The sequence below is a fragment of the Pleurodeles waltl genome, chromosome 11 (assembly GCF_031143425.1).
Source record: "Pleurodeles waltl isolate 20211129_DDA chromosome 11, aPleWal1.hap1.20221129, whole genome shotgun sequence".
NCBI lineage: Eukaryota > Metazoa > Chordata > Amphibia > Caudata > Salamandridae > Pleurodeles > Pleurodeles waltl.
This window is the reverse complement of record NC_090450.1, coordinates 931,624,974-931,697,062: the sequence shown is the minus strand read 5'-3', so window position 1 is coordinate 931,697,062 and position 72,089 is coordinate 931,624,974.

The following is a 72,089-nucleotide window of genomic DNA, read 5'->3' as shown; positions in this document are numbered from 1 at the left end:
ATACTTCGTTGCTTTCTGGCTGAATAAACTGCAAGAATTGGCTGTGAGAAAAGTTTCCAGTTTATTCACCTTTCCAGAGGCGGGCTGGCGCTGAGATGTCTTCAACCAGCCGATGTTACTCTTTTCTGAATTTATTCTTTATTTAGTATGAAAACTGTCACGTCACGTATAGGCTGTTTCAGGAAGAGCCAACTCCAACTTTAGAGAAAAAAAAACAAGTATTCACAAGACAGCAATTACACACGCAGTTTAATATAAAAACACTGATGCACGAATCCCAGTGTTATTCTATTTTTGGGATTGCCAAGGTTACTGAATCCCTGAATCCAACCACAACATAGGCAGAGATGTGAAAAGACCCGCTTAGTGACAATCTTGACTGTTACACTGACTCACGAAAATCAGCAATAAGTCGATTCGTTTAAGGATAGCATTTCATGAAACAATATATCGCCATTACTGGAATGTTAAAATGGCGGGCCTCCAAACGGAGAAAGCTCCGCCTTATTAAAAGATGGCCGCCACGATGGTGGGGGTTTGCTTCATGACATGGCTGCCTCCACCTGCTTTTCTAAGGCTAGGGCAATCCACCAAGAAGTTGCCAAGAGCGATTCATTTAGCAGCATTTAGGATTTTGTTTCATCCTGATTTAGGTATAATGCATTCTCTCGCCCTAGTTTCTCAGATATCTGATGCTCAGCCAGTTTGTGTGTGTGATATCATAGAATGATTCTGTGTGCCTGGAGAGATCAGTTGGAGAGAGTGGGCTGAGCAGCATGATGCTGCTCCTGGTGGGATATTAATATAGCTTTGAGACTTTATTCCTCTAATAAACTTCATCACCTACACCGAGGATCTATCTTTGATTGTAACAATGGCAACAATTGAAAACTAACCTATGCGTGAAAAGAAATGGGAGAGGAAGATAAAATCTACAAGAAACAAAGAGAAAAGAGATGAAGATAAAGGAAATACTGAAGAAACGAAGGGCCTTGTTTACGAGGTCCTAGCGGCGCACTGTGCCACCGGAGCATAATTTTTCTTTATGCTCCATTGGCGCAGTGTGCCAGCCCATACAACACCCATGAAACACGAAGGAATCTGGCGCATTCCAAGATTTGCAAGTGGCCCCGGCGCGTGAGACTGTACGCAGTTATCAGTATAACGGTGCCAAGCCTCTTACCTCATTCTTCAGGCTGTTGGAGTGCGAGGGCTCATGCAGCATTTTAAAAGGCCTGCGAGGCATCTGAAAACACGCATGAGACAGCCATGAGCTGTTTCCATGGACATACGCGTGTGTGTGGCCAGATTTAATAAAGTAATTCAGGTGCATGTTGAGATGTAATGCCAATGGGAGATTAAGGGGGTCATTCTGACCCCGGCGCCGGGGTCGGCGGGAGCACCGCCAACAGGCTGGCGGTGCTCCCCAGGGTATTCTGGCCGCGGCGGTTCAGCCGCGGCCAGAAAGGGAAAACCGGCGGTCTCCCGCCGGTTTTCCGCTGCCCTGTAGAATCCTCCATGGCGGCGCAGCTTGCTGCGCCGCCATGCGGATTCTGACCCCCATACCGCCATCCTGTTCCTGGCGGCCGAAGATGGCGGTATGGGGTGTCGTGGGGCCCTGGGGGCCCCACCCTGAATTTCAGTGTCTGCTTAGCAGACACTGAAATTCGCGACTGGTGCTACTGCACCCGTCGCACATCCTCCACTCCGCCGGCTCCATTCGGAGCCGGCATCCTCATGGAGGGGTGTTTCCCACTGGGCTGGCGGGCGGCCTTTTGGCGGTCGCCCGCCAGCCCAGTGGGAAACCCAGAATACCCGCGGCGGTCTTTTGACCGCGCAGCGGTATTCTGGCGGTTCCCTCCAGGCGGGCGGCTCCCGCCGCCCGCCGGGGTTAGAATGACCCCCTAAGTGTCATGATGGGCAGCACGTTTACGAAGCAACCTCTAATTCCTAAGAAAATGACGCTTGACGGTGCATCAGCATGCCTGGGAACATGCAGAGGACCATTCAGAGTGAAGCGCGGTGTGCAACAAGAAAACAAGAGTGCATATGATCTGCAAGTCAATGTCAAGTGGGTATCGACATCAACAGGAGTCAACATCATTAGTCATGGAAACCCGTCTAAGTGGTGTGCAATGTTATTCTGAGAGATTAATCCACACTGGGGTTTGAGCGAAAGTTTTGGCGCATTTCTTGTCAGCTATACTCCAGCCCCATTTGGAATTGGGAGATGATTGTATTGGTGCTTTCTTGCCAGCTGTTATTGAAGGCTTGGTGTTCCATGTGGTGCTCGGTACCTGGACTCTCACCCAGGACAGAGGTGAACTCACAATCTAGTGTTGTGAAGCATTGTCACTGTGTTCCAGGGAGAGGTCACCTTCCATGCTGAATGACAAGCCATCAGCCAGAGAGAGAATTTTTAATGCTGATATATTTTGAGATGTTTAATGCTATACTGAATGTTATCTGGTACAGAATAGTTTTATTTTAATGTTGATTTCGTTGGCTATACTGACAATTTTAATGCTGCACTGTATATTTAACTATTTGTGAAATGATATGCTAAGGTCTGTTGTTAGTGTAGTCCAAATTTTGGACCCTGGCCGTGTTAGGTATAAAGGTAAGGGGATGTGTTTAGGGCGTGTGTGTATATTTGAGGGGTGAGTAGGCCCATATTTTTGCAGGAAATAATTGTTAATGTTGTTATTGCCATACTGAGTTGAATTTTATGAATGCCATGTTGAAATTGCATATGCTGGGGAGGATGTGTGTAGGTGCAGTGTTCCTGTGTGGTATTAAATAAAGAGTAAGGATGAGTGGCCATGAGAGATATTTGTCAAGGTCAATGTAGTATTCTGTGGTGCAAGGATGAGCGAGGGTTAGAAGATACCCTTTGTCTACTGTAGTTATGCGTGAGTGTGGTTGAAAGAGACGTTTTTATTAATTGCTATCTTAGTACAAAGGGTTGAAAGACACCCAGTTTGTTTTATGTGGTTTGAGTTGTTTCTAAGTTTAAATAGTGTCCTGTTACAAGGATGAGCGAGGGTTGAAAGATACCCATTGCCACATGGTCTTTGTTTTGGGAGATGTGACTCTAAAATTTAAAGTTCTAATTCATGCAGTATCCTTTCGTTTGGGATGAGCAAGGGTTGAGAGACATCCGGGCCTACTGTTCGACTGAGGGTGAGTGGAAGACACCCTGTGGAGTTCAGTTTTATGTAGTATCCTGTGGTGCAAGGATGAGTGAGGGTCACGGGCTGTGACGAGAACAGAGGGGGAGTGCTCAGCACTCCCCCTCAGTACGCATGTATGTTTGGCTGGCCATCTCAGGCCGGCCAAACATAGATGTGCACTAAGCTCTGCCCAACCTGGCAATGCAGTGCCGGGTTGGAGAGAGCAGGCAGACTCTCCCAGTCTGCCTTGGAGCGCCCTGGCTGGTTGCTCCGACCAACCCAAACGCTGCTGTCTTGTTGCCAGCAGCATGACAGCAGTGTTCAGATTGGCTGCAGGGCAGGGGGGGAGCCTGTGCCTGCGGCAAAGGAAAGAGAAGCTGTGCGGTGGCGGCGGTGGTGCATTCAGGTACGTTTTTTAAAAATAATAAATTTTTCTTTACCCCCCTTCCTCGTGCTGCCCTACCCCCGCCCCGTGCCACAAGCCACTACTGATACTTGCTGCTCAGCCACTGTGTGTGTGTGGTGTCATAAAATGTTTATGTATGCCTGGAGAGATCAGTTGGAGAGACTGGGCTGAGCCGCAGGATGCTGCTTCTGGTGGGGCATTGATATAGCTTTGAGATGACACCTGTAGCCCGTAACTAAGACTTTATTTGTCTGATAAACTTCATCATAACACCTATGTTACCTGCCTACTGAAGATTCAACTTTGATTGCAACAGGTATGCCTTAAATACAACAATGGCCCCACAGAGGAATAAAACTGATGCACCATACATCAGAAAACACAAAAAAATGAAAGAGAAAAAAAACACGGGAAAAGCGTTGAAAACTGTATTGATAGTATCCGTGACAAGATGTGCACCACATCCATCATGGAAAGAAGCGCAATCCTGGTGAAGCATTCTATGACCTATATGCATCAGCACCTAAAAGTCTATTTCAGTGAAATTAGTAAGCTAGAATGACCTAATTTGGCAAAATGTCAGGTATTTTACTTTAATGCTGCTTTCAACCTGGGACCATGATTTAATAAGCATTTCAGACACTCTCCTGCAAAAAACAGTGGTTGGTAGGCAAGAAAGTCAGCATCCAACCCGCCGCCATTCAAGAGTTAGCACCTTCATTAAAAAAAAAAAATAACTACAAAAGAGGCATGCGACTCCTTTTAAACATAAATCAAAGTAAGGCGTTCAAGTTGAGATAAAAGAAGAAAAGAAAATGGATTCAAGGCCACAGTTTTGTGCCCAGCACAACTTCAGTAATATTTTTGCTGAATGACTGAAAGTTGGTGTGAGCTCATCATAACATAATATACTATATATGTATATATCTATATATATATACACACACACACACACACACATATATACATATATATGCATACATATATATATATTTTTTCTCCAAATGGGTTTTCGACAGTGCTTAGTGTTAAAACTAATGAGTGCTGGTGCCCAAAGTGCTGCTCAGAAGCCCATGATCAGCGCTATTAAATGTCAGTGTTCTGAAGACCGAGGCTGCGTAGTCCTGAATCCACCTCAGACCTCTTTAATCACCACCAGACACTACCTGCCCCTTTATCCCACTCTTGCAAGTTCCCTCTTTCTCCCCTAAGGTTTTTCCATCTTTCTCTTCCTCTTTCTTTCCCATTTGTCTGTTTTTCCCTCTACTGCACTCAAGAAGTGTCTGAGGAAGGAAAATAATTGCCGGTCCCCATAAATGAGTGCCGGTGGCACCCACCAGCACCAACTGGCTCAAACTAAGCACTGGCTTTTGCTCAGCCTTCTTCACCCATTGGTTTGTTTAAGGGTCATTCACATTTGCTTTCACCAACTACAGAATACAGCAAGGGACAGCGGGTCAGCCCAATGAGTGGCATTTTTTCTCTTTCACATCCTTCACATCTTCTTTCACATCCACCTACAAAGTAGTGCACTTCAGTACAGGGTGGTTTTAGGCTAGAATCTGTTTGCATGTCTGCTTTCGGTTCATGTTTCTTTGTGAGGAATAATTTATTTATTTACTTTATTGCAAACACATGCATGTGTCTATGTATGTGGCATTTGTATAGTGCGAATGTAGCCAAGGAAGTAAAGCGCTGTATATGGTCAAAGGAAAGCATATGGTCAATAAATGGTAAGAAAAACAGCTGATTACTGGATTGTGATTTAGTGTTATTTAAATAGGCACGTCTTCAGATGATTTCGAAATTGGAGCTCTTTTGGAACGGTCCTTAAAGGTGCAAGGATGTTGCTCCAGATTCTGGGTGCATAGATGGGAAAGACTTCCTGCCTTTGGTTTTCTGTTATTTATGCTTTTTTCGCTCCAGTCTGATGGTGTCCTGGTTGCTGGTGTGCTGAGAGTCACTAGAGATGGTGAGTTTGTCTTCAAGATAAGTAGGGGTGCTGGTCATGATGGCCTAATGATACAGCGAGTTTTGGAATTGGTGCAAACTGACAAGGGGACTCAATGAAGTTTCATAGGGATGGGGGTGATATGGTCATATTTTTTCTGGCCCCGGCAGAGAGACATGCTGCTGCTTGTACCTTGAGAGGTGCCAGTGCAGAGTCTGGGAGGCCCACAGATCAGGCTATTACCACCATCCACCATTTCATGTCAATAATATCGATTGCATGTGTTTGCAAAAAAGAATAAACAAGTGTCAGGCTTATTAAGCCCAAACCTTTTGGGCTTGCCAATGCTTGTTTTTATATGTCTCGTTCCCATTCAGAAAAGAATTGAATTAGAACAAAGGCACATAGGAAGAAAATCATAGGATTTGGGCGCTCACAGTGAGTCCATATGGTAAAATTCGAATTCTAAATGTGGCACGGTGCTCCTGGCAAGAGGATCTTCCTTACTCCTCCAATGTTTCAAGGGAAACTACCAAAGAAAAGGCCAGCTGTCAGGGCACTCATGATTAAAAGTTAATACGGTATAGAGACTTTAGCTTTGGAATGGCAATAACACCATAGAGAGTTCATACACCATTTATTTTTGCAGTACAAAGTTCGCCATCAATATAAGACAAATCATCCTTAAATTCGGATATTCATGCAGTAGCCAAAGCTTTAATGTTCATGTAGCAACCATAGCCAACACGTGTTTCGTCCTATGAGAGAGTATTCTCACGGACTTCATCAGGGCTTGCTCCAGACCCTTGCGTCCCTCTCTTAACTTCATGGCCAGAAATCTTCTCTCCCTGTCTTCAAGAATAGGATCCTCATCCAAAAATTCTGTTGTAGTATCCTAGTGTCGGCGAGTACGCTCCCGAATATCTAAAGGAAAAGAATTGAGGTATTTTATCTGTAACAATATATGGATATGTACAAGTGTCCTCTCTGTTGCATTCCTACTAATACATTTCAGTCATTTTGATGTGAAAGTGGCTATTCATACGTACTTTGAGATCTTAGGTTTAAAATGGAGGGTGTCTTGTTTTGTTACAAAGGCTGGGGAAGAGGAGAGAGGTAAACATCAGTCAGTCCTGAGACTTCACTAGAGGATAGAAAAGTAGCATAGTACATGCGCTCTGATCTTGTTAGGCAGGTGGTAATGTCATCTTTCATTTAAATACTTATTCCTTTAGATCTCGTGATGTGCATTTGCCAAAGCAATTTTCCATCAAAAATGAGATAGACCAGTAATAAAGTGTAACTGTAAGAAGAAAGGAGATACTGAAGAAAAATCAGCAGGAAGAGACATAAGTAATCATTGTAAAGTTTACAGTCATAAACATAGAAAAGTACAACCAGTGCTTAATTTGAGCCAGTGGTTATAGGTGGGGCACATCAGCACTTTTTGGGGACTGGCTTTTATTTTTCCAAATCAGGCTTTCACCCAAAGTAAGAGAAAGAAAAACACAAAAAGGGAAAAGAAGGAGGAAGCGACATACAGAAAAACAGAGACAAAGAGCGAAGTATAATGAACAACGGGTCTCGCATTTCCTTGAGTTACAGCTATTAGCATTGTAAATTCCTAACTGGACTTTTATTGCTGCATAAATTGAAAACGAAAAGTAAAACCGTTGATATTAATCAATCAATCAATCACAATATTTATAGAGCGCACTACGTACCCATTAGGGTTTCAAGGCGCTAAGGGGGGGGGCTGCTGCTACTGGTCGAAGAGCCAGGTCTTGAGGAGTCTCCTGAAGGTGCGTAGGTCCTGGGTCTGTCGCAGGGCTGTCGGGAGGGCGTTCCAGGTCTTGGCGGCGAGATAGGAGAAGGATCTGCCACCGGAGGTCTTGCGTTGGAAGCGGGGAACGATGGCGAGGGCGAGGTTGGCGGAGCGGAGTTGGCGGGAGGGGACGTAGAAGTTGAGTCTGTTGTTCAGGTAGGCTGGTCCGGCGTTGTGGAGTGCCTTGTGAGCGTGGGTGAGGAGCTTGAAGGTGATCCTCTTGTCCACGGGGAGCCAGTGGAGGTCCTTCAGGTGGTGGGAGATGTGGCATCGGCGGTGTACGTCGAGGACCAGTCGGGCGGAGGCGTTTTGGATGCGTTGGAGGCGTCGGATGTCTTTTGCTGGGATGCCTGTGTAGAGTGCGTTGCCGTAGTCTAGTCTACTGCTGACGAGGGCCTGGGTCACCGTTTTTCTGGTTTCCGTCGGGATCCATTTGTAGATTCTACGGAGCATGCGGAGGGTGTTGTAGCAGGAGTAGGAAACTGCGTTGACCTGCTTGGACATGGTGAGGGCAGAGTCGAGGACGAAGCCCAGGTTGCGTGCGTGGTTGGTTGGTGTTGGAGGGGGTCCCAGTGCGGTGGGCCACCAGGAGTCGTCCCAGGCCGAGGGGGTGCATCCGAGGATGAGGACCTCCGTCTTGTCGGAGTTCAATTTCAGGCGGCTTTTTCTCATCCATTCGGCAATGAACTTCATTCCCTCATGGAGGTTGGCCTTGGCGGTGTGAGGGTCTTTGGTGAGGGAGAGGATGAGCTGGGTGTCGTCGGCGTAGGAGAGAATGTTGAGGTTGTGCTGACGGGCCAGTTGTGCGAGGGGGGCCATGTAGACGTTGAACAGCGTCGGGCTTAGGGATGAGCCTTGGGGTACGCCGCAGATGATGTTGGTGGCTTCGGAGCGGAAGGGAGGGAGTCGGGCTCTCTGGGTTCTGCCGGAGAGGAAGGAGGAGATCCAGTTGAAGGCTTTTTCTTGTATTCCGGCTTCGTGGAGGCGTGTTAGTAGGGTGTGGTGGCAAACCGTGTCGAAGGCCGCGGAGAGGTCCAGGAGGATGAGGGCTGATGTTTCACCGTTGTCAATCTGCTGTCTGATGTCGTCTGTAGCGGCGAGGAGAGCAGTTTCGGTGCTGTGGTTGCGTCTGAAACCGGACTGGAAGGGGTCCAAGATGGAGTAGTCCTCGAGGTGGTGGGTGAGCTGTGCGTTGACGATCTTCTCGATGACCTTCGCTGGGAAGGGGAGGAGGGAGATCGGGCGGAAGTTTTTGAGGTCGTTGAGGTCTGCCTTGGGTTTCTTGAGGAGGGCGTGGATTTCGGCGTGCTTTCAGCTTTCCGGGAAGGTTGCGGTTTCGAAGGATAAGTTGATGATCTTTCGAAGTTGGGGGGCAATGGTAGAGTCGGCTTTGTTGTAGACGTGGTGGGGGCATGGGTCTGCGGGGGATCCTGAATGGATGGAGTTCATGATCTTGCAAGTTTCCGAGTCGTCTACGTGGGTCCAGGCAGTCAGGCGGTTGGTGTAGGTGGAGCTGTCGGAGGTGGGGTCTGGCGGAGGTGTGGTGTTGAGGCTGTCGTGGATGTCGGCGATCTTCCGATAGAAGAAGGTGGACAGGGCGTTGCAGAGTTCTTGGGAGGGTGGGATGTCGTTGGCATTGGCGCTGGGGTTGGATATCTCTTTCACGATGCAGAAGAGTTCTTTGCTGTCGTGTGCGTTGTTGTTCAGGCGTTCTGTGAAGTGGGAGCGTTTGGCGAGTCGGATTAGCTGGTGGTGCTTGCGTGTGGCTTCCTTGTGGGCTGCCAGGCTGTCTGGTGTGCGTTTGAGGAGCCATTTCTTCTTCAGTTTCTGGCAGGTGCATTTGGAGGTGATGAGTTCGTCCGTGAACCAGGCGGCTTTTTTCTTTCCTTGGTTGTTGGTGGGTTTTTTGAGAGGTGAGAGGGTGTTGGTGCAGTCGTTGATCCACCGTCGTAGGTTGATGGAGGCGGTGTCTGGGTCGGTGGGGTCGGTGGGCGGGTTCTGGGCGAGGGTGCTGGTCAGTTGGTCTTCCGTAACTTTGCTCCAGCGGTGGTGAGGTGGTAGTTGGGTGCGGTGGTGTTCGGTGTGCTTCTTGAATGTGAAGTGGACGCAGTGGTGGTCGGTCCAGTGGAGTTCGGTGGTGTGGCTGAAGGTGACGTGGTTGCTTGCGGAGAAGATTGGGTCGAGCGTGTGGCCGGCGATGTGGGTGGGTGTGTTGACCAGTTGTCTGAGGCCGAGGTTGGAGAGGTTGTCGATCAGAGATGTGGTGTTGGCGTCGTTGTTGTTCTCCGAGTGGAAATTGAGGTCTCCAAGGAGGATGTAGTCCGTAGAGGCGAGGGCGTGGGTGCTCGTGAGGTCGGCGATAGAGTCGCTGAAGGGTGCTCGTGGTCCTGGGGGTCGGTAGGTGAGTGTTCCCCTGAGGGTGGTGTTGGGGTCAGTGTGGATCCGGAAGTGCAGGTGTTCAGCGGTCTTGAGGGTGTCGTCCGTGTGGGTGTGGATTTTGAGGGTGGATTTGTGGGCGATGGCTATTCCTCCTCCGATTCCGTTGGGGCGATCTCTTCTGGTGATCTTGTAGCCGTCCGGGATGGCTATGGCGATGTCAGGTGCTGTGGAGTCGTTCCACCAGGTTTCGGTCAGGAAGGCTACGTCTGGGGCGGGGGTGTCAAGCAGGTCCCAGAGCTCAATGGCGTGCTTTCGTGCGGAGCGTGTGTTGAGGAGTATGCATTGGAGGTGGTTTGTGCTGGTTGTTGCATGTTTCCTTGTTCTGTTGCAGGTGAAGTTGCAGGCGCGGCAGGAGAAGGGTCCTTTGGTGTTCTTCGGTGTGGCCTGGAAACAAGTTGTGGAGGAGCCGGGGTTGAGGGCGATGAGTTTGTTGGCCGAGTAGCGGCGTCTGTTGGTGCGGGGGTCGCGCGGACCAGGGGGGGGTGGCGCTGGGCACGGTCCGGGCGCAGACGGGCTTGCCTCTGGCGCGTCTCCGGTGCGCCAGCGGCACGCCCGCTGCGCGGACGCGCTGCGCCAGCCATTAAGAAGGGAGGGGGGAGGGAGGAGCAGCTGGGAGGCGGGAGGGAGCGGCAAATGGGGGCACGAGGGGGGTGGGGCCACAGGGAGGCAGCGGCTGGGAGAAACAGCAAGGGGGAGCGCGCAAGGGGCGAAAAGCGGAATAACAGTTAACTAAAAGGCACAATTGGAAGCACAAAGCACAAAAAAGCAAGGCACTAGATACTGAGTACAGACACAAATTCGATGAACAGCGGCACAAAGCACACGAGTCTGGCGACAAGCGGCAGGTGGGGCGCACAAGGGGCAAAAAGCAGATTGCAACAGTCTAAGAAGGCACAAATGGAGGCAAGAAGCGCAAAATAGCAAGGCACAGAATACAGTACAACAGTCACAAATACAGTGAAATACGGTGAAAACGGCACAATGCACACGAGTCTAGCGACGCTTACCAGAAGCCCACTAGACACCAGGGATGAAGCGCAGGGGAGGCCTGCGGGTGGAGGAGGGCCTCGAACACGCTAGCAGCAGCGTCGGCGAGGTTCAGGGACACGGGCACAGCAGGGTGGTGCTGCGGACGTGGGGGTGCGAGCTCTTGACCGAAATCAGATATAAGCAAGACGATTCAAAGCACACGGCCGCCATGAGCATGAGCACGAAGGAGAGACACAAAAAGAAAAAGAAGTTTGCTCACACTCAAACGTATCGGCAAAAGTGTAAGGTTTGATGGCCAAGGCGGTAACAAAACTGCCCCAAGGAGGGACAACGTAAAGCATTTACCAATGATAACAAAGGATTTATGAAAGGCAAGCCCATGAACGAGTGATAGACATGTCTGCGGTGGGTGTGGTTAAAATCCCACAGATAGATTACAACAGGCCAGAGCGCTTGCGTGATCGACCTAAAAAGGACTTTCAAGAGTGGTAGAAGGGGTCAGGGAGTGTCTGGTGGTGGCTGGAAGAGGCATGAGGTGGAAACAAAGCTATGCAATCTTGGTATTCGACACTGTTGATATTGGTAGCATTGGTCATAGGCTTCTGAGCAAAAATGTGAACCCTGGCACAATATGCCCCTCCCTGACCATAAAATCAGCCTTCCCCAACACATCCCATTACTCTCCACATTTGGCAAGCAAAGAATTACACACAATTTCTGGGTTAGGGGTCGTAAATCCCAACCGTATTTTTATTAAGACATACACACATTTGTGCTGTAAAAATCACACCTCGTTTTGAATATTTATATGCATTAACCCTTAATATTTACAGCTTTATTTACATAAGTTGATGATTAGCCTTAACAGAGAAGCTAATACATCCATTTACATCCGATTTCCTAGCACTATCTAAACCTGTTCCTGCGTATCACAATTTATGCCCACAAGTGAGATCATGGCTGGATCCAATGGTGTCTCCTGGCCCAGAAACTTCCTTTCCCATCTTTAAGACCTGTGGTGGGTCCCTACTTAGGAAGGAAGGACCCCCCATACTCAAATCCCCTCCTGCGGTCCAACTGTGTAAGGGGCCTGCCTGCCCACCAGGATACCTAACTTGGCCCCCCCTACACCCATCATTACTCCCCCCAAAGGCCAGTGCTAGATTCACACCAATTGCGCATGTGTGGGTGGTTGGCCAGAAGGACCACATGCCAGCGAACACTCGCAACCCTCTGTGCCCCTGGATCCTCCACTCAACTTCCTGCCAGCACCCCTTGGAGGGCCCCCGTGACATCACTGTCATGCTTATGCAAGGAAAGGTATGTCCCTCCAATCATGACCTCACCCGCCACAGGTCAGCATAGTTCCCCTACTATCTGGCCTCCGCCCAAACAGTCACCCTTCTAAGGACTGTGCAATGTAAGCCAATAGGCACTCTAGAAACATCTCATTACCAATCGTTGACAGGTGTACTCCGTTCTGTACGAAAAAAACACTCAACTTTTATGTTCCCATAGGGTATGCCCAACAGCTTAAGCCATTTGAACAACTTACCAACCTTGTTGTTTATTCGCTTCACTGAATCATTCTAAACTCTGACCAATTTACCATCCCTCCACTACAATCTTGGGATGATGTTAGACCATTCCAGCACGGCATGAGGTAAATGTTAGCTACCCAACCAATTTTAGGGATCAATAGTTCAAACATATGCTTCTAGCCAATGTGCACCAAATCGGTGCCACCTAGATGCAGTATGATGCCAGGGGGCATGTACCCCTATGGCAACATCGTGTCCAGAAGACCTCAGGTGCATCAGCTGCACTTCTCCTCGAACCTAAAAGAACAGGTAATTACCAACCTGCAGCGCTGTGGATGGAAAACCATCTCCAAAACAAGCCTCCTTTGCACGCTGCAAGTAGAAATGGCCTCAGACCTGCATGTATATAATTCCGGTCACCTCAGCGTGGACAGAGGCCGCCAAAAACTCCAGCCACTCACACAACTCTACGCACCTGCATGAGAAAAAAGGAAAGAGAAAAAGCAGGGATCAAGAGCAGCCTTTACAAGATGTGCAATTTCACGTAGGGCTTGTAGCAGTCTGAAGACCAACTGCCAACTTTTTTTTTCTGCAACGCCGAACCTAAGAGCCCAATTGCTGCCACCGCAGTGGCCGCACCAACCCAAAAGGAGTGTGAACCAGGCTCGGAAAGGTCATAGTTCATGCCTCTCCTTTGAAAGCAAGCCACGCCTACCACTTTTATGGTACACCCCTCAAACATTACTGAGCCTCAGAGTCAGGTCAATCTGAGGATCAGCTCTTAAAACGGCGCAAAAGTTATGGCAAGGTAGATGCAAATTTGTTGACTCTATGCCTGCCAGCTAACAACATATTTTTCAGCACTCAGCAGGACTGTATCACTTTGGCCGGTGCAGCAGATCTCAGTGAACTTCCTGATGAGGTTTGCAGGCAGGCTGCAGGTGCATTTCAAGGAGCCTGGTCCTGCATTTGTAGCAGCCAAATGACTTTCATAAGAAGCAAAATGCTGATAAGTGGACTAGTTCCTTTAAAAAAAGAGCCGTAATGACATGTGTGCACCCCACACCTCAATGCTAGGTAGGGGGAGGAACTTTGGAAGACGGCTCCCCCTGGAACTGAGACTTGACAGACAATCACTCTTTAGTAGTTTCAAACCTGGCGAGTGCTGGATGATTTCCAGACATTGAAAGCAACCTGCCTAGAGGTAGGACTACTGACCCTTACTCCTTAGTGGTGTCCAATCCTAGTCCAAATGCATTAGTGCCTGACAAGCAGAACCAACCCGGAACTGAGCAGGCTGAATGTGCCACCTACCCCCCGAATGCAAGTCTGCCCAACAATCGGCAAATGCTCCCCCATATCGGGGAAGCCACACATATGGCAGTTCCAGGCATCTTAGCATTGGAGCAAATTGCTGCAGTCTACCGTTTAGTGCCAGTGGAGGTAGCCCCTTCCCTCTCAAGGTCTTTAAGAGATGCGCTCCCAAATTTGGGCTAACAAATCCTTAACCAACCCCTTCGCTTTCCTGAATCCTCAAATATGTGTAGCCCCAAAACATGGCTGTACTTGCGCAGTCACATGACTACTGCCACTCGCTCCCACTAGAAGAATATGCTCTATCCCCAAAATAGCATTTAAGACCCTCCATATTAAGCATCTTCCACTGTGACTCCCCTGCCCTGAACTAAGTGAAAACACCCATATAACTGCGTCTGATCAAACAGCGTATTGGGATTGGGACAAAATGCAGCAATGAGTAGAACATTCCAAGGACATCACCCTATGAAGAAACACTTAATTCATTGCTCCCCTTAGAGGAGTAGCAGGCCCCCAGAAGGATTACTTATAAGTTATGGTGGAACATCCCCCACTCATTTCAGCGATAGGAAGAGAATTTGCCATTCTGACTAGCCCACTCACTGAACCCATGCCTTAAACGTGACTGACAGTGATAGCGCCCTGACTGATGGATTGATAATTTAGGAGGTGAACAAGTGGTGTCCGCCGCATGCAAGTCATAGCATCATCGGTCACTTTCCCCAATTGTAATCCCACATTGCCGGCTTAATTCGTGCACGCAAGGTGAAACATTCTAGCACAGAGGGTAGCTGCCATTGGTGCAGCAGGAATGAAAAACATACCAGACTCAAACCTGGCAGCCCCCAATAGGGGTTGAGGCATTCCTTCACCAACATAAAACAACCCCTTGCACTCTTGTTCTGTAACTGAGCATTAGGCCCCTGCAGGCCCCGGTGGGGCAGAATTCTACCAAAGTACACCACCCCGCATACTGCTGCCCTCAATGGAATCTTGTTAAAATTGACATGTCCTCATCATGAAAAAGTATGCACCCGCCTACTATTCCTTTATCGAAAGGTTGGAGCCAGGAAAACCTGAGATGCTGCTCCTGGGCATCTCTGTTGATTATTTTCAGCCTGGTTAGCACGTTTGCCCCTTAAAAACACCTTTCAATGTGGAGGTAGCAACACCACTGGGATCTTAACTCTATTCGTATTCTGCCTTGACACCAAATCCTGGGCAAGACCATGCGGTGTCGCAAGCCACTGGGCACATCATCAAGCCATAAAGCTGTGGATGTGAAAGACCAGTGCACCAGCTTAGGGACACCAGAGTGCCTCCCCCAGCGCCAAAAGTTGGCTAGTACGATGGCAAGGAGTTACTGCAGAATATGGCAGATGACCTCTTAATGCACCAGCACCCCTTAAAATTGTCCTACCTTTACTATGACACACAGTAGTGAGCTAGCCAGTGAACACCCCCAAGGGGCTAAGAAAGCTTTCACAAGATCTAATCCCTACAACGCGCCCTGGCACTGGCTTCCAACCTTCATGGTCGTCAAGACTTGCAGAAGCCAAGTGGAAGTATAAGCTTGCCAAATCACAATGCACTATAAACAAAAGACACTGCAAACAGCATGTGCTACCAAACTAGCCAGAACAAGGGACGAGCTGTTAATGGCTGTTAAAGTAAAACACAGCGCCTCCTATAGCAGTGGCAGGTTCCGAACCCCTGCTCTCGGGACCCTGCACCACCATGGCATACAGCCTCACCATTAAGCTACAGCTTTCCGCTGCCCCCATAACTTAGTTAAAACCTTCCCAATCACGTCGAAAAATCTGTCAACCTGGAAGAGTCCACCCTGATGTCCACCCAGAGGATCTCTCCTTGTTACTTGAAGTCTTTGGAATGGACCCCCGCCTCCCAGCTGGAGCCCTGCCTACTTCTCTGTAACTGGGTGAAGCTTTCAGGCTTGGTCTCTAGATGGTGCCCCATAAATGAAATAGGCCACACCAAGCAGAATCTAAAGTTAGAAATGAGTGTACCTTTCAAGAGATGCCAATGCCAACATGAACTACACAAAATATGAGGCAGGCCTGGGTTGCATCCCAGATAGATATCCACTGCACCCAGGAGACAGGTCAGCATGAGCAACAACATTTACCCCTCCGTGTTAAGATGCTCACACACTTCAACAAGTCTAAGGGCTATAGAAGAAATTATATTCCTCGCTGCGGGCTGAGATACCACTCCCCATTCACCAGGGTGTGAGAACACATAGAAGCTGTCACCTGACCCGGAAAAGGTGATACAGCATAACCAATCTATTATTGAACCGAAATGGAGCCATGCCAATGCCAATAGCCATGCACGGATATTGTAGGATATCTGTCACCTTCCCTGTGCCTTGTAAGGCTCACTGAAGCCCCCGTTGTCCAGAGAAAACTTATAGAGCAGCTGTACCCAGTACAAGATCAGCCACGAGACCTTGCCAGCTACTTTCCCCTGCTCTTAACCTTGCACGGCGCTCAACCAATACTCTTACTACTCAACAGTGCCGGTTTCAAAGCTGCAACGTGAAATTAATGAAACATCCTTCTGACAGTCCATGCATCTGACAGCTGAGAACCTTTCAAGATGGTTCAAAATACTCAGGACACCGATTACTGACTAAGGAGCCCCCAAATGACATGTTCTATAACACAACACTCTGGGACTTTGTACAGGACATCCGTTTGCTGTGCTACCACCAGTAGCGGCTAGTGGGGCGCAACAGGGGCAGGGCGGGGGAGGAGGTGCTCAGGGGTGGGGGGGAGCGGTGGAAAAATTAAATTAAATTAAAAAAAACACACTTACCTGTTCTGCGCGTCCTGCGCCGCGCTCCTCTGTCCCTCGTCGCTGCTCCAGGCACAGGCTCCCAGGCAGGCTCTCTCTAGCCCAGCCACAAAGTTGAAGGGCTGGAGACAGCCTACAACGCATGTGTGTTTGGCAGGCCCGAGACGGGTAGCCAAACACACATGCGTTCTGGGGGGGACTGCCGACCGTTCCCCCTCAGTGCACGTCACCCCTGTGGCCCGCCCCTTTAAAAGGTTTTACAGCTGCCGCTGCTGACGTAGGTGCCACACGCCTCCACCCATACGGAGAAGGCGCCACTGGCTACCGCACACTGTCCCTCCGCTTCGATACTGATAAATCACCAAGACCTTGATGGCCCACGGAGAGCACTTTGATGTTTTACTACCCACACTCCAGATACCGAGAAAGAGGCTTCCAATCCTCCCCTTTACTTATGGGTGAATCACCTGCCTCCATGCGCTTTTACATGCCGGCATGTCTAAAAAACAAAGGACGTGAATTTCACCCTTGCCCACCCCTGTCCGATCAGAAAAGGGAGAAGGTCAGGGAGGCCAACTCACTCTATGCCGATCTGGACAGTGGAAATTTAAAGTAAACCTTTGCCATCGTCACAACATGAAAACAGCCAACTTGACTGTCCTCCGTGTTGCTTATGGCTCAACCCCGCTCACCATTAAGTGCTATGCAAATATCCCAGCTTCATTAGTGAATTTCATCCTAAGCTAATGCTCCCCTGAGAAAATGCTGTTTTAAAGTCCTCAAACAGAAAATACAGAAAAAAAGGGCTGGGAGTGATGGACGGCCATTGGCCGACCGGGCTGCAAAAAGAAAAACAAAGAAGAATCCCTTGTGGTCCTCAGAGAGAGTGGTGACGTCCTTGGTGAGTGAGATTGCAAGCGAGAGCGAAAGACCCACTCACAGACTCACTGCCCATTTTATGGGTGGGGCCGGTGTGCACAATAAGACCTTGCGACCCGGAAGCACTCCAACTGCTTCCAGGGTCACAAAAGCACGACTGCCCAATCAGTGGTCACTCTATTAGGGTACAGTGGTGCACTGCGCCACCGCCCCCAGGCTCCCCACCATATGGCGGAGCCTTTGCATTGTTCTACAAATTAAGCACTGAGTAGAACATTATGGGGCACATTTAAAAGGAGCTTGCGACAGTGAGTTCAGTGCTCCATATTTATAAAGTGAAGCATTTGGCAAAATGCATCACTTTTCCCTCCTGTGCAACATTTATTTACCTGCGCTACAACCGCCTGCGTCAGGTTAAGTTAATCATATGCAAGGTAGGCGTTCCCTCATTAAATGCCACAAAACTGATGCATCCATATTCATGAGTTTTTAGCAAAGTAACGCATAGTTGGCAAATGTCCAAAATGCATCAAAATTCCTACGCCGGCTTAACCCAGGAGTTAAAATGACGCAGTAGCTTTTGAATAGGAATCTGATCACCTAAAGTCACTTAGCACACTGGCGTATGTCTGCATTTCACTTCCCCTCCATTAGTAGTGGGTCTACACATGTGCCAATCATGTTGCTTGCAAGGGACAGGCCAGGATTGTCAGTTATCCATGGAGGAAGGGGGTCACCAAGGCCAGGTCTACGTACTCCAAAAGGACAACAGGTAAGTACACACATAAGGTAGGTAATACATGTATTTCCACTTCGCATTCCAACATATAACTGTATTCACTTATATCACACTGTCACTCACTATGTCACACATACTCAGGTCTTTACATACATAAGTACACTATGCCCACTGTAATGTGACACAGACATACTGTATGGTTACCCTCTTACATCCAGGACCAATGTAAACGTGTAGAAGGTGATGTTACACCATTTTACAGTCTTTTACATTGGTCCTAACCCATTAGGCTACTTGCGTCATTTCAAACTGACGCAGCACCTCTAAAATTTGATGCATCGCTGAAGCTGGTGTGAGGTCAGCTTCAGCAAAGCGCCACTTTTGGGGTGGAATTGTTACAGCAAAGTCCCCACAGATGCATCAGAATTTCTGACGCACCTTCAGTCCTTGCACCATAATGCCCTGTATTGTAAATACAGCGCATCAATGGCATCGTAATGGATTCCTACGCATTACAAATAATTTTGACCTGTCTCTGCCAAAAAGCAGCGATGCTTCATTTCTTGTAAATATGACCCTATGTGCTTGAAATGATAATAATCTGAAAAGGTCATTGGCAGGTTCTTGTGTGTGGCTTACGTCTGACACCATTCTTGCAGCTCATTCCAGATTCCTAGCTCTGCGTAATGTCTCTGTGCAGCACTGGAGTCGTTTTCAATGTCTGCAGATACTTCTTCCTCCTACAAACCTTCTTAATGTGCACCAGCTCTTCTCACAGTCTTTCATGTGGGCATGACCTTTGCTCCAAGTCTTCATGCAAGCATTATAGGAGCTTTTGTGGGGCCCAGGTGATAAACTACTTATTGGGGCCCCACTTTGAATCTTAAATAACGAATTATTGGGGAAAATTAGAGGTAAAAGGGGCATTTTAAAGCTCATTTGGGTCGATACACTGATTAAGAATCAATATGATGTGACAACATCTTTATAGGAACATGAGGGGGAGGGGCGCTGCCCATTTAGACGCCTATGACAGGCCTTGCAGATCCCACCCTAGCCAGACAAGCAAGTGTCATGCAGACCTTTCTCTTCCACAGTCAAGCCTTTACAAAGCAACCATGCAGTACACACCAACACCTTGTTAAGTCCAAACAATGAGGCCTAGTAATAAATCTGTCCTTTCTGCCCACCCTCCAGGTGCCTTATTATCAGTGATCCAAAGCGCTTTGAAGTGGCTGAAAAGCAGAATAGGTCACTTCACAAAAACTGAAAGACATTATTAGAGATTTGGGAAATGTATTGTCAAACTGCATCACATCACACATTAAGTCTCAGCCATTGTTCAAACAGGAAAACAATATGTTCACAACTTTTTAAGTAGTTGGGGATGCAGCAGGCATATTTACACACGAGTTATATTACCAGAAAGAGGGAATTGCTCCGACTGCCTACTGAGCTGCGTCGGGTCATTTATTATCTCTCAGTACGAGTCAGGGTTGGGACACCCATTGTTCTGAAAAGCAGGACAGAGGTGAATTGTTAGAGCTTTGTAGTTTCTGATATACAAGGGCACAATGCGAAGACACACGTGCATTATAAAACCCTTCTGAGCATCTCCACACTGTGAGCTCTGTGGGTGTCTTCGTTGTGGGATTCAGATGCCTATGGTTCATCATATTAAGACATGATTTGCAAGAACCCTTCGTAAGCTGCTAGTGCATGGAAGCCAGGGCATGCAAATCATGGACGCTATATTAAAGGAGCCCAGCAAATGTTGCAGATCTCAGCAAACGTTGCATGTCTGCATTCCTGGTGTCCTTGGGAATACTCCTGATAACTGTCAGGGAATATTTTATTACATCTTCCTTCCGCTTAAAACGTCCCTCACTGCGATGGAAAGTAACTGGAAAAGTAACGTGTTTAATTCCCGAAATAGCTCACTTCGTGGACGAATGTGTGAAAAATATAGAGAAAATGTCCATTAATCATCTTTGAAAATATTTTAAGCTGCGAAGTGATCTTTTTTCGCTACATTTCGTACAGCAGAGCGTAGTTTTTACTGTGCTTTCTATATACACATTACACATGAAATCAGCCTCCCAGTCTCGTTAAATTATCTAATGACCGCGGACCCCATCTCCTCTCCTACCAGACCAGGGCAACCACCCATGGCTGCCCCTCCCTGGGGACAGCCTGCTTTCAGGGTGTGTGTGTGATTGCCTGTCCCCGAGTCCCAGAGAGCACAGCATCTGCTCCCAGCCCTTCGGGTCAGCTTAGAGGTCACAAGGATGCCAGTTCTCGAATCACTGTGTGTGTGGTCAGGTCATACTGCACACTGCATTGAGGCAAGTGTCACTCACATACTGTACCAAATGATCACAACTTCACTGGTGGCCCTCAACTTTTTGAACAGGCGCAGCACTGAGCCTGGGATGGCACAGCACCGGGTGCCCATGCATTCAAGACCTTTCCAAAGGATATCTGCCTGTTTAAAGCATAGTTAGTTACGCTGCGGTGCGGCTACTTCATATGTCAATGACTTTTTAGGTTCAATACATGGACAGCCAAAGAATCAACTCAAACAGCAGGTCTCCAGCTGGCCATAGCACGACTTTCTGGATGCCGACTTGGAATATCACCTAAAGCGAGCAAGTTGTCAATACTCACATATTCACTCATTCATCCACTCCAGGGATCTGTCTGTACCTATGGGTCACTCATGCTTTTACTGTACATGATCTGTGAAAGATGAAATCTCCGTCCTGCGGGAAAAGGAAGCTTGCACATATTGTCTTCTGTGAGAGAGGGAAGCTTGCTTTGCTACTGCCATGCTGTCATGATCAGTGGCGTAACAAAACTTGAGGGAGCCTACCTGCAAAGACCATTGAGGAGGGCCCCCTCCCCCTCCGATGCCACTGGAGGACTGCAGCCCATGCACAGTGTACTGTGCTGAGGGGGCATCCTGGAGCTCAGGGGCCCCCTGCACCGCGGGGCTGCGAGGGCCTTTGTTACACCACTGGTCATGACTCATTAAGGAAGTAAAGCTTGCACTGCTGCTACCTGGTTTGAGCCTGTCCTGTGATGGGAACAGCTTGTGCCAAAGCTACTATAGCTGTACCTGTCCTCTGATGTTGGGAAGCTGCCACTGTTTCTGATCTAGATGTACCTGTTCTATGAAGAGGGGAGTCTCCAATGTGGTTGCCCCATCTTATAAAAATACCAGGGATATTTTGAATTCATTTGCCTAACGTACCCAAGCTAGTCTGAATATTGTGTTGGTCCCAGGGCAAAACCTAGTTGCTGGCCCTGGCCCGGTGACTTTCCGCCTGTAGAACCAGACTGTCACTGTATTGTTTGATTGTCCAGATAGCACTCCAGTACTGAGCACTCTGTGTGTAGGAACATGGCTCCCTGTTGCAGTTACCCCCCACTTTTTGCCTGGTACTGATGCTGACTCGACTAGGAAGTGTGCTGGGACCCTGCTAACCAGGCCCCAGCACCAGTGTTCTTTCACTAAAAATTTACCATTGTTTCCACAATTTGCACACCCCTGGCACACAAATAAGTCCCTTGTAAAAGGTACCAGTGGTACCAAGGGCCCTGTGATCAGGGAAGGTCCCTAAGGGCTGTAGCATGTGTTGTGCCACCCTAAGGGACACCTCACCTAACACATGCACACTGCCATAGCAGATTGTGTGTGTTGGTGGGGAGAAAAAGGCAAAGTCGACATGGCATCCCCCTCAGGATGCCATTCACACAAAATACTGCCTGTGGCATAGGAAAGTCACCCCTCTAGCAGGCATTAAAGCCCTAAAGCAGGGCACACTATACCACAGGTAAGGGTATAGCCGCATGAGCAATATGCCCCTACAGTGTCTACGTCTATTCTTAGACATTGTAAGTACAGTATGGCCATATTAAGTATATGGTCTGGGAGTTTGTCAAAATGAACTCCACAGTTCTATAATGACTACACTGAATACTGGGAAGTTTGGTATCAAACTTCTCAGAATAATACACCCACACTGATGCCAGTGTTGGATTTATTAAAAAATGCACACAGAGAGCATCTTAGAGATGCCCCTGTATATTACCCAATCCTTCAGTGCAGGACTGGCTGGTCTGTGCCAGCCTGCCACTGAGACGAGTTTCTGACCCCATGGGGTAAGAGCTTTTGTGCTCTCTGAGGCCAGAAACAAAGTCTGCACTGGGTGGAGGTGCTTAACACCTCCACCCTGCAGGAACTGTAACACCTAGCAGTGAGCCTCAAAGGCTCAGGCTTCATGCTACAGTGCCCCAGGGCACTCCAGCTAGTGGTGATACCCGCCCCCTGGACACAGCCCCCACTTTTGGCGGCAAGTCCAGAGGAGATAATGAGAAAAACAAGGAGGCGTCACCTACCAGTCAGGAGAGCCCCAAAGGTGCCCTGAGCTGAGGTGACCCCTGCCTTTAGAAATCCTCCATCTTGTTTTTTTTAAAGATTCCCCAATAGGAATAGGGATGTGCCCCCTTCCCCTCAGGGAGGAGGCACAAAGAGGATGTAGCCACCCTCAAGGACAGTAGCCATGGTCTACTGCTCCCCAGATCTAAACACCCCCCTAAATTCAGTATTTAGGGGTGACCCTGAACCCAGGAAATCAGATTCCTGCAACCTACAACAATGAAAAGGACTGCTGACCTGACAGCCCCGCATAGACGACGGAGACGTCAACTGACTTGGCCCCAGCCCTACCGGCCTGTCTCCAGACTCAAAGAACCTGCACAGCGACGCATCCAGCGGAATCAGCAACCTCTAAGGACTCAGAGGACTGACCTGCACCTAAAGGACCAAGAACCTCCCGAGGACAGCGGTTCTGTCCAGAAACAGCAACAAAACAGCAACTTTAAAGAGACTCTCACTTCCCGCCAGTAGCGTGAGTCTTCCCACTCTGCACCCGAGGCCCCTGGCTCGAGTTTGGAGAAACCAACACCGCAGAGAGGACTCCCAGGCGACTCCAACAACGTGGTCACCCTGAGTCGACCTCCCTGCACCCCCACAGCGACGCCTGCATAGAGGATCCAGAGGGTCCCCCTAACCGCGACTGCCTGGTAACAAAGGAACCCGACGCCTGGACCAAGCACTGCACCCGCAACCCCCAGGACCGAGAGGAACTACCTACCAGTGCAAGAGTAACCAGCAGGTGGCACTCATCCTTGCCCAGTCGGTGGCTGGCCCGAGAAGCCCACCTGTGCCCTGCCTGCATCGCCAGAGTGACCCCCGGGTCCCTCCATTGTTTTCTACGGCAAACCCGACACCTACTTTGCACACTGCACCCGCCCCCCCTGTGCCGCTGAGGTTGTGTTTTGTGTGCTTGTGTGTGTCCCCCAACAGTGCTCTACAAAACCCCCCTGGTCTGCTCCCCGAGGACATAGGTACTTACCTGCTAGCAGACTGGAACCGGAGCACCTCTGTTCTCCATAAGCGCCTATGTGTTTTGGGCCCTCCTTTGACCTCTGCACCTGACCGGCTCTGTGTTGCTGGTGCTGTGATTTTGGGGCTGCCTATGCCCAGGAGACTGACTGTGTAAGTGCTTTACTTACCTGACAAACTAACCAATACTTACCTCCCCCAGGAACTGTTGATTTTTGCACTGTGTTCACTTTTAAAATGGCTATTTGCCATTTTAACCAAAACTGTGTGTACTACTGTTTTAAATCAAAGTTCTATCCTTGCCTGTGTGACGTACCTTGCATTTTATGTACTTACCTCAAATTTGAATCTTGTGGTTCTAAATATCAATTTAGAAAAGATATTTTTCTATATAAAAACCTATTGGCCTGGAGTTAAGTCTTTGAGTGTGTATTCCTCATTTATTGCCTGTGTGTGTACAACAAATGCTCAACACTACCCTCTGATAAGCCCACTGCTCGACCACACTACCACAAAATAGAGCATCAGTATTATCTAATTTTGCCGCTATCAACCTCTAAGGGGAACCCTTGGACTCTGTGCACACTATCTCTCACTTTGAGATAGTATATACAGAGCCAACTTCCTACACTGTGTCTTTTTCTTTAATATGAATACAAAAATGAAATCTGCATTTTATATATGTGTACGCATTTACACATTACTGGTTCAAACAGAGCCAGTATGGCATATTAAATATGCCAGTTTTTTAAAAGTAAGTACATACTTTTTGCAATCAAAAGAAACACTTTGACAAAATTAAACATGTTAAAAGTGCACAAGTGGAGAGCTCATGTATCAGAGCTGGTGTTGCCCACACTAGTTTCCACTGTTCACAAGCATTATCCTAAAAGTGCCTGACCTAAAACTCTTCATTGCATATGTTCTTTTGTTGTTGATTACTGGTTCTCTGGTGTACTTCTGAACCTTTCCGTAAGCCAGACATAGAAATGTACAGTGAGAAGCATTGTGATACATCAGTGCCATTGAATTCCATCGTGGTGCACTTGGCTTACAGAGCACTGGATCCACTGTGGTAAAAAAGGTAACATGGCTCAGTGAGTTAAGTGTTCACTGCTGACAAATGCAGTGATCGGAAGTTCGAAATTTGGAAAACCAGCAAGGAAGCCTGGCTAGACAAAATAATCTTTGATGGAATATAAGAAAAAAAGTATTTTTTGTGCTTGACATCAATCATACTCTGAACGAAATCGCAACCCAACTTATCCCAAAGACGACTTTCAACTTCTGGTCAGAGATGCCGGGAAGAACTCTCTAAACGCTGATTGGTCAACGATGGCACCCATGGTCTATAACGTCAGTTTGGGGGTCATTCTAACCCTGGCGGTCGTCGACCGCCAGGGCTAAAATGACGGGGGCACCGCCAACAGGCTGGCGGTGCCCCGCAGGGCATTCTGACCGCGGCGGTTCGGCCGCGGTCAGAAGTGGAAAACCGGCGGTCTCCCGCCGGTTTTCCGCTGCCCTTCTGAATCCTCCATGGCGGCGCAGCTCGCTGCGCCGCCATGGGGATTCAGACACCCCATACCGCCATCCTGTTCCTGGCGGTTCGTCCGCCAGGAACAGGATGGCGGTATGGGGTGACGTGGGGCCCCTGCAGTGCCCATGCCAATGGCATGGGCACTGCAGGGGCCCCCGTAAGAGGGCCCCACAATGAATTTCACTGTCTGCATTGCAGACAGTGAAATTCGCGACGGGTGCCACTGCACCCGTCGCACCTTCCCACTCCGCCGGCTCCATTCGGAGCCGGCGTCCTCGTGGGAAGGTAGTTTTACACTGGGCTGGCGGGCGGCCTTTTGGCGGTCGCCCGCCAGCCCAGTGTAAAACCCAGAATACCCGCAGCGGTCTAATGACCGCGGTGCGGTATTCTGGAGGGGGGAACTCTGGCGGGCGGCCTCCGCCGCCCGCCAGGGTGAGAATCACCCCCTTTGTCTTTTCCCACCCTTCAAAGGCTCTTTCCTCTCAAGACATCCTTATAATACTTAGAATTCATGAGATTTCGTCCAGTGAGGGGAACTCCTGAACATGTCATTTTAACAGACTGAGAAAAACATGGGGCTAGATTAGGACGATAGATTCATGATGGATTAAAGGGCAAGCCATTTTTTGCCACAGTAACTGTCCTTGTTTGCCACCCAGTTCCGATTATAATGCTTTGATATTTTATCCTGCTGACATTAAAACACACAGCTTAATTTAGCATTTGTCTCTCTGTCTGATTCTCACCCTGAATCCCACCTGATGGTTATCCTGTGAGATGCTTTATATTTCTTCACTTGGATTGTTGAACCTCGGAATGTCCTTCTTTCAAAGTGTACCTATTTATTTATTATGTGGTCACTTTATGTGAAGCGCAAAGAAAACCTTCTAGTGTGCCAAAGTGCTACAGCGTGGTTCAAGTTGAAAACAAATTGAATAAATAAGGTTGTGTAAGAGTATCCAAAGCACACCTTAAATTATCAAAGACCAGGAATGAAGCATAGCACGTTGAGTACAACCAACATAGAAAACTGCAGTGAGAATCATTTACATAGTGGCTATCCTGAGTAATCTGCCATGGGCCCGGCCTTCCTTAACTCACGATGGACACCCATGCAGATGTACCGCCATGATGCTAAAACTACCCTCTGACTAAATTATGCAAATGCTTCCTTAACCATGGACCCTTGTTCCCAACCGTGCGAGGTGGAACTGAAGAAGGAGCATCTCTGGTCTCATCAAGTATTGTCCTCTTTAATATCTGCCCTCAATTTATTGATCCAATAAAACATATTCTTTTTTCTGTGCAGATCACGAGTTTAACAATATGATCATTCAAGAGTACTCTCAGCTATCTGTGTTTATTTTGTAAATGTTGCATTTCTATGCCATAGGTGTGTATACTTGCATTTGTAAGAACTAAACCTCACCAGGCTTGCACCATCAACAACTCAATAATTCTATTGTGTAACTAGTTTTAAATTAGGGTATTAGACATGTATTATTATTTTGTAAAAAAAAAAATCTTGTTAACTCTTGTACATTAGTATGGTTGGTGTGATCAAACAAGCCTGTAGTGGTTGCTGCATCAAGTTTATAGCTAAATTCCTCCAGGTGTCATTTTTTTCAGTCCAAGCAACATTGTGCTCTATAATTATAGGACTCCAATCATTTTCATTTGCTCAGTGTGAACACCCAACGCCCCAAGTCATCATTTTTTTACAAGCCAAGCATTTTCCTTTGAAGAAAAAGTGTTTTTGTGCCAGAAGGAAGCTCCACCTGAATTCATGATGCAGAAACCTGAGCAATTTCTGCACTTTAAAACCACCTTCTGTGGAAAACTCTGATAAACACATTTACTCCTTGGTGAGTGATTAATACGTATGTTAGTCACGCTTGTAAAATGCTTACGAGTAATGATTTTTTTGTGTTGAAATGCATTACAGGAACAAATGTAATGCATGCCTGCGCTAAACCCAAAACGGTATTTAACGTTCTTGGTATAAACATATGTATTATTAAATTTAAAGTATTTATTGTTACTTTGAAATAAGTCTTCCATTCCATTCTTAGATACAATGATAAATCCTACCTGACTACAAGAGGACAATTCACTACAGGACACAGCCAGAAATGATCCAGGTAAACAACTGTCCAGCCAATTTATTAACAAGTATGGATTAAATGCGAAAATAAACAATCTCAGTTTCCAAACAGTAGTCACCAATTTCTGGCTGAATATGCACTTTTAAAATGCCTTTGTAGGAACCTAAAGAATATCTGAGCATATCTGGTGCAGTGGCCATGCTGCCTCCCAGCATGTTTTACAAACTACACCATTTTATCGATTACACAAACATTGGCAAAGCCAATAGACCGTGGTTTCATGTGCTGATGCAAGCTGTGTTGTTAAATTAAAGTGAGACACAAGGGAGGAAGCCCGCAGGAACAACAGAGAAAGCTTTAGTTGTAAAGTATTCCCTCATACAATTTAAAGCACGTACTTGAGTGGAGGTGTAAGAATACATTTAAACAGCCAGTAGCATTAGGTGAGACATGAATACTCCACTGTGCTAAGCCAAGATATGATTGACAAAGTATCAAGCCGATGGCTGAAAAGGCTGTTTAAAGAAAACCAAAGATTGAGAGGGGCACACCGAAATCCCACTTTCTGCATACAGTTAGCAAGAGATGCATTTGACAACAGTGAGTAGTACAATATGTAAATTGTAAACATTGAGGCATAAGATAACACAGTTTGCTGACAGTTGTACATTTCATTATAACTCCTGGATGTACATATGGCATTCATGCCATAAGTAAATGTGAGCCCTAGCTTCTTTATGTTCTTATCTCACCTTCTCATTGCATATTCATAAAAGAACATGCTTGTTCGCTAGCAGTATTTCAATTGTATAGTTACCTGTATCCCAGGTACTAGGTATATTGATCATCCAGAGTCTGGTTTACGGAGCACTTTCCTGCCATCAGATTTCCATCTGAAAAAAGTAGCAATGTACTTGTGTTTCACAGCACATTATTCACAAAACCTTAAATAAGTCCAATCTGTTCATACGTATACTAGTCTGGAATTGTGTACACAATGCATATATGCATGGCACAGGCATAATGTCAAATAGGTATAGGAAGAGACGAAAAGTGTGAGACAGAGAAGTGTCAGCGGGTTGTCTTTGTAAAGCAATGCACATTTGTTAGACTATAATATTATAGTGACCTTTGGAGTAACCTTCACAAAGGTTGAAGAATGCATCACTCACACTTATCTGGTCACCTTGCTTAGACATAAAGGTTATGCAAGTTGTGGTCAAAGTGTTCTGCAGTCATCAGTCACTCCACTATTTACTGCATGTGGGTAGCAAGGAGTAGCATGTAAAAGAAGAATATCTAACAAGGAAAGAATGCATAGTGAAAAATCATGTTGCAATTGGTGCATTTTTCTTACCAGATGAATGTGTCAAGTACATACATGTTCTGAAATTATGGGAGTTAGAAACTGGGGGCATGTCACTAATGTAGATAAATACCTCATAGTTCTGAACATCATTCATGCAATGCATGTATTATATGAGCCACAGTCAACTTATTTGAATTAGGAAAGGTTTGCCACATACAAACAGCTGTAAACATAGCTTAGACTTTACACAAGCTACTCTTGTTTTACCCAGTCTTTGAATTGGCACCTGTCTACCCCAATATGGTTCTTTGTAGACTACTCTTGTTGTCAGGATGTACAGTGTGAGTTAAGGTTAGTCTCTTCTCCATCCAGCCCAGTCCCCTCTGACCTTGTGACACAATGGCTACCATCCAGTGCTAAGGCAGCCAGGAGAGAGAAGGAGTGACTGAAGTCTAGAACTGGGTGATATTTATCAATCCTGGTTCAGGGATTTCAAATAACACACATATTTTTGTTTTCTCCCATTCATGCTTATTGGTGTAATTTTTGCAAGCCAAAGACAGATTTATGCTAAAAATATGCTGTGGGAATTGTGTAACTGGTCATATGCCATGGTAGCATGTGCTGAGCGAGAAATATTTGCTGCTTTACTTTAGAAACTGTAAGGAAAATACATTAAGCAGGTTTCTTACATGAATTTGTAGATGAGGGCATACGTCATGTATAGTTTTTACATAAGCTGCTTTTCAAGCTTATTTTACATAACACAACATTCAATTTTATAATTTAGGTAGACATAGCACCTAAAAGCACAAAGCGCCACTTGCAGGCTTCTGGTCGTGCTAGACTGGGAGAAAGTCACAAGGTCAGGCCAACATTGATGGAGTGTGGGCCTGACACAGGGACTAGGTTAGTATTGCTGAAAATGTTACCTTATCAAGCGCAGCATGAAGAGTTTCATTTGCGGTGGAGGAGGCTATGAGGAGCATAGAGAGCATCACGGATGTTTGTTACTGTAGCATGAAGAGCAGAACAAGCATTGTGGATGGTCATCAGTGGAGTTCAAAGATCTGGTTGAGCGTCACAAATGGTCTTGGCTGAGCTTCGCGTTGACAGTCATCGCGGGCTGATCTATTGTTGCCACTTGCCGCTGTAGCGCGAAGAGTCAGGTTCACCGGAGCATTGGCGGTTGTTACAGGTGGCAGAGTATCAGCGTGAATAGATCCATTCGTGGTTGCGCAGAGACCAGAATTTCAGGAATTCACCTTCCTTCACAGGAGGGGCTGAATTGATGCAACAAAGGGCCCAGGACCTGAGGAGGCACTTCTTGGGGATCAGGAACTCACTTCAGCAGAGGCTGGCAGGGCACAGGCAGATCCATTTGCAGGTCCAGGGTGGCCCAGTGTAGCAATTCAGCTGGGCAGTGACAGGAAGGTCTCTGGATCTTGTTGGGGCCCTATAGCTGAGACAGACGTGCAGCCAACTGAACCTCAAAGTCACTGAGGTTATTCTGGGATGAGGGGAGCAGGTCCAGTCTTCCTTCTCAGAGAACAAGGCAGCCCTCAAACAGCAGCGTAGTCTTCTGCTAGCAGCAGGGCAGTCCTCTGGGGCTGGGGGCAAGGCAGTATTTCTTCTGTAGTGTCTACAGGTCCAGGAGTGTACTGAAGAGTAGCTGTGAAGGTCCAATATTTATACATGGTGCCAGCCTTTGTAGTAGGGATTCCCTATTCTACCCTCATGTCTCGTTCTGGAAAGTTCTTCCCATCCTCTGTCAAGGCTTCAAGAATTCTGGGGTGAACAAAGACTAGTGTCAGGTTCCTTTGTGTGTGCTGGAGAGGTAGGCCTTACAACAATGAAAAACGACTCACTGGCTGGACATGTAAACCTTAGACACATGTCCTGAATCTTAAATACAGTGCATCCTGCCCTATGAGCCTTTAGGTGCTACCTAAGGGGTTACATGTATCAAAAAGGAAGGTTTAGGCCTGCAAAAGGTGTATTTCACCTGGTTGGTTTGGCAGTTTAAAAATGGAATACAGGCTGCAGTAGTGTCGTAAGACTCCAGTTGTAGTAATGAGACTGCTGGATTTTGGGAGGTAGCACCGCTCAGTGAAGGCAACTTAGTCTGATCCCACATTGTGTGACAGCTGTCGGCCTAACTCCTCAGGCTAGCTAGCAGCATCTCACCAGTATCAGAGGTGAAAATGATTTGTGTCAGCTTATTGCATGACACTCTGTGACTCCGCAGGGAAGTCGTGGTAGAACAGGTCATACCTCTTCCTCTCAGTTATGCAAGTCTCATACATGTAAAGACAAAGAGAAGCAGAATCGTGATTCAATAGTTTATTGAAGCAACTGTGTTTTATGTAAAAAGGCATGAATTGCGACTATGAGTATAGTGAAACACAACACTGTTACAGCGGTGACCAGGAAAGTGAAACACATGAAGAGTCCCACCATATTGTCACAACAGTGTATGTAATATCCCTACCTGCACTACTAAGTTTCTACATGAGAGCAAATAGCAGTGATAGACTTAATCCGCCCATCTAACCCCGGGAAGCAAGCACAATCTCCATATCTGTGTTAGAGGTAAAGAAGAGGTCTGTTAGTCTGCTGGGAGTCCTCCGAGGTAGCCGAAGGGGAAGCGCGAAGTTTCAGCAGAAACTGCGACGTCGTGCAGCGTGAGATGGCAGACTGGATGGAATGTCCACTCTGCTTTAGTTTGAGCAGCATGTTATTTTATAATAAAACATGGTGTTGTTCTGAGAACTGCCCTGATGTGATAATGCATCTTTTCTTGGTAAGGTAGACATTGCACTCTCTGGACCAGAAATACGCGATAGAATATCGTGCGCAGCCATGGAGTGAGCAGAGGTTGAAAATGTTGTGCAAAGAAATGAATAACAAATTCTGCATAAAAGGGCAACTGATAAAAACAATAAAACATCATCACTAAAATTAAGCCTTACTAAAATAATAGGAAGAATAAAATGACAAATGACTATGTAAGAGGGCACAGGCCTCAGACCCAAAATAAGATGAATGTGCCTACATAAATACTAAAATAACCTCACAACAGTACCAGGCCTGAGATATGTTTTAAAAGTGAACTTTAGTGGGTGGCACAATGAGTGCTGCAAACCCTCTAGTAGGATTTAATTTACAGGCCCCTGGTACGTGTAGTACCATTTACTCAGGACTTACAAGTAAATTAAATGTGCTAATCAGGTGTAAGCCATTTTTACCTTTTTTTTTAAGGAGAGAGCAAAAGCTCTTTAGCTCTGGTTAGCGGTGTTAAAGTGCACAGAGTCCTAATGCCAACAAAAAACAATTCAGAAAACAGAGGGGTGAAGGCAAAGAGTATGGGGGTGTACCACTCCAAGGATGTCCAGTCTAACAAGGGGCTTCTCTGTTTTTCCCCAGATTCCTACAACAGATGGGCAAACCATCTTTCTCACCTGTATAGGTGTTCAAACTACTCCTTAGGAGTCTGCCACCTGCTTGATCATGGATCATTTATTCATTTCCTATATGTCTTAGCTTGTTTTTCAGGGTAGTGTTCTGTTGGATCAAAAAGGCTATGCCTTTTCAGGCCCAGTAGGGTTCTATTGTGGATTGATAGGGCTTCGCCATACATCAGTATGAAGAGGAGAAACAACTCTGCTTTCACAAATCATTCCTTGGGGACATCAACCTCTGAGGACCCACTTGACTGGGTGAACCAGCACTGATGTCTGTTAAACTCTTCCAACTCTGAGTTCCCATGGATCTCAGGTTCATCATGCTGACTTCTGGTGTATTATTGGTTAGATGACTCTGCATGTGAAGATGGCCACCAACCGGAGCTACCATTCCACCATCTTTGTCCTTTCTCTTGAACTCAAGGCTGACTTTGTAACTTCATGTCTAGATGATTGTGAAGATAGTCTTCCAATTTATTACATGTGTGGTGTGCCCGCCAGCACACATGTCACACTGTCTGCACACCCACTCCTCACATACAGCATGAGTTAATAAGAAGGGCCTCTGAGCCCGAAATTTCATCAATTGTGTTACATAAATTAAAGTTTGCCCAGGCCTAATATTGAGCAAAACAAACAAAAGGAATGAAAATGCTATGATCATGACCTCAACCTTAATGCAACAGATGCATTATAAATGTTGTAAATCATCTTACAAATAAGATCACAGTACCCTTACAATTTTAACAGAGACATCTATGAGTGTAGTATCAATAACTGGTTTGATAAAGTATTGTTTAAATGACTTTTAAGTACTTTTATATACTGGTACAAATATTGTGAAGTCTTAAGAAATACATTTGGTGTTTATGGTATGGTTTGTATGGCTGTTGTGCGAATCATGGATGGTGCTCCTAAACACAACTTGCAAATCTCAGTGTTTTGTGGTTTTAATTTGTAACCAAAACTGCATTTTAACTTTGGTTTTGTAGATGAATTTCTCTGTTTTTTTAAAAGTATATGTTGAGGGCGTTATAACCACAGTTAACCATAACTTAGCTTTGACTTTCGCATGGTTCAGGGATTTTTTTAAATATATACAACATTGGAGAGTTCCCTGCACCCAACTGTCTGTGGGCGGTGCGCAGCAGGCTGTTGGCTGCAGAGCTTGGTTTTCAGCCAAGCCCTGAACCCAACCCACTGTGGGTAGCTGTAGCACATGGCTGAAGGCTGGGGCCTCAAGTCCATGCTCCTCATCCTCCATAGGTGGTCAATCACCACTGCGCAAGGCTTTTGGCCATGCACTGTTGGGGTTTGGCCACAGGGCCTGACCTCCAACCATCCCCTGTGCTCAACTCTCCACATGCAGTTAACACTCACAGCTCATGGCCTTCGATCATACTGAGCAGTGTTGTCTATGGGTCCAGAACTCTGTCTAGACCGTGTCCCCAACACTCCATGGGTTGCCTGCAGGTCCTGCTCTCCATGGCTCTGGCCGTGTGCAATATCAGTGAACTATATTTCCAAAGAAGGCCAGCTTCCACAGCACAAATGCTTTGGCCATGTGCAACTGGAGATTGGCTGTAGTCCCTGGCCTCTTGCCAGCATTTATGCACAACCCTCCATGGACAGCCAACACCCATAGCAAATTACATCTTGCCATGCCCAGCGGTGGCTTACCACAGGATGTAGCCTACAGCCAGGCCTTGCATCCAACCCAATGTAGGCTGACAACCCCCTACTCGCAGACTTTGGCCATTTGCCAGCAGGTTTTACCACAGGGGATTCACAAATCCGGAGCTGGATTTGCAAATCCACAACGCACAAAGGGAAAAAAGCTCCAAAGTAAAATGGGGTGTCTTTAACTTTTTTAAATGGAGCCAGAAATCTTCCGTGGCTTCATGACACCACAGATGATTTGTGAATTGATGGTCCAGATATCAAAAAAATGTGACATCTTCTTGACCAACCCAATCAACTATGGAAACTCTGACTGAAACTTAACTACACTATATATAAATTCTATATATGTGGTCACAGCAGGATGCAATGACCACAGTCCTACTATTGAGGGAGAAGATGATGTCCGGAAAGCTGATAAAAGATTGTTCCTGCACTGGTGGAGAGCTAGTTAAGAAAGTCCTGTACAGTGGTTGCTAGCTAGGTTCTTATAGTTTGGGTCCATCGTGATGATAGCCTGTCACCCTGTGCTTAAGAAGATACAGGGCTCCCTCTGGTCCTCTGTTGCATAACAGAAGGAAATCAGAAATTTCCTATAACCTCTGTGTGATCTTCCTGGAAGTCGGCTGGATTCACAGGTCAGTATGCACCCCGCCACTGCCCCAATGGAAATCCTGCCCTCACCACACATTCTTCAAACTTCTATAGTGGCAAACATCTTGAGAGAGTACTTATATCCTGGGCAGTATAAACTCGATTAATCTGAAGGTGGCTTCTAAATGTCAGTCCCCTAGATGGTCCCCTCAGGGGCCACTTGGCCTTAACTCAGTAACCAGTCAGAGTTGTTTTCTCTGTTACATCTCCTAGACCTCAGGTCCTCTCTATGAGGCATAATACAGATTTGGGCCACTCCGACACCAGGCCCTCTGATCGTTTTCTCTCTATACAGATATCAACCCTGAGAGGTATCTGACACCCATCTTCAGTGGGTGGTGCCCAGATGTGCACCAGAGCATAAATATTCCATCTCTAAGCATGTAGATTAACCTCTTGAGTGTGACTGAGCCAAGGAGGAGGGAAGATCTGATGTATCATCGACCCACTGACCAGTCCATAGTCAGTGTAGGCTTCAAGTTACCCTCCTCCCCCCTCCCCAAGCAGGCTGGAGCTAGTCGGCTGTGATGTTCCCTGAGTACAGACAGGATCTGGGTGAGGTACAGGTGGGTGGGGATGCAAAGGGCGCTGGGGCGCCTCTTTCTGTTGGCAAGTCTCCTCATGGAACCCCAGGGCACACTCTTGGAAACCTCCATGGGCCAATCTTGCACTTTTAAATTAAAATTAGGGTGGCATGCAGGCCATGTTCACTTTAGAACCTTGGTTGTAAGATTCTCCTACGTGGGTCTATTATTTAATAGCGCTTACATGGCCCACATTCATTGGCAGGGATGTAGCGTGGTCAATAAGATTGGGGGGGTGAGCTTCAGATTTTCCAACAATTACTCTGGCATGTAATGTTATAATACAACAAAATAAAATATGACAAGCAGGGTGCATGACAGGGGTTAAGGGGCAGTGGAAAGGGAGAGTAGTGTGGATTGGTAGGGGTTCTACGTAAGAGAAAACACAATATTTTGTAAAATAACCAACATTTTTGAAGACTTTCTTAAAAGAGAGGGAGAGGGTGTGTGTTCATCTGTATAAAAATCCCTGGTGAACTCCGACAGACACCTCACCATATGTGACTGAAAGCACTTTTGCCCAACTATTTATAAGAAACTACATTTATTAGAGGGAGTGTAACAACCCATTGTGGGTTGGTAAGCTTCACATAAATAACAGATTACATTACACAAGGTCAGATGTATATTCTTAGGCACCTGAAGATTATGCAGTTTTCCCAGAATCACAAATGTCGAGCCGATGCCTGGACTCCAACCTGGTGCAAGTGTGGCGTCTCTGGCCGTTAGGCCACATCAGTGCTTAATTTGTGCTTGTTGTTTCCGGTGCTGAGCACCGGCACTTATTTCAGAGGGCCGGCGCTTAGTTTTCTGACTAAAGCATTTACTGCGAGCAAAAGACATGTGGGAAAAACAGAGAAAGAGGAAAACGAAAAAGCGTCAGATAGGGGAAAAGCAGGAAGCTGCAAGAGTGAGCTGAAGGGGCAGGGGGTGGCTGGAAATGGATTGAAGAGGCCCGAGGTGGCTTCACAATTACCCTGCCTCAGTATTATGTGCTCGCACTTTTTATTGCAGCAGCCGCATCTTTAAAGAGGAGAGCTTTGAGCACCGGCGCCTTTTTATTTACAAATTAAGCACTGGGCCACATGTCCTCTTTCTGATGTTAACCAAAAGGGAAAGGTCGCCTTCATTTATTTAAAAAAACATTGACCAAGGTAGGCTATGCAGAGAAAAAATAACAGTGCCTACTTTTTGCTAGAATTTTCCTGTAAAAAAGTATTTTGCTGGAAACTTCTCTTTCAAAAACATTTTTGGAGGGAAACTTCTCCTGCAGGTGAAGATGTACAAAGAACACTGTCTTTGCAACTTCGTAAAGTGCTTACTTTTTGACTTTAGAGTAATCCTCTGGCTGAAATTGTATTCTCTACTCCGCTTGTTATTGTGGAGTGGCACGATTTGTAAATGTCATCTGCTCAGTATGTCCCTTTTTAGGGTCGAGCCTGCGTTGCATGCGCTCGCGCATGCGTATCGCAGCAAGACTCTTTAGTGTTCAGAAAAGGGCTCAGAGCCCTGTCAACGTCACGTCAGTGTTTTTTATTAGTTCGTGGGCTTCCCTAATAAAATCTGCTTGCTTTCATTAGTCGAAGGCACGCATACGTCATGCCTTTTCCGGTGGCTAGGCCTCCTCGAGTGCAGCGACCAAGTACAGAAAACATGCGAGGCTCGCTGTTTTCCATCGGGCTCGTGGACTTCTTTTTCTGTAATTTATGAGCGCGATCTCGCTTGGCAGAAGTTGAGCGCTTTACATAGTTAATTGCACATTTTCGGGTTACGTATATAAATGCACTTTTGCCCGATAGGTGAAAAGTCGGGTTAGGAGTTTACAACGCTATCAGCTCTAACATGAGCAAACGCGAGACCCGTTGCATTGCAAATGCTTGTTTAAGAGATTGCCTTCGAGTCAGACCACGGCTTTCCTCTGTCAATTTCGAATGACAGCCAAGATCAACCCCGAGGCTCACCCAGACATGCAAATACACCTCTGGTCTGTACATATGTGGGACTAAAGGCAAGCGGAAACACCTGGGAAAGGGCCAGCGGATATTTGCATTTTATTTTTATACGCCTGTGGTGTCCACAAATTTGTTTTGTAAAACACTCGTCTTGTTCTTTGCAAGACTACTTGTATGATGGGGGCTATTTTTACCGGAGCACAGTTCTTTACACACTGCAAAGATCATGAAACGATTTCAGTGTATTATACAGGTTGGTGGTACCATGAAAAAGGCGTTCTCAGTGTCTCACCTCTTGACAATGGGATCACTGACAGAACAGCTGGCACAAATAGTGGGTGGACAGAATATTGTGTCAAAAATATGGAGGACCAAAATATCAAGAATGTAAGTTCAAATAGAGAAGTATAGATTTACTATTCTTAACTTCACATATACATCATACCTTAAAGCCATATATATTGTCAAGATATATATATATGTGAAGTTATATTTGGTAAAACTTTGCTTACCTATAGAAGATTCCCTTCACAATATTTTTGTCCAAGATATTCTCAACATCATATTTTGTCCTGCGAGATTTTTGTTTCTGCTATTATGTCTAAGCACCCAGAAAATGGATCATAATTAATTATGGAAATCTCGCTTTAATATGTTTGTGCAATGCGTGCATTTTTTTATTCTTACTTGAAAATGTTGTGCAAGTGACTAAACATCTTTAAATACATGGGAGCCTGAATTGCCTTTTGACAAATTTATGCTTGATTGTTATTTTACATTCTAGTTGTGACATCACTAATCAGCTGGGATTTGAGTTGTGATGTCATAATGCCTGTTGGTGGATGACAAACCAACTTCATGAGCAGAGCACCAGATGCTACCTCCTGCTAAATATTAAGTAAAAGTTAATTTCAAACCCCCCCCCCCCCCACACACACTTTCTTTCCAATATCCTCTTTCTTAAAATTCACGGTCATTAGCCCATACAGCAGTATTTTCTGTAGTGATTCTGTGTATTGTATTGGAATGCCATAAATCGTAAACCACAAAAGCAGTTTTGATAATGACCTATATTAAACTTCTTAACAGATATATTTGCAACTGTTTGTAAATTGCATAATAGTGTTTTTATTTTTTATTTTTGTTGCCTGTATCATCTGTTAGTACCAGACTCTGGTTTAGGTGAAAATGGAAAAACCTCTGATTTCGGACCTAAATGTAAAAATTGGAGGAGAATCCCCTTTTAGTATTTTCTTGGCTAAAGTGATGGTATAGTGGACTTAGGGCCAGATGTAGCAAAGTATTTGCACCTCGCAAACGGCGAAAATCGCCGTTTGCGAGGTGCAAATGCCTCTTTGCTATGCAGAAATGCATATTGCGAGTCGGTACCGACTCGCAATATGCATTTCAGAATCGCAAATAGGAAGGGGTGTTCCCTTCCTATTTGCGATTCGGAGTGGAATGCAATACCATTTGCGACCGCATATGCGGTCGCAAAGGGTATCGCAGTTACCATCCACTTCAAGTGGATGGTAACCCACTCGCAAATTGGAAGGGGTCCCCACGGGACCCCTTCCAGTTTGTGAATGGACCCAAAACATTTTTTTCAGGGCAGGTAGTGGTCCAAGGGACCACTGCCTGCCCTGAAAAAAAACCGAAATAAAGGTTTCGTTTTTTTTTTTAAGTGCAGCTCGTTTTCCTTTAAGGAAAACGGGCTACACTTAAAAAAAAAAAAAACTGCTTTATTGAAAGCAGTCACGAACATGGAGGTCTGCTGACTACAGCAGGCCTCCATGTTTGCGAGTGCCTAGACTCGCTATGGGGCCGCAATTAGCGACCCACCTCATTAATATTAATGAGGTGGGTCATTGCGACCCCATAGCGAGTTGCAGACGGTGTCTGAGACACCGTTCTGCATACCAATTTGCGAGTTGCAAATTGCGAGTCGGAATGACTCGCAATTTGCAACTCGCAAATTGGATTTTTCCTACATCTGGCCCTAAGTTTTCACCTGTAATTCCCCCTCCACTTTTAACTCTTCCTCCAGAAATCAGAGTATTTGCCATTAGAACTAAAGAATGCAAAGTGAGGGATACCCTGTCAAGTGGTTGGCCTGTAATCGCTCACATGGGAGTAACTTATCACCAAAGGATTTTCTTTTGTGTGATAATGAAGAATCACTTTTTATAACTCGTGAAATCATATGAAATCAAGTTTGAGAGTAGTCCAAAAAACAACAGAAATTTATGTTGGTTGTATTAACATCTGAATTTCATGACACTTAGAGGTAGTACTGGCAAAATCTAAAACGCTCAAAAACATGTTCATACACCCCAACAACGAAAGAAACTTCCATGATATAAGCTGTCAAAACCCGCAAATATACATCTTTAAGTCAGAAGTTGCTTTATTCTGAGCAGTACACTAGGCAAAGGACACCCAAGGGGGTAACAAGGCCTACAAAGGGGGTAACAAAGGCCCCCGCGGTGCGGGGGTGGGCCGAGCACAAGGGGGGCCCCTCAGCTCAGTACACTGTGCAAGGGCGGCAGGCCTCTGACTGGGTTCAGGTGGGAGATGGCCTCCTCCAGATACTTTGCAGGGAAGGGGCTTAAGTTTCGTTACGCCACTGTCACTCTCATCATATCAAGGTGAGCTCACAACAGATCACAGGGTGGCATACGCTTTGAGACACTCACCTGCAACAGTGAAAAAAGAACTGTGATAGCATGTTTCCCATCTTCCCCAAATGTCTGTGTAAAGTCTTTCTTCACTTACATGGCATCACACGTTTCCACCAGGACTCCAAGACATTCATGTTGCACTTCCCACATCTTGTTCAAGACCCTGTGGATGGAGTCGCTAACTGGCCTGTCTCCTGGACTTCCCACTCTGTAGCATGCATCATTCATGCAGTTCTGGTCTCTCCCGCAACATCATTTCCCTTGCCACCTCTTCTGGATTGTACAGAGGATGTTGTCAGTTTGTGACTGCAGTCACTACCCTGTTGACCTACATGAGACTAAATCACTGGCTGTTTCTGCTCACTTTTGGCACTGAAACCTTCACATTGTCATTCACGCCTTCCCGTCCCTACTCATAAGTCCCTTGATCCCTAGGGACTTTGCCCCCAAAAGACATGTTGGGACTTTATGTCTCTGCTTTATTTATTGGCCAACATTGAAACTCAGGACCCCATACAATTTGAACACTGCTTTGTAACTCAATTCCAGTGTGCATGTGGTGCATAACACCCATTTCAAGGACAAGAGCCCACCTACGCTCCTCTTACTCAGGCATGATTGCCTGCAAGCTCTCTTAATGTGACGGGGTAATGGAGCACTAGCAGCCAGCCCTGGTGTGATGGCTTACCTGGATCACTGTCCGCTTGCAATGTTACGCCTCTAAGGCGGAAAGATAATCATGTGTGAGGCATGTTGGCTGATAAATGACGCAGGCCTTTGGGGAAGTATTAAGAAATGTGGTCTGTTGGTGCCTGGTTCGTAGTTACAGATGGATGTTGCTAAGTTGACACTATTAAACCTGCATGTTAGTTCCATCTAATTCATTGTGTCTGAAAGTGATTAGGAAACGGTGTGACCACGCCATCAGGAGCTGTGGACAAAGAGGACATCTATGAAGGAAGAGCCAGCCGCCAACAGATGCATGGAAGATTAGAGCCATTGGAAGAGCAGGGCATGATGCATTCTCTCTGATGTAGCCATGGATTGACATGACTTACTTTGTACCATACGTCTGCTGATGTCATACGTGATTGGCACAAGTGTACTTTTGTCAATGGTGGATGAGGTATCTATAAAGAGATAAACAGGGGACCTACATTTTACCAACTGCACTAGCTTGTATCACATGCATGGTATGCACCACATATTTACTGCTTCAGAATATAAGCCCCCTGGACGCACCTAAGTGCCTTCATGTGTTGCTGTGCAGATGCAACAGCACAGAGTGCATAACATTGTATCCTCCTTGTGATCTTGTCACTGATAACTAGCCTTGGAAGAACCAAATCATGCTGAACATGATTCTCCCGCACATGTGTGTAATTCAAACTCGAGAGCCCATTATAGACCCCCTCTCATGTGTCACAATATTTGTTTTTTTGTACTGCCTGCGGGGGGAGATCTGGCCCTTGTAGAGCAAAGTGGCATCATTGTTCTTAATTTGAGATGTACCTCTTAAAATGCTTGCTTTTGTGCACAAGCTGCCATGCTCCGCTCCTAGTCTGTTTACAATATCCACTTAATGATTGTCACGTAGTATTCCTAAACCGTAAGAAATAAGGCAAGAGGAAAGAACCTCATTTCCCTCTCGCTGCTGGTAACATGGACAAAGTAAACAGATTACAACAGCCATGGGGAGGGAAAGGGAAAAGGAATGGAAACTTTCTTCTACTCTGACTTGCAAATATATCTACTTTGTCCATGTCACCATGGTTACATAGACATAGAAAGCAGACCACAGAAAGGGCGAGACCTTCAGAGCTAATGCAGAACATTTGGATCCCACTTATTGGCTCCCAACTTTTCTTCTGTTATTTAGCCCATCTTTTTGACGAAAAGTAAGCAAAGTTGCAGGATGCTTTGAATTGTACTTGCAAAATCGAGAGGAATTATCATTTTTCACTGAATAATGACTGATACCTTGGAGTTTTTTGTATCTTATTTGGACCTTGCGGTACCTCGCAATGAAGTACAGATTGAGAAAATGTATCCACATGGTTCTTCAAGTTTTCTCTGTGTCCTCCTCAGTGTTTTCCCCAAATTTATTTTACTTAATTCTTTTTTTTCCATCTCAGGGGATGCATTTTCTTAGTGAACCAGGGAGCATGTCGTGTTTGTTTACTAGTCAATCATACCAGAGGCTTGTCAAGAGGATTCTTTTACATAACAAACGAGAGCGAATCAAAGGAAGATTTCAAACCTGGCTGCCAACTTTCTATGGCTTTTTTGGTGCTGATCTCCTCTACGCTGGCTTCTTGTATGCACTAGGAGTGGCTTTTGTTATGGAAAGAGACCATTAAGAAACAGGCAGAGAGTCTCAGGTCAAATCACTGGATGACTCTCAGGCGGTGGTAAGGAAGGTATTCAACAGCTAATATGGTCAAGAGCTTGACCCATGTGGGAACAGTGGCTGTTCACACTCCGCGTAAACCCCAAGGTGCTAGGAAAGCTCTAGGCCACAGCACCATGGATAGTGTAGTCAGTCCTAGAACAGTTTGTGATTGAACATTGGTTCATCCCCACATTTCCAAGCGGGGAGATTGCAGGTGATCATTACTTTCTAAGTAGACCTGCCCCTAGTATCAAATATGGAGGCTTCCTAAGCGCCTTCCACTCTGTCAGTGAACTCTCTTGACGGCATGACGTCAGGCAGGCAAAGACCCCACCCGATTCTGAAACCACATTACCTTATTGGCTAAACTGTCAAGTCTCTGGTCATTTTACAGGTGCCTGCAACTGCTAACACATATTCAGGATTGACAGGACACTTTGGAAGGTGTTATGATAATTATGCTGAAGTAAATGACATAATTTGGTGAATTTCGAAATTCCAGAAATTGCCCTTTGTGCTCTGTTGTGTAATTATGCGCCGTTTGTAGCAAACGTTTATTGTGAGTGCTCAGAAGCAATGCTAATGGCTAGAGAACGCTTTTTAAAAGCAAAAAATGCATTCTGGTTTCAAAATGTGAAGCAAGGACACTTTCTCATTAACATATAGCGTTAAATGACAGATTTGCATTTTACGAATTACCCATTATTTTCCCCAATAATCCCAAACTTTTGCGTAAATATGAGATATCAAATTAGGGCAATTTTAATAACTACATGCATATGTGTTTTTAATTTTCTCCCCAGGGGTGGGTTCTAGGCCTGACACTGTGTAAATAAATGGAAATGGGAATTGTCCTTTGCACTTTGCCCTTGTGCCAGTGGAGAGATATTCCTCACCATGCATTTCCTGTTAAATGTCCCCCCTTATATACAGCACAGTAGTGTACAGAGTGTGCATGAACCAGGAAGCCTGGTGCGCTGGGTCACTTGTGTAAGATACCCCATACCTCTAAGATTTCATTGGGCCACAGCTTGGGTTCCTCTAGCCTTAGGATGTAGTCAACACACTTCTCCAATGAAGACCTTGAAAGAGGTCCTAATATTCACTTCCTTTTTTTGTACAGTTTATTGTACAGGAAAAATAGTGGAACATCCCCTAATAGAAGAGGATAAAAGCTTTCCCCTGCGATAATGCGTACCTTCCCAATAAAATGGTTGTTCCTGCTCTGGTCACATTATTAATTTGTTCAAATGACTCCTATGTTAGACTTAGGGCCAGATGTATCAAAGTTTTTTGCCCATTCTGTGTCTATGGGAAAATATGTTCGTACATAAGGCCCTTAATGCTGAGAAAGTGATCAGGGTGGAACCGATTGTCCAGACATCATAACGCATCTGAAGATAGATTTATAATTTTGAGTGAACAGATCTACCCCAATTAGAAACCTGCGGTTTGTAGTATAAAAGTGGTGGCATCACGTTCACAAATATTATTGGGCCTGGCTAGTCAACACAGGTGTCTGCATAGCTTTGCCCCCACTCACAGGAGTACTACCCTCTCACCTCATGTGATCAGCTGTTTGTTGTATAATTCTACCTATTGCAGAGAGTTTGTGTTGCAATGCATAAGGGACTATTTTACATTATAAATCTATGTGGCACAGGAACTTGCAACCAAGACAAATTTAGTGGTGAGAGCCTGGGCTGGAATTAGAACTAGTACAATTTGACTCCTGACAAACGTTAGTGCTAAACAGGTGTAAGTTGCATTTACCTCTGTTTTATCCATAGCACCTGGGTACAACTAGCCCTACGGTCGTGACCTGAACTGAAAGTTAAAGGTTGAAGGCAGATAATTACGGTGCACATTCTATTTTCCAAAGCCATTTATTTTGCCTAGAAAACTCTGGGTTTTTTCAGGGGTAATTGATCAGAAAAATGCCCCTAACATGTAGATGGGGAAAAACATTTAATAAGGCAGTAATACCACGCCTAGCAATTACTGCACCTTAAGGTACTGGTAAATACCATGTGCAGTAATTTCCAGCCAATTCATAGGGTAAGTGCTCTCTGCCTTTTTGCCAACTCTATTGCACTAACTGAAAATAAAATCTTAAAATAATGGATTATGTAAACTTACTAGGCCCCTAACCCATTCTTCAGTCTGGTCTAATAGGTGTTCAACCTTTCTGCACATGTACCATAAATAATAGTCACACAGTTTAATTTCGCATTAAACAAATATATATTTAATTCATTGTTTTATAGCACTTTTTTAATGGTCACTCTAACTAGTATTAAGACTGTAAAATGAGAATATTTTCCCTTGCGACCTTCAGGCAGTTTTTTTTCAAAACTTTGTAAACATTGTGAACTAAAAATACATATCTACAGTGAAAAATATCTTGCTAGAAAAGTTTTCAGTGGGAAAATGTTTCTGGAAAAGATTTTTGGGGTGTGATTTTTCACTGGTGAGAAAAGTTTTCTCCTGGTGGATTATCACAGGGTAGCTGTCCTGTGGTGTTCTCTGCATTGAAGGAAAACAGCGAGGAGACTGTTGATGGATGAGGTGTTATGAATAAACCTGCTCGATTCAACTAACAGATATTTGGTGCGTTTTTGTTTCATCTACACCCAACTTTACATTGGTGACGAGTGAAGCAGAGTATACACCTCAACATGGCAGTGTGTCATACGCTATGATAAAGATAACTGTGTCACAGCATTGCAGAGGAGAAGAGGGGGTGCGGGTGAAGAAGTGTTTTCTTGGATTGTAATGTCAGAGGCCGATCAGAGTTGTCCTGGAGTGGAGACAGCAGTGACTTTGGCCATTTTCGGGAAAACTGGGAAGTTTGCAGCATCGTTTCGTCACTGGAACGCTATGTGTCTTGGGACGGAGAACGTGTACTGTGAGCCCAATGCCCTTTAGAAAGTGAACGTCAGCAGCGTTGCGGTGACCATCTTGGATGTGGCATTTCACCGGAATTTCACTGTGGTGAAAGAAAAAGGAAAAGAAGGAACAAGCTTGTTTGGAGGCGTGAGTAACTGAAGTATAATCAGTATATACGGTGACAGACACACCAGAGCCTGTCATCAGACCTGCTACTATTGGTGACAAAAATTAAAGGGAAATATACCAAAAAGAATCGGCGACAGGCACACCTGAGCCTGGAGTCTCACACTTAGTAATACATAAAGCATAAGCAGTATTTTGAAGCAAGTCTAAAGACAATTTTGTTGTTAAAAATGTAAAATGTTACGCCACCCCTATTTTTTTAAGTAGTCCAGGTGAACCTCTATTTTCGTGGGGCAAATGGAAGAAAATATTTAATCACTATGCAAGGGTATGTGGTCCCACCGTGAGTGCAGAAAGGAAACAGGCATTATTAATGCATTGCCTACAAGGAGAAGGGCAAAAGGTGTTCGAAAACTTACCTAATTTGAATATGGAAGAAGAAGGAATTTTGAATTAATTTGAAATTTGTTTATTGAAAATGGATAAGCATTATTTACCAAGAATGGGCACAATATTATTTTGGAAAGAGAGAGCAAGGAAATTATGAGTCTGTGGATGAGCACGTAACAAGTTTAAGAAAATTAGCAGCGTCATGCAAATTTGGTGCCCTGGTTGATGAAAGGATTTGTAATCAATTTATGTTAAAGTGTAGTAGTGATAAGATTCATGAAGAATTGTGGCTGAAGGGTGAGCCACCTTTAGAGGAGGTAGTAATGGTGGCAAAGAGAGTTGAGCACATGTTGAAGCGTGTTACAGAATTAAGTTCTGTTAAAAAGAAAACAATTAATGACACAGGAAAAGTCTAAGAAGTGGTATGTGAAGTAAAAAAACAAGAGCATGGTGAAAGAAGAAGAGAAGGATGCACATGAAAAATTTAAAGGAGAATGTTTCAGATGTGGTAATAGTGGTCATAAGGCAAATGCAAGTAGTTGTCCAGCTTTGGATGTTGTATACAATGGGTGTGGGAAAAAAGGACATTTTTACAAGTGTTGTTGCAGTGGGAAGAAAAAGAATAATAATGTGGTGAAAGAAGTCAAAGAGGGATCCTCAAGAAATAGTGTTTCAGGTTAACATGTATCCGGATAAGAATGAACACCCCAATGAAAATGTTATAGTGGATGGAGTGAAACTATTAATGCGATTTGACTTGTGTTCACAATTAACCATTATTTCAAAACAGTGTTTTGAAAGAATATTTGTGAAAGGAAAGAAATTATAGGCAATGGATGGGAACGCTGGGGGGTATGGAGGTCAGACAAACAAAATTATAGGTTCCTTTGAAGGATGCTTGGAGTTAGGGGGAAGACACATTTTCGGAAAGGTATATGTTTTGAATAAAGGAAATAATCTTTTAAGTTGGGCACATCAAAGATTGTTGGGGGTAGTGCTTAACCCTAATGCTCAGCCTCAGGTGCAGGTTCAAGATGTAAAAAAAATGAGATGGATTTTGTGCAGAAATTTCCAGAGGTATTCTCTTAATCAATGAGTTGCCTTAGATAATACAAACATAGTATTAAGTTGAAGAGAGATGTGGTTCCAGTGGTTGCAAAGGTGAGGAGAGTTCCCTTTGCATTACATGAGTTGGTGAGTATAGAAGTTAGGAGACTAGAGATGTCAGAAGTAATAGAGGAAGTAGAAGCAACTAAATGGTTGGCTGCCATAGTTGTAGCAAACAAGAATAATGGAGATATTAGATTGAATGTGGATCTCAGTGCATTGAATAGGGATGTGGTGGTTGACAGGTTCCCTCTACCCAATATTGAAGAAATTGTGTCGATGTTGGGAGGAGCAAAACATTTCACCTCGCTAGATTTGGCATCTGCCTACCATCAGGTGGAGTTGGATGAGAATTCACAGGATCTTACTGCATTTATAACACCTTTTGGAGCATTTAAGTTGAAAAGGATGCAGTTCAGTCTTGTGTCAGCTGCATCAGTGTTTCAACTTATGATGAGCAAAGTCTTGGGACATTTGGAAAGAGTTAAATGCTACCAGGATGATGTTTTGATATTTGGTAATTAAGGTAGAGGAACATGATAGTCATGTAGGTATGGTATTAAAGAGATTGGGAAAGGCAGGTCTCACTCTAAAAAAGAAGAAGCGTGAGTTTGGCATGACTGCGGTTGAGTATTTGGGACATTTGATCTCAGAAGAAGGTTCAAAACCCAAATCAGAATTGGTCAACACCATTAAAAACTTAGTGACACCTCAGTCTAAAGAGGAAGTAAGTTCATTTCTTGGACTGGTTGAGTATTATGGAAGGTACAAAAGAAATTTAGCAGAGAAAGCCATGAAAATGAGAGGATTGTGAAGAAAGGGAAAGAGTTTTTATGGAGTGAGTTGTGTGAGGCAGAGTTTCAGAGAATAAAAGAATAATTAAAAGAGGCACTGTGCTTACAGGCATTTATTCCTGTCAGGCAGACGTACATTATCACTGATGCAAGCTCAAAAGGTTTAGGAGCTGGGATGGTACAAGATGATAAGGGAAAGAAAAGATTGACAGCTTGTGCATCCAAAACATAGAGTGGTGCAGAAAAGAAAACTATTCAGTAATTGAAAGGGAGACTTTGTCCATTTTCTGAGCCCTGAGAAAATGTAAGAATTTCATTTGGGAAACTGATTTTGTTGTATTATCAGATCATAAGCCTCTTGTAGAAATATTTAGAAATAAGGATCTGGACTGTATCTCTGCAAGGATAAGAAGATGGATAATTGGACTGGAGGAATTTAAGTTTAGAGTGGAATATTTACCTGGTATATTAAATGTGAGTGCAAACTGTCTTTCAAGGTTAGTTAACGTCAGTCAAACCAAAGAGGAAAAGGAAATGGAACAAGGTGTGGAAGAAGATGTTTGTGAAGTTAATTGGAAGGTGAATGAGATTACTCTCAGGGCTATAACAGAGGAAGAATGGAGAGATGAACTGAGTAAAGACGAGGTGTTAGGGGAAATCATGGGAGCAATGAAGCATGGAAATTTTCACAATTTGGAAAAGGTCTGGAATTTAATTAAACGGGAACTGACTATTGACTGATCTCTGTTGTTAAGAGGACCCAGATTAATTCCACCATTGTATTTGAGAAATAGAATTATAAAACAAGCTTATGAATGTCATCTAGGGATTTTTAAAAAAAGGAAAATTTGAGAGCCAGTTTTTGGTGGTCAGGAATGGATATAGAAGTTGAACGGGCAGTTCGGGATTGTGTACAGTGTTCTTGTAGTGACAAAGTATTGAAAACTCATCAAGTACCCATGGTCTTGAGGAAATTACCGAGCAAACCATGGGATGAGTTGTCTGTAGATATTGTGGGTCCATTGCAAGGCGAGTAATCCACTCTTTATCTCATTGTGTTGATGGATTTGTACTCAAGATGGGTGGAAGTTAAAAGTGTAGAAGATATCTCATCCTTGAGTGTGAGAACATTTCTAGAAGACATTTTCAAGAAAGAAAGTTTTCCAAAGAGTATTTTGTCTGATAACGGACAACAGTTTTGTTCAAAAGAATTAGAGAGTATACAATTGGCAAGAGTGAACTGTTTAGATTGGAAGAAGGAACTACAAGAAAGAATAACATCGTATTGTCTCTCTCCCTACATGACGACTGGGAAGTCACTGTTTGAACTGTTCCGATGAAGAGTGCCCAACACTAATTTGTGTCCAGGATGGATGGAGTGGAGTAAAAACAATACAAACATGGTTAAGAACAAGTGGAGGAATAGGGAAGAAAGATTAATGCTCAAAAGAAAACAAGACTCTGATAATAGGAAAAATGCTTGCAATGTAAAAGTAAAAGTGGGCAATGTAGTAAGAATTAAAGCCCCAATAGGATGTGCAGCATGGTCAAAATATACTAAAGAATGGAAAGTAATTAAATTATTTCAGAATGCTGTAAAAACGGCAGATGGTAGGATACGAATAAGAATAGTGTGGTACCATTGAAAGTGATGGTTAGATAGAAGTCGGGTGAAGAAATAAGTGCTGATGAAGTTGTAAATGAAAGTTTTGTGAAATCAAGAAGTCATCTCAAGAATGACAAGAGTGCCGATGTGCCTGATGAAAGAAGGAGTATTAGGAAAAGAATAACACCAGAATATCTTTTGGATTTTGTTTTCAAATAATTGTTTGTATTTTATGTTTCTCTTCTGTTCTGTTACCCAGTGGTGTGGTGTTTATAATTTCACTGTTATATACATTTAAATAAAGAAGGGAGAAGTGTGGTTTTCTCTGTATGTGATTCTATGAGCAGAATCACATGCAGACTAGTGGAATGTGGAATGTGGAACATATGGGGTTGAAGAGGGACGGTTGGGATTAGAAGGAAAATATCGAGGAGACTGTTTATGGATGAGGTGTTATGAATAAACCTGCTCGATTCAACTGACGGACATTTGGTGCGTTTTTGTTTCAGCTACACCCAACTTTACATGTTCCCTTCACAAAACTTCGCCTGCAAAATTATAGGCCCCATCTACAAGAAACTGGTGAGTTTTTTTGCACCTCCCTGTGCCCTTCTAACGATGCCATGGTAGCGCTGTATTTACAATACAGCGCTCCATGGCGCACAGTGTCCACAGCTCCATCAGAAATTCTGACACAGTTGTGGCGCTAAACCTTAGAATTGCTGGACTAGCGTAAAAAATGTTGACGCTAGTTCAGCAATACTAGGGGGTTCCAATTGTAAACAGCATAGCATCAGTTTAACGCCTACCCTGAGCAGACGTTAAAAAAATTACGCTGTGAAGGTTGCAGAATGGCACAGTGAAATCTTGTAGATTTCACTCCGCCATTTCTGTGAGCCTTTTCTGTAAGGGAACGCCTAACTTGCATACATTATACCTGGCGCAGGTATAATGTGGCGCAAGCCTTTACAAACTGGCACAATGGGCCCACTGTACCAGTTTGTAAATGTAGCACTGTGTGTCAAAAAATATGACGCTACAGCAGTGCAAGGGGTTTGTAAATAAGCCCCTATATTTAACCACACTGCAAATAAATCATGTATGGGGAGGACATTCTCAAAATAATAGTGTTAAGTTTGATGACATAATGACTCGTATGACATGCTAAAGGCTTCTCTTGTGTCAGAACATGCTTTTGAGTGAAGTCTCAATGAAACATTTTAATCTGATAGCAACATGTGCGGATGAAGGTTTGGACTTTATTGCCGGTGTGTTATGAGATTAAAGAAATAGCAAGAACAACCTGGAAATGACAAGCAGTCATTAAAGTTGCATAACAGAAGCCCAACCCCGTCCTACGTTGCAGGCGTTGCCACCAAGTGATTATAATTCCTCCTTTGAAGCGGGTGGTGAGGGTATTTCTGTTGCTCTAACTCAGGTAATTTATATCTTCACCCACCTCCAAGGTTAAAATATGTCAATTCCCCTTTGTGTTGTACATACAGAGAAAAGGATTACCTCTGAGTGCTATCTTTAAACATAATGTAAATTAATGCATGCAAATGAAGTAAGTATGGAAAACAGGTGCATGCAAACACGCTCTGCACCTGGAGTACCTGCACAGGCAGTTGGCTGTGCTCCTCTGTTTCCATAGCGCGGGCTTGTTGGCACAGTAACTTGTTAATTAAAGTTTTACTTCGGAAAGTGGAAACTTAATGTTCAAAGTTACCAGCCCCATAGTAAGGATGGGATCGGCAGGATCCCTGTGGATCTGTTTACTTAAAAAAAAAAAAAGGGGGATCCGTTTACTTATACCGCAAACAATCTCTGGGCGAAACACCGGGGAGAATTGAAGAATTACTTGTGAACTGGACCCAGAATTTTACCAACCCCCTGGAAATTCTTAATTTCAGTGGCGATTCTTAACATCCCAGTGGTAATCCTTTGGTAACTCCAAAGATATCAGTGACCATATCATTGGTAACTCCAGTGGACAAAGTTAACAGATGGATTGCCAAACTATTCAGGATGAGGGCTGTTGGACTTGTCCATTTCTCCAGGGTCAGCCTCAAACTTCTTGCCTTCGCTCCTCCTATTTTTGCTGAATTTGTTTTTGTTGGTCTTAGGGCTCTGAACACTTTACATTTGTTAATCAGTGCTAAAGGGCTTGTGCTCCCTTCTCAAAATGTGGCACAATTGTATTAAATACAATGGCCATATTTAGCTTACTTGTCAGTCGCTATAAATTAAATACTACTAGTGGGCATGCAGCACTGATTGTGCCACCCACTTAAGTAGCCCTTTGAACATGTCTCCGGTCTGCCATTGCAGCCTGTGTGTCCAGTTCTAAACTTCCATTTCAAACTTTTGACATGGCAAATGGAGCCTTTTACCATGCCCAAACCTTCCTTTTTAATACATATGCATCACCCCTAAGGTAGGCACTGGACAGCCAAAAGGAAGGGTACAGTATGTATAAAACGTAGGACATGTACTTTTAAGATTTACACATTCCGATAGTGAAAAACTCTTAAATTCTTTTTCCAATATCTCAAGGCCTACCTGTCCTATAGGCTACTATTGGACTTAACTTATTACATTTAATAAGCTGTAACTTCCAAATAGGAACAGATCACCATTTCATGTTTGGTGTCTTTGGAATTTAGGTGCAAAAATCCTCTCTTATGGTAAAGTTTGATTTTAAATCACAATCAGGATTTTGATCAGCTGTTTGTTGCATCATTCCACATCCTACAGAGACCTTGTATTGTAATGGAAAAAAGACTATTTTACATTTCAAAACTGCGCTGAATCATCACACATCAAATTCTTTATCTCATAGATGCATTATATAAAGAAAGTAAACCCTTTTTGTTTTGTTTTTCACAACTGCAGGCTAATCTTTAATGTTTTTGTCAGAATTCAAAATGCAACTAAGACCTTTGCCAATGCATATTTGCTTTAGTATCACCTTTGTTTACATGTGGCACAGGCACTTACAACCAAGACAAGCTTGGTGGTGAGTGCCAGGACTGAAATTAGAACTAGTACAATTTGTTGTTGACGCCACACAAAGATTAGTGCTCAACAGGTGTAAGTTGCATTTACCTCTATTTTATTCATAGCACACGGGAAAGTTAAAGGTGGAAGGTAGATAATTACGTCACACCCACTATTTTCCAATGCCATTAATTTTGCCTAGAAAAACTACTGATTTATTTCAGGGGAAATTGATCAGAAAAAGCCTCTGACAGGTAGAAGAGGAAAAACTTGTAATAAGCAATTACTGCACCTTAGGGTACTGGTAAATACATGGGGAGTCATTTCCAGCCAATTCTTGGGGTAGGAACACGCCATCTTTTGCCATCTCTGATTACTCTTATTGAAAATAACATCTTAAAATAATGGAATATGCAAACTTTCCAGGTCCCTAACCCATTCTTCAGTCTGGGCTAACAGGTGTTCAACCTTTCTACACCTGTGCCATAAGTAATAGTCACACAGCTTAATAACGCCTTAAACCGGTAAATATTTTACTCATATTTTACAGCACTTTTTAAATGGTTAATCTAAATAGTATTAAGACTGTAAAATGAGAATATCTTCCTCTGCAGCCTTCGGGCACTTTTTTCAAAATTTTGTAAACGATGTGAATTTAAAAATACATATCAACAGTGAGAGATATCTGTCTAGAAAAGATTTTGTGGTTTGATGTGATTTTTCACCAATGGGGAACGTTTTGTACTGGTGAATTCTCACAGTGTATCCGTCCCCTGCAGAAAACTTTGCATGCAAAATTATATCTTTTCACAGTACAAATAAATCGTGTGTGGGGAGGACATTCTCAAATAATAATATACATTTTTAATGAAATAATGACTCGTACGACATGCTAAATGCTCATTTTCTATCGAGTGCGTTTGGGTGAAACATTTTAATCTGATAGTAACGTGGGCGGATGAAGGTTTGGACTTTATTACCTGTGTGTGATGAGACTGAAGAAACAGCGAGAACAACCTGGAAATGACAAGCAGTCATTAAAGCTACATAACAGGAGCCAAACCCCGTCCTAGGTTGCAGGCGAGGCCATCAAGTGATGCTAATTCCTCCTTTGAAGTGGGTGGTGAGGGTTTTTGTGTTGCTGTAACTCAGGTAATTTATATTTTCACCCAACTTTAAGGTTAATATAGTCCAGTTACCCTTTTTGCTGCACATACAGGGAAAATGATTACCTTCGAGTCCTACCTTTAAACATATTGTAAATCTGTGCATGCAAATTCAGTAAGTATGGATCGCTGGTACATGCAAACAATCTCTGCGCCTAGAATCTGGCGCTATCTGCACAGGCATTTTACTACGCACCAGTCGTGCAGGCTTTTCGACATAGTAGCTTGCCACTTAAGGGGCTTATTTACAAGCCCTTGTGCACTGCTGGAATGTCACTTTTAATGACGGTCAGGCGGCAAACACTGCAGAGTCATCTACAAGGCCAAGTAAAGCCACCCTGCGTGCTTTTCATGGCCTTGTAGATATGGAGTGAAGCAACGCAGCGACTGAGTTGCGTTGCCTCACACTGTGATAGTGAGGTGTGCCATGGGCATTACGGTGGGTGTTTCCATGTAACACTTTTCCCATTTCCAGATGTACAACTTTCTATAAACCTGGGAATACGTTGAAAGCCTACGCCTCCCCAGGGGAGGTGTAAGGGAGGCACAACAAGGAGAAATAACATTATTTCTCCACCTTTTTAGGTCTCGGCTCTAGACAGCGCACATGCGCTGTCTTAAACCAAGACATACTCTATCTCCTTCTGGGCTCACAGCCCGCCCATTGGCTTCTCATTTGCTGGCACCATCATGCTTACGTCATGCCGCTTCCAGACTTTATCCCTCCCCAAGAGCACCGGCCAATTACTATAAAGTTACACAGCAGATATTTTTTAACTATTGTTTCAGGACTACTTTTTTAAATGGTGACTGGCTCGCCACACATTAAGAGCGCTCTTGTTGGAATTAGTGCTGAGCGCTGTTTTGTTCCATACTTGCAGCTCCCTCTGCAGGCTCTTGTTGTTTTATTCTTTCAAAAAGTTTTTATATACCGTGGACTTGGCCCGAAAGTATTGCAGCACTTTACACAAGCACCAGTTACATTGCACAGTGACATATTCATATTTTTTGCAGACACTGGAAGATTAAATGATATACCCACAATCACAAGATGCTGAGCCAACACCGAGACTTGAACCTGGTTCCCCAGCTCCTAAATCAGCAATTCAGGCCATTACCCCTCATCCCGTCCTTCTAGGGACTAAAGCGCCAGGTCCCTCAGGATCAGAGTCCAGGGCAGGCGGCAAGTGGGTGGGGGTAGTAGAGGGTGCTGGGAATGCACAGCAGCTGCATGCTTTTTATCAGCTGCTCCATATATATGACTCGTAGTAAAACATACCACAGCACATAGTCATCCTCATTCAGAGCTGATCCACACCTGCAGTAACGAACCCTGCAAGCACTGTAAAAGGCTTCCACATTCCCACCTTCACCCACCGCCCTTCTTCCGCATGCATGTCTGCCCGCCCAACCATACCTTCAAGGCAGGCAAAAGGGTGAAAAGAGCTAATTTTTTATGTTTTGGACATATGCTAGACGATCATGTGCGATGCAATGACGTGACTTTTTACCACAATATGTATCACGTGCCAGCACCAAGCACTTTATGTTCTGCTTTTAACTTATTGACTACATGCAACTGAAGAAGGGAATTATTTTATAGTTCGATTTTTGTAATACAAGATGTTCTCAACTTTACCCTCCAATTCTCAGCGATTTGTTGAGAGGGACCGTGGTCTTCTTTAACAAGGAGGCAGGATAGTGGCAAAGCCAATACAAACAAGCATTCTTTACAATCTGAGAGCTACAAGCGTTGACAATGTTAATGCATTTGTGTATATCAATAAGAACAGCCCAAGACAGACGACATGACCCCCAACAGGGCACAGATTAAACCAAACCCCTTGTTATCCGCTAAAAGTAATAAGTCTCTCAATACCAGGCTCCGATTAGTCGGTGGACCATGGACACAACACTTAAGCTTTAAGACTACATACAGAACAAGATAATTACCTGCACTAAAGTCACTGGCTGCACAGTATGACACAGCCAATAGTTTGTTGCAGTTTTTTTGTTGTTTGGTGAGGGACAGGGAAGGGGGGAAAACGTTACCTTGTTCAGCAATATTATGTACACTGTTTAGAAATAATAGATTAGGAATATCCTATGCACAACAGCGAGGTAACCAAGATGTACGCACATATAAATGGATGCATATACTCCTGTAGAAACATGTTGAATGTGCTTAAAATTAAATAAAGTTTGCGTTAAAAAATCAATAAGGACAGCCCAAGACTGTACAAAATTGCATTTACATTGTCAACGCTTATAGCTCTTGGATTGCCAAGATTTATTGGCTTTGCCAGTGCTTGTTTCCTCTTACTATGTGTGCTGCGTTCTGCAGCACACATAGGGGCATATTTATAGTCCCCTAGTGCCACCTTGCGCCACATGAACGTCATTACTTTTTACGTTAATGTGACCCAACAAGGCAGGGATCCCTGCACTGTATTTACAGAGTGGCGCATTGCATGCATTGCACCACTCTGTAACCCTTTGCGCTACATTATGCCTGTGCCAGGCATAATGTAGCAAAGGGGGTGTTCCCCCTTTAGGGGGGGCCGAAAAAATGGCACAAGGAAATCTATGAGATTTCCTTGTGCCGTTTTTTATGGCACTTTTAACACCTGCTGAGGGCAGGCGTTAAAAGGGGGCTTCCATTCTTTAGAATGGGCCCCTACGTACTCTGCAGGAGTAGCGCCACAGTCTGGCACTTCCACTGCAGAGTACATCAATAGTGTCACATTAAATGACACTATTGCCCCCTACCCTGCACCATGGTGTGCTGTATTTTAAATACGGCGCACATACGGCACACCCTTGGTGGCGGCAGGGGGGCACTAAGGAGCGCAGGGAACGTGGGGCTGCACTCGGTGCAGGACCACTTTCCATAAATCTGCCCCATAGTAAGGAGAAATCACCTCCATTGATTGTTTTTGACCAGGAACGTGTCCCTTCCTGCACAAAAACAATCACCCCTCCAACGCAGACACCATGGTGCAAAGGTGCGTGCGTTGGCGCACGCAGCCAATTGTGCACCAGCGCTTTGGAAGAGGACAGGCACGCGCCATATCTTATAGATACGGCACATTCTTGCCCTGTCCTTTTGACGAAGGGCAGAGCAGCGAGAAGGCTTGCTGTGCTACCCTGTGTCAAAACATTGAAAATGAGGCCCAGACGTTTCACTACAGAAAGTGGCAATTTGATGTTCAATGTTGCCCTTTATTGTTGGGAGGTTTTATCCAGATAAATCGTCTTTTGCCTCGGAAGCAGGCTACCACTGAATCAGTCTCGGTATTCCAAAATAACGACAACAGAAATATCGATGTATTCATATATCGACTCGGAATTATCTACTAAACCTATTGCCCTCATCATGAGTGGTCTTTTAATTCCGAGGGGGCTGCCACTTACCAACCCCGTCAGTAGTTTGAGATCGGCATCCGAGATCGGATCTGCTTATTTTCAAACGCAGATAATTTTTGGTCCGAACTTCGGAGAAAAACGAAAAAATAGTTGGGGAACTGGAATGACAGCCTTCCTAGTAATTCTTAATTTTAAGGGGGAATCTTAGCATCTCAGTGGTAAAGTACTGGTGACATCAGTCCTCAGTATCTGTTACACCAGGGCGCAAAGTTAACAGATGAGTTTCCAAACTATTCGGAATGTGGGACATTGTTTGAAGGTAAGCATTCACAAGCACGTATAGATTTACTGTTCTCGCGCCTCAGCTGCTTACCTTGACGACATCAAACAAGTCGATATTGTGGATTCGATAAATGTGCAGGGTGATATTTAAAATTCAATATTTGGTGCTTTCCACTTATACTGGCGTCCATTGGCCAAATTGCTATGTATCCCTTTATTGAATACGTCATCTCTAAATTATTGTTTTTAATTAATTGACTTCTTAGCTGATGAGTAAAAAAACTCATGACTGACATCTTCTGTTGACCTGGAGAGGAAGGGCCATAGGTTTAGGCTGAACCACACTGCCCCTTCAATGTGCCATGCTCAGGACCACATTAAAAGGGAGGTGAACAAAAGACGTATTAAGGTCTGGGTAAAGTGGGCAACTGCCCATGGAGCCCCTGATAAAGTAATTGGGACAGCCCTTGTAAGGCTGTGGATTAATTATAGTTTATTTTCTAATTTAACAGATGGGCATGTCCAGCCATAATCCCTGGGCTCTCAGGCAGTTCCTGTCTATTAAATAAGAAAGGAATCTTTATGTCTCTCCCTTTTCCTTACCTCACGCCCTCTTTTCTGCCTCTCCCCTCTCTCTCTCTCGACCTTTCATCCTCTATCTCTCTCTTCATCTCCTTGTACCTGACCCGTCTCCCAACTCTCTCAACCTCACCTATGCCCAGGCCGCTGGAATTATGCAGCAGCGAAGCACCTAATTTAGCAACAGGTTCACAAAATTATGCGGCACAATGTAGCACAATCTGTAGCAGTATTTGTTCTTTATTTTGTCAGTTTCATAAATATTAATAATGGCAATGGGCAAGCTTGCACCTCATTTGTACCAGTTTAACACCTGAGTACACGTGTAGGATTTGAAAGGTGACAAGTTAACCCTTGGCCTAAAGCTAAAAAGGTTATAGCAGGTGTTCCTGTTAACAGTGATGTATGCATGTAGCCACACCTTCCAAAACTCAAAGGAGTGCTGGGATGGGGACAGCAAGATTGTTCAGCACGTGTATTAGCAGAAACTATTGAAGTCACACATATTTCAGAATTCTGCGTGCAGTTCCGAATTGTTTTTCCACCTGCAATTAATACAAAGGATGGCCTGTGCTGGACCTCTCCCTGGGGGTCTGTGAAAGCCACATGCAGCTTTAGCTCAACTGAAAGCTCTATTGGAATTTAGGGGCAGATTTATAAAAAGTGGCACTGCACTTAGTGCAGCGCCACTTTTCTCACGCCCCTTAGTGCCCCCATAACACCACCATTCGTGCATAACCATCATTTTTTTACGCAAACGCGGCTCATACTTACAAAATACAATTGTATCAAAAAATGACAGTAATGCAATGCAAAAAAGTATAAATCAGGGCCTAACATCATAATTTTTTACGTTAGTTCGGTACTTTGCAGGATTAGCGTAAAATATGTTGATGCTAATCCTGCAAAGCACCCAGACCCGGAGGTCAATTGAAAACATTGGGAGCCTTCTTTTAACTACTCTGAACAAGCGTTAAAAATGCCAATAAAAATGACATCAAGAAATCATTTAAATCTCTTGGTGCCATGTTGTCAGCCCCCCTAATGGGGTAACACCCCCCCCTTGCATATATTATGCCTGCGCAGGCAAGCATTGCACCACTTTGTAAATATGGCACTGCGTTTTTGGCCATCTAATGCCACATTAGTGTAAAAAAATGACACTAATGTGTTGTTAGGATGGAGCTAGGCCCTCTTAATTCCATCGGGCCTTAATGTTTTTTCTGTGCAAAGAAAGGACTGTTCATTCCATTGAGGGATATTTCCCTATGAGCACAAGAGGTCCCGGGACCTTGTTCGGATGGTGTTCAACAAGTGCTGGTAAAGCAATAATTTCTACTTTACACTAGGAATGGGGACAGTCATTGGGCATTGACGATGTTACTAAGATGCGCCAATGGGAAGAGATGCAGGCCCATATTTATAGGGTACTGGCGTAGGGCTGTGCCACAAGTCTTCTGGCTGTGCTGCCCTTCGCCAATGTGAAAGGATAGGAATGAAATACGGTGCATTCCTGTCTTTTCTCCCTGAGCCTGCGAACAATTTGCTGCTTTGGGTCAATGCAGGCACCCGTGCACCATGGTGTAAAGGTGCCTGCGTTGCATGCAGGATTGTTTATGTGCACAGAAACAATCCTGAGAGGTGTCATGGAAAGCTGAAAAACAAGGGGAAATAAAACAATTTCTCCCCGTTACACCACCCCTGGGGAAGCGTAAGGTTTTGGCGCTGTCCCAGGTTTATGTCATTAAGTAAATTTGGGGCAGCATCGAAATCCATGGGTGTTGCATGGGAAAACAGACCGCAACGCCCATGGAACGTTCCCTTGGAGCAGACAAAGGCAACGCAGTGACTGGCACTGCTTTGCCTTACTCCATATCTATGGGGCCATGGAAAGCCACACAAAGTGGCTTTGTGTGGCCTCATAGAAACGGACAAGAGACTTGCCCCGCCACTGTGTAAAAAAAGCAACGCTCTTGAGGCACAAGACTTTCGTAAATATGCCCTGCATTGTAGAGGCTGCTGTGAATCTCAACAAACCGCTTTACCTTCTTCTGCCTCAATTGCAGATATGTAAAGGCAAACCCCCATCCTCATCAAGTCTTAGGGCTTTATTCCAGTCTCAGCTGACTCCACCCTTCCCACACTATTCTATGCGCAGCATCTCATGTTTGAGATGCCCTGCTACAACTAAAGGGGCGAGATGTATGAACAAGCTGAACACAATCTGGAGAATCGCAATGTCCTTGTCGTGCTGGCTCATTATACTGACGAGACTGCTGCATTCGGCAGCAGCACCACCAGGTTGAGGGGAACTGAGTCCAATTCCACACCATTGGACAACTGTCGGCCTTACCATCCCGGCCAGCTAGCAGTACCTCACCGACACCTGCAAGTGGTGGTGATTTGTGGCAGCCGTGCGCATGACATTCTGCTTCCTCAGGGAAATAGTGGTGCAACAGATCTCAGCCTTTTCTCTTAGTTACTTTCGTCTCACACATGCAAAGACAAACAGAAGCAGAAATCGGTTCATTGTACTGCAATGATTAGGATGATAAAACATAATAATAGCGATGAGGTGACAACCGCCATCGTGTCAGAAGGCCATGGGTTGGAATTCCTACCTACGCCACTAAGGTACTACTAGAGCACAGCAGTGTTAGCCCTAATCCGCCCTTCTGGATCCCTAGGAAGACACCATCCCCCATACCTGGACATGGTAGTAGCGAAAAGGGCTGTTGGTCTACTGGGAGTCCTCTCCTGTGTATGCGGAAAGGACGTTAAGTCTCAGCAGACAGCTGCAGTGAAGCAACAGCATGCAGTGGCAGTTTTCTGGAATGCGCCCTGTAATGTAGAGGGGGCAGGGGGATGTTTTATAATAAAACAGCTGGTGTTCTGAGAAAACTGTCCTGACATAAGAACATGTATTTTTCCTGTGAAGTAGCAAATATTGTGGTGTTCCTACTTTGTGCTGACAACAATATCGGGTACAGCCTTGAGCAGGGTAAAGAACGAGAATGTCCTACTAAGAAGAATGAAAACAGTTCTTAGGCTAAAAGTGTACGAGATAAAAGAAATAAACCATCAATGCAGAATGAAGCTTCTGCTCAGAAATTAAAAGGAATAAAATTAATTATTATTAGGCTAAAGGGCACAAGCGGCAGGCCTATTGCTAAAATAACGTGCCAATGAAAGCTCACTAAAATAACCTCACGACACCTTAGGAAAAGTGCACTGCGATTTCGCAGTGTAATTTGGTAGCACACATGCCAATTCAAACTGAAATGAAAGGCGAGTGTTTCTTTGTGAAGCAGGAATCTTGGCGTTTCGCAAAGTGACACCACTAAATTACCAATGTAAGTTACTGATTCACATGTGACTTGCAAAAAAATGCAAAGTTAGTGAAAATTAACTCAAGAAACAAAAGTCTAATTTTGCACTAACTCACAGCAGAAGCTAACAGGTTCTACAGAGTATTAAAGGAGGCCCACAATGCACAGTATTCATCATAATCTCAACATTGTGGGCTCACAGGATACAAACTCTGGTAGCTCAGAATGCAGATGCAAACCATGAGAAGGAAGAGGAAACATGATATTTTAAGCATGGTCATGAAGCCTTGACCACAGATGAGTAAATATTAAAACATATAGGTTCATAAGGGACAGCCTACATGACTACATCAGTAAGTGAGACCCAATATATGCCATGTAAGGAGTTACTGCCCACTCATGTGAACTTATGGTGTCATTACATCTACTGACCTCAGGTAGATACCTACCTACAAGGGCCAGCGAGTGTGGTTGTCGCATAATGCAGATTCACTCTCCCTCCACCAGTTCCTGAGTGCCAAGCTAAAACACGAGAACATAAGACATGTTGTGGGAGGATTTCTGAGCAGTAGCCAATTTAGTCAATATAATCGCTGCTTATGATGAAGCACCTCTTCTGTTCTGCTCACCATCTTCCACACAACACATATCCAGGAACTTGAAGAGGCAGGATTCAGTAAACGAGCAGATGGTATTCGTTGTCTCATTACATCACCCCTAACATAGTTGCAGAGTGTTGTGGTTACACCCATGGCATAATTATTCAGGGACAGTGGGAGTTTCCCCTGAATATCGAATCAACAACATAGATCGGACAGAATATGTGTGGTTGGTTCATTGCCTTACAGAATATGAATGAAAAACAGCAGAGTTAAGAATTTCCTCTTCTTAACTTCTGATTTCCTTTAAAACACTTTGTGGCCCATTCTCGTCTCCTACCTTAGTCAGAAGCCTATATCGGCCCTGCAGCTTGCTGGTAGAGATGTAGTCTCCTTTGGAGATCATTCTGCAAGAATGACAGTTGCATTGGAGGCCTGATGTTGTGGAGCCAGACTTGGGGCCATTCTTAGAGCTGCTTTTTGGTCTAGAATAATTACTTTTAATACTTGTCATTGTAAACCAGGTGATCATGCTTCTGCAAATGTTGTCAGTATGCTTTGAGCAAGTATAATCTGCGTCTCCGGCTTTGGCATAAAATGCAGATGTTCCCATTGTTTGTGATGGAAAGTCTTAATATTATTGATGTCACAGAGGCAAGTATTACCCTATCCTACATTGAATATAAGTATTAAGGAATGGAATCACTGATCTCTCCTGTTGAAATTCTATTGCTGCTTCTTGGTGTTCTTTCAATGGAATCTACACCAGTACCTCCATCTTCTTGAGGATCCAGATGGAATAATAGCTAAGGATTGTCTGATACCTTATTGGGGAATGTGCCTGTTATTTGATCTACTTGTTCTTCTCCCTCATACAATTTGCATCTTTGCTTCAAGTAAGAGGACTTGCACGCTGTAGCCTAAAATTTAAGTAGGTGACTAGTATTTGATTGGTGCATTTTTGTATTATTTCCACGAATGCTGTGAAATGTAGTTTGGTATGTTGTTAAGGACCCGTGTCACATTTCTGTCAATCTCACTAAAACTACTTCCTTTGGATATGAAGCATAGACTGTTCCAAAAATAGTAAGGTGGTCAAGGGATGATGCACGTGCAGGTGGCAGGAACAACTCACTTGCTGTTGGTGGTATTTTCAAGTTGGTGATAGTAGTGTTTTGGGAAACTCCATATATCTGGTGACTTCCCTCTCCTCTGTTGTTGGCTGTGGAGTTTCTGGGATAGTTGGTAGTGTGGTTAGATTGATGTTCTACAGATACAAAGTGACTGTTTTCTCAGCCTCAATTTGGTCCCCAGCATCCTCACCTGCATGCCCTTTGAGCACACATGCTGGGGTGGTATCAATATGTCTCATACGTGTACCTGGTACATTACATTGTGCCAATGGACAGCTGTCTATACACCTTTCACCAATCACGCAAGTCCATGCTAGATAGTATCTGTGGCCTGGTCACACATTCACTCCCCTGCTCCATCACATGCAAATCAAATACGTAGCATTACACTTTTTTATAGGCTATTTTAAAGAAAATTAGGGGTGCTATAAACAGGGAAGAACCCCAAACCCACGGACTGCCTGCCCTGCATGCATTTTTAGCTTGGGTGTCCATGTGTAGCAGATCATGATATAGCTTGTTGTGCATTCCCTTGTGTAAATTATGTACTCATGAGTTACTTGCTGCTTGATTCTGTCTACTCACCATACTTATATGGTTGCTAGGGGAACATGAAGTTTAAACATATAGATATGCAGTGTGTGTATCTTAGGTGCATGTGAATGTACATCCTCACTTGCTGTATGTGTGAAAGCACTCACATTAGATACTCTGCAGGAAATCCTACTACAGACTCAGGGACACGTGTAACCTCCACATGTGTTGTGCTTACCAGTAAAAGGGGCCTTTACTGGATGAATCCTCCTGTGCGATTAGTGTTCCTTGTGCTCAGTGACGTCTTACCCTCTGTTCAGTGATGGACTTTAATAATCTCATCCCAGATGCCCTGCTTTCAAACACACTCTTAAAGATTCAAAACTGGATGTCTAGCCACCATTTAAAACTCAACCCAACTAAAACAGAAATCATTTCTTTTGATTGTGCTTTTGAAAGCAAAAACTCCAATATAAGACTGGATGTCTAACCTTCCTGAAGTGGATCTGTTCAAAGGCTACAGATTTTCACACTTCTTCGCCTAATCGTACATACATCACTCATAGCTGTCCTAATTTCTCAGCAGTAATATTTGCTTTTATCCTATAATGTTCTATGCTCAGCAGCAGGCTCCTAAAACAAACTTTGGGCCACTACAGTTTTTTTTACACAAATTAAGCACTACCAGTCCCCTCTAATCTGGGCAGTGCTAAACATGGATGAACAAGGTGTGTGTACCTAGGGAGTGGTATGTTTCTTTTGTCAGCATCACTTACGCAAGGAGGAGAACTACGTGAGGTCGATCCCATTAGGGGTTCTTCCTGAACCAAAATCTCTTGTGCTTGCATGATCGCTTTATCGGGCGTGGTCTGTTTCTCGCAGTGCTGTAACGAAACTTGAGGGGGCCCCCCTGCAAAGTACATGGAGGAAGGGGCGACCCAGCCAGGAGCACTCAGGCCAGGGGCCCGCCACCCGTGCAAAGTGTACTGTGCTGATCGGACCCCTTGAAACTCGGGGGTCAGGGCTGCGGGGGCTATTGTTATGCCATTGATTTCCCTCATAGGGTCTCATCGCAAGGCTATGAATTCACCGCCCTGCGACTGAGCATCACTGGACATCTGCTCCCAAGATGGCTGCAGTCATCCGCGCGGTACAGCCTCTGGCTCAGCGAGTTCCCAAGAGCAGCACGAAACGAAACCTTTTATCTTTTATGTTTTATACCACAATAAAAAAGAGCACATTTTCTCAGACTTTCTGGACTCTGACAAGGGAGCGGTATATCTTGTTTTTGCACTTGTTCTTTCATCACTAATGAAACCTCTTTTATCCGTTATAACTTGCCTCCAGGGTAAACATGGTGGCTACAGTCAATTAAGGAAAAGTCCGGGATTAATTTGTACCAGTGGTTGCAGTTGGGCCCCACCGCTCTTGTTTTTGGGGACTGAACTTATTTTTCCTCAGCCAACATAGGCTCAGAGCAAGAGAGAGAGAAAAACATGAAAGAGAGAGAGTAGGAAGAAAAAACTGAAACATAGTTACAAAAGAAGGATGAGAAAGAACCAGAAAGGGTGAGATAAAGGGACGGAGTGTCCGGTAGTGAGTGAAAGAGGCAAGAGGTGAAATTAAGACCATGCATCCTTGGGATTCAGTGTATTTCTATCCGAAGGGTCATGTATCCAAAATGACTTGGCAGCCACTTTACACAGGTAAATTCAGTCATGGATTTCCTGCACCAAAATATCCTTTTTATGCCTCCACCAAAGGGTCCTTGGCAGGTGTAAACGGTTTTACGAGTATGGCTTTTTCTGCCACAAATGCAGAGAAATCCAGACTTTTAAATCCCACTGGAGAGGTGGCAGGGGGGTGCTCTAAAGCGTGGTTTGTCTTGGATATTTAGGACATTTGGGAACACCTACAAAACATGTACATTTGTGTGCATTACTTTCATCCATCCCCTTTCACTCTGGAAGTGGCAGGAAATTACAACAGCACAGAACTGGCATAACTTTCCTTCCAGGGTGGGCAGGAGGCTAGATCACACCCATGCTTGGTGGGAGCATAATGTGGAAAAATGTTTACCCCACGGAGGAAACAAGTGTGAATTTCCACAGAGGGCTCCATGTCCCCATGTAGACTTCTCTGTGATCAAGAGCTCAGCACATGAAGTATAGCAAACTATTTAAACAAAAAGTGTATTGACATTTCCAGAATTATGCCTGTAAACCTGTGCATCACACTGCTTTGCATTGCTTTATGAGAGTGTTTATGAATAGCAAAAAAGTATGCTCCGGTGGCGGTGTACATTTCCACCTGCACTTTTTCATTTTTTTGTGACTACAGCCTGATGTGAGCAGGTAAAAGGCTTCCCTGGACGGTCTGTGGCATGTATGTAAAGGCCACTATACAGAACTGAAATTTAGGCCACACTATGGTTTATGGGTGGCTACTAACCTAGTGTTACTCCCTCTGTTCTCGATACCAGTGGCAAGACATACTCATCCCCAGAGTCACTTGTTCTATCATCCTCCAAATGCAGTCAATGCGTGCAAGGTTATGTGAGCAGAAATATCTGTTTATCCATTGCTACTTGCCCAGCAGAATGAGTCCTGGATAACTTGTACCTAATGTATATGTTTTTTAATCTGTAGGGGGAATGCCAGACCTTGGTTTATCTTGGTACATTTACATGATTGAAAGGCCGCACAAGAACTAGTTTGTGCCCCTACATCATAGAAAAAGAGTAGAGTAAACTTGTCCAGAGTGTTGGCTGTAGGCCATCTTCTCCCTTAGAAGAATTTCTTTCTGGTTTCTGAGCAAAAATGGGGTTAGACCAGGTGGCTACAGGGGCCCCTGGAACCAGTTTGGCAAAGGGCCTGGCTGCGTTTTAATTTGTGTGTGGTTGGAGCTTTTATTATACAGGTGAACCAGAAAGGTTAAGACAGTAAAGGGTATACTAGTTCTCTTCTGAAAAACTGATGGTCTATGGTTCTGATGATTATGGTCATGCTGATGCAGGCCCTGGGTGCATAGCAAGAAAAAGCTTCTTTCATGGCTTTCTCCATTATATTTGTTCATCTCTAGTCTGGTTATGTCCTGGCAGTGGGTGTGTCAAATTGTCTTTCCGTGCACGACCACACCCTCATCCTCCACTCAAGCCTTTCATAAATCCTTGGCCTCTTGCTTCCTTGCAGATGTGTGGAATAAATGTGTATTTTGCACTGTGCACCTAAATACATCCGGGGGTGGCCGGTGCTTAATTTGTAATAGAATAGGTGCAAGTGCACAAAGCTCTGCTCAGAAACTCGAAGCCGGTGCTTTTAGATGTCAGTACACCCAATACCAAGGCTGTGTAGAAGTGAATCGACCTCATGGCTCATCCATCCCTATCAGACACCCCCTGCACCTCTGTCTCACAGCTGCAGGCCCCTGCTTTCTCCCAGTGCAACGTTTTTTCTGCCTTTCTCTTCCTACTTCTTCCCCCTATCTGTGTGTTCCCGAGCTTCCTTTCAGTTCATGTCTTATGAGGGAAAATAAGTGCTGCGACAACAGTCGTTTTCTACTAGACCTACTTTTGCTATTTGTCTCTCCCATAAATTAAACTTTACATCCTTCGTGAAGTTTGCAAACCTTGCCAAGTTTTGAAGCAACCTTCACAAAGTTTGCAATATAAAAACTTGCTATTTCGAATGTGTGCACAAACATACTTTTTAAATGTGAAAATCCAAGTTTAGGAATAGGTAAACATTTACAGACTCATAAAAAAGGATTCAGACCCCTTACCATAGGCATTCTTTTCAAATATCTATTCAGTATGCAATGTATCATTGAAAAGTTACTGACTCCCAAAGTTGGAGTGGTAACCCTATTGCAAAAGGAAAGGTACACCTTAACACTATGTCCTTTTTGGGAATTCCTTAAAAAAAGTTTGTTAGGAAGTAGGCAGTAGTTCAGGAGACGACTGATAACTCTGAAACAAAATTTCACTAAAAAGTCATCTTATTTTTTAAATGCTGCCCTATTTCCTTTATAAATATGCTTTATTGAAAAGTGATGACAACATGATGGTCTGCTGACCGTTGGTCTACCTCACAAATGTTCATGCTGTAGGTTGCATTTTGTCCCACTGTGATTTGGAATTTTACAAACTGATGTATTAGTACATAGGTCTGTTCACAAAGTTCTTTGCTAGTCGCTAAAGTACTGGTCGCAAATTGCGATTGGATTTTTGCAACCAGATCTTCAAACACCTGGCCATAAATGCGCACTTGCAATTCAACTACTGCAGATATGGAAATTTGCTTGCTTCTTGATCATCCTAAGAGCTCCACAGCAACTGATGATGAGATTCATTATTTAAACATTGTGATATTGTTGATATTGTTTGAACTCAAGGATAATACTGTAAGTGGACATTGGTATTTATATTCCTTGTTACCTTCCTGTCTCTGGGTCCAAATCTGATGATTTCAAATTAAGTCCCAGAAACCAAATTAGTCCTTAATTTGATCCGGTGGTTATCTTTGAGGGCTGGCACTTATTTTTCAAAGCCTTTACTGCAAGCAAAAGACCCATATGGCAAAGAAGATGAAGAGAAAAACAAAAAAGCGACACAAAGGGAGAAAGCAGAAAGCTGCAAGAGTGAGCTGAAGGGGCAGGGAGTGGCAGTAACTGGATTAAAGAGGCCCGAGCTGGCTTCAGGATTATTCTGCCTCAGCATTCTGTGCTCGCACATTCATTTGCGTAAACCACATGTTTCAGAGGATAGCTTGGGGCACTGGCATGTTTTCATTTACAAATTAAGCACTGACCCAAATATGGGTGCCAGTGCCCACACCTGCAAACATGAGCATATATTATGCACTGTGTCTGAATATAACTTCATTATACAAGAGGCGATTGAGACCAGGGTACCATGAACAGGGTGTGATGCAGGAACATGCAATTAATACTGTACCTAGCATATGCAGCTTCTATGTGGCGCTGTCTGATGAGGCGGCTTCTCCTACTCTAGAGTGTTTCTCTTCAGTCTTGAAAGTAGATGCCTCATTGTAGTTAAGAGATCAGTAGAATAGCCCTGACCAGCAGATGTAGGAGCCCACAGAGTGCCTCTACTGCAGGGTTGTAGTCTGATGTAGCAGTGGTAGGAAGATGTAGCGTGTTGCCCAGGATCACACAATGTTTTTAGTCAGATCCTAATGCCAGGATAAGAATCAAATTTTTCATGTTCCAAAGAGAGCAACTTACCCACCCAGCCCCAACTCATACATCGAACAGCAGTTTTAGGGGCATATTTAAGAAAAGTGGCGCTGCACCGAGTGCAGCGCCACTTCTTGCACCCCTTTACGACTCCCTAACACCACCATGTGCGCCGCATTTAAAATACAGTGCACCATGGCGGTAGTTAGGGGACTAGCGTCAGAATTTTTTACGCTAATCCTGCAAAGCACCAAGAGGCCCATTAGAGCCAATGAAAGCATCCTTTTAATTAGCTTTCTGTGCGCCTTTTTTTGGGGGGGCCCTTAACGGGGGAACGCACCCTTTGCATACATTATGTCTGGTGCAGGCATAACATAGTGCAAAGGGTTAGAAAGTGGCGCAATGCATGCATTAAAAATGCGTAAAAAAATTACGCTAATGTGACATTCAAATGGCGCTAGGGGCTCTTAAATATGCCCCTTAATTTCTAAGCACTTGGGCCCGTATTTATACTCCGTTTGCGCCGAATTAGCGTCGTTTTTTTCGACGCAAATTCGGCGCAAAACTAACGCCATATTTATACTTTGGCGTTAGACGCGTCTAGCGCCAAAGTATGGGCAAATAGCGTCATTTTTTTGCGTGAACGCCTTCCTTGCGTTAATGAGATGCAAGGAAGGCGTTCCCGTCTAAAAAAATGACGGCGACGCAAATGCGTCGTATTTATACTCCCGGGCAAAAATCACGCCCGGGAGGTGGCGGGTCAAAAAACCCCGCATTTGCGCCACTATTTAACGCCTGGGTCAGGGTAGGCATTAAGGGGCCTGTGGGCTCAAAATGAGCCCACAGGTGCCCTCCCCTGCCCCCAGGGACCCCCCCTGCCACCCCTGCCCACCCCAGGAGGACACCCAAGGATGGAGGGACCCACCCCAGGGACATTCAGGTAAGTTCAGGTAAGTATAATTTTTTATATATATTTTTTTTTTTGGGTGGCATAGGGGGGCCTTATTTGTGCCCCCCTACATGCCACTATGCCCAATGACCATGCCCAGGGGACATAAGTCCCCTGGGCATGGCCATTGGGCAAGGGGGCATGACTCCTGTCTTTACTAAGACAGGAGTCATTTAAATGGCGTCTGGGTGTCGAAAATAATGGCGCAAATCGGGTTGAGGCGATTTTTTTGCCTCAACCTGACTTGCCCCATTTTAAGACGCCCTAACGCCATTTTCCCCCTACGCCGGCGCTGCCTGGTCTACGTGGTTTTTTTCCACGCACACCAGGCAGCGCCGGTCTGCTAGCGCCGGGTAACGCCATTCCATAAATACGGCGCCCGCATGGCGCTTCAGAATGGCGTTAGACGGCGCTAAATTTTTTTACGCTAAACTGCGTTAGCGCAGTTTAGCGTCAAAAAGTATAAATATGGGCCCTGAAATCATGCAATGGATCTAGAGCTCAGCGAGTGAGGTCTGCAGTGGAACAGTACAAACCTTAAACTCGAGGTTCAGGAGGGCAGATTATTTTAGAAGCTGATACGAAAATGGAAAACACAACTCGTGGAATTTCTGGAGTTTTTTGTACTCTCACTTGCATTGTGATACCGCAGCTACCTCTATCTAGATTCTAGACTATGTGCTGCGTGCCTGTCTTTGTTTTGGGATTGAAAACATCTGTGATTTGACACATACAGTAGTCATCCGAAGGGACCATTACAGCCGCCCCCCAGGGCCACCAGAATAAAGCAAAACACGACCAATGACTCAGCATCCCGGCTGGAGATCAGACAGAGCAGCGTGAGTCAGGCACTCAGTGCAGACAGTGTACCGGCCTTTGGTTGACACTGGCGTGGGGGTGGAGGTTTCGGGGGTGTGGATAACCAGCACGAAGGCTGTTCACAACACTCCAACTGCAAATATCCGCGTACTCCTGCCCTTTCTCTTACGTGCAGAGGTCTCTGCCAGGGTTGCAGAGATTGTCACTTGCAGAGGTCTCAGTTTTAGGTGTAAATATGGGAGACGCACAGGGAATTGCAGAAAAATGGGACGTATCGACGAGTAAATGGGTTAGTTAAGGGAAAAACAAATAGAGGTGTAGGGAGGAACATGCAAATACTAAAACTAACCCACAAACGTGTAAGACAGGTGTTGTTTACTAAAGTTACACTTAGGTCTACATCAGTAGCACTACAGACAAAACGGGATCACATGTACTCCAGCCAAGCTATGGAGCAAGTCAAGAACCTCACGTGCCAGTGACTGGCTCTGAAAGGCACTGCCACCGACCACTGGATGCGGGGATTAACACTAGCACCTGCAGCTCTTAGGGAAAAACAGGAAGATAAAACTATTTTTATGTTACCACACCAGCCCTTCACAGACAGACTGCCAATTTAAGAAAGCGAGACACAGACCTTGAATTTTTTTTCACCAGGTTGGTGAATATCTATGTTATCTTTCCCTTCACTTAAAGGAACAATTGTTTGAAAAGGAGTGGCATGACTTGGAGGCAGAGATATCCTTCTTTTTCATGTCCAGGGAAGCAGGCATGGCCAGAAACTTGATACGGTCGAAGACTGAGAGCAGGAGCTCAATTTTCCTAAGGCCAACCTAGGCCATATCTGTCCTTGTCAACATACTGGCAGCTCCCCATTTCATGGCAGCTGGATGTCTCCAGAGGGTCAGTGGGGACACCATGAGCATCTCATAGGGAAGCCAATGGGATACTTGGGACAAGTACTGAGATGCGTTACTAGCCCGGTGCACCACAGTCACTGGTGGGAAGGCATTAGGTAGCAGGTGAATCAATGCCCACTTCCCTCGGGCATTAGGTGCCATTGATTGCACCCACATGGCACTTCAGCCACCATGTAACATGGAACATCATTTCTGTAACACAAATAAATCAAAAGAAGGGCCCATGCTACCATGGTCACTCTCAATTGCGGCTACTATGGCTACAATGAAATACAGAGGAAGATGGTTTTATGAATATCAAAGAATAAAAATAATTGTTTCACCAAAGAAGAACGTTTTTTTAGAAATCTGTGCCTTCCATAATTTTGGAGTTAGACTTTGTTGAACTATTTATCCTGTTATAGAACATATATGAGTGCTGAGTCTCATGTGGATATACCATTTCTGTAACAGACACGGCTGGCCCTCCATCAATGAGCAGCTGTCTGAAGTGCTACGGCCTACTTCACTGATATGTGTGCTACCTTTTCTGGATGCACAAACAACAGCTACATTTTCCAACACTCACCTCTTGCACATCAGATGGCTGCTGAGGATTTTGATGATGTGGCTGCTTAGTAGGTTATTACTAACTCCTGCTGGATACCTTCTGTATCTAGTGATTGGCTCACAAACATTGTCACTTATTAACTTCTCAACGCACTTCCGTACAAATAATATTGAATGCATGCATATATAAATTGCGTATTTCAATCTGTAGGGTACCACATTTTAACAAATATCGCATCTTTGTTGCAGATGATGCCAGGTATGTGGTCTCGCCACAGCTCACATCGTCCGACATCTGACCATACAGCCTCAACAGAAATAGAATAGTGTGAATATACATATGCAATTCAACAATGAATGCACTTCAGTTATCCTCATGGAGCGCTCTAGTTGCCCTGGCCACAGAGGGGGAAAAGGAGAACTCCAGTACTCCTTAGAAGTCAGTTCAAAATTATAGTAGTCCTGTTGCATATTGTCTAGCCATGCAATGTGGTTTACATGTAGATGTAACCCCTTAACCACAACCCCATCCAGTTTCCTAGGGTGGGACATAGAACAGAATCCGGGGTCTGCAGCTGGGTGACCAACTAGTGACTCATTTTTCACCTCAGCTGCTAGTTTGGTTGCTGCATCATAGTGGTTGTACAGGGTTGAGTCACTAATAAATGGCATGCTATAACACTGTCCACAGATGCCATCCCAAGACAATACTGATGCACTACCATGATGTCACCTTCAAGCTAGCAACGGGCATATTTATAATGCCACAGCGCCACCTTGCATCACATTACCGTCATTATTTTTTACGTTAATGTGGCCCAACGAGGCCGAAATCCTCGCGTCGTATTTACAGAGTGGCGCAATGCATTCATTGCGCCACTCTGTAACACTTTGCGCAACATTATGCTTCA